This window comes from Cupressus sempervirens, chromosome 8, assembly GCF_028749045.1.
Source record: "Cupressus sempervirens isolate cs-2001-9-10 chromosome 8, ASM2874904v1, whole genome shotgun sequence".
Taxonomy (NCBI): Eukaryota; Viridiplantae; Streptophyta; class Pinopsida; order Cupressales; family Cupressaceae; genus Cupressus; species Cupressus sempervirens.
In genome coordinates this window covers 419,027,492-419,099,580 of record NC_143125.1, presented here as the reverse complement: position 1 = coordinate 419,099,580, position 72,089 = coordinate 419,027,492, and the positions used below count along the sequence as shown (strand labels likewise).

Sequence of the window (72,089 nt, the reverse complement as noted above, 5' to 3'; positions counted from 1 at the left end):
CATTGAAGGAGAGTGTATGAGATATTTGAGGGTCATTTATGTTGGAGGGTGAGGAATTTTGACTTGGGTTGGATTAGGAAGGTTTTAAGCTTGCTTAAGATTGTGCAAATGATTAGAGGATGGATTAGGATGGTTTAGGATTAGCTTAAGGATAGGCAAGAGGATGGCAATAAATGAGGGTGGGTGAAGGAGGAGATATTTGTTAACTTTGGCTTGGGTTAGCAAGTCTTAACCCATCTTTAGGGAATGTGACAAGGTTGGGAGGGGATTAGGATTAGGATTAAAGAGAAGGATTGACATCTTCTAGAAGAGTCTAGGCTTTGGATGAGGATGAAGACTTTCTAGAAGAGTCTAGAACTTCTTAGGATGAGGATAAAAAAGGTTTTTTAGAAAATAAATAAAGTTTTATTTATTTCAAGGTTTTGGGTTGAGGAGATATTTATTAAAACATTTTTAATAAACATGAGGATTAATATTTAATCTTAATTAAATATTTTGAGTTGGGATTAGGGATAGGAAATGATGGGATTAGCCTTTAATCAAAATTAAAGAAGGATTAGAAGATTTTGGAAGAGGTTAGTGGTCTTAAGGAAATTGGCCAAGTTTTGGGCAAAAAATAAATTATTTATTTATTTTGGAATTTTTGGTCAATTTATTAATTAAATAATTAATAAATAAGAAAATAATGTTTAAATAAGATTTAAACATTTTTGGGAGGGATTCCTTAATTAAATATTTTTAACTAAGATAAAGGGATTTAATGGCATAAAAATTAATTAATTAATGATGATATCATCAGGGACTTTTTTTAGAAAATAAAAATATTTTATTTTCTAAAGGATTTTTAGGTGTCTACAGCTCTTACCTAACCTTATTAGTGAGGATCAGACTAGTTTTTTCCTTGGTTGATCGATTTATGACAAAATTATTATAGCACAAGAAGTGATACACTTTGTCCAAGTAAAAAAAATCCAAGTATGTTGATCAAACTAGACATAAAAAAGCCACATGATAGAGTAGACTAGAGATGTAGATGTTTGGAAGCTTATGGTTTCTCCAAGCAATGGATAAACTTGATTTTTTAATGCATCTTGACACCAAAATTATCTATCTTGATTAATAGTTCTCCAAAAGGGTTCTTTGGTATTTCAAGAAGTTTAAGGCAAGGGGATCCAATCTCTCCCTTTTTACTTATCCTTATGGTCGATGCTTTTAGTAGATCTTTGTCTATTATTATATCTTCAAGCCAAATTAGTGGAATTTCTATTACTAGTAATTTAGAACCAACTAGAAGTCAACATTTTGTGGATGATGCCATGCTTTATGGTGAGAGCATGATGGAGGAGGCTAATGCTCTAAATAGAATCTTAACACAATACTCTTTGGCATCTGGTCAAGAGATCAATAAAGATAAATCAAACATCTTTTTCTTTAACACCCACCCAAGTGTACAAGATCGTATTTGTGATATTTTTTACTTCAACAAGGGATCTCTTCCCTGTAAATGCTTAGATCCATACTTATAAACTTTGGTACTCAATCAACCAAATTATGGAGTCCTATTTTAGAGAAGCTTTAAAAAAGAGTCATTGGGTAGAAATGCAAATGGATCTCATCTATAGGAAGAGTTACTTTAGTTCAATCAGTCTTATTAAGCCTACCTATCTATCAACTTTCCTGTCTATACTTGTTAGGTAGTAGATTAAATGAAATTAATAGGCTTCTTAGGACTTTTTTCTAGCAGGGGTCTAATGAGAAGAAAAAGTTTCTCCTTGTTTCTTGGGCTCAAGTTTGTAAACCAAAAGAGCAAGGTGGGTTTTTTTATTAAGAATATCAAATTACAAGGGAAGGCTTTTGGGAGCCATGCTAGCATGGAGAATGCTAAATTTCCCAAACTTAAAAAGTGTTAGGATCCTTTGTCACAAATAACTTGCCTCTATGGTTCCCTGTAATCTATTTAGAGAAACCAATCCCCCTAAAGGCTCGAGAATTTGGAATTTATTGCTTAAATATAGATATATATGTCATTCATAATAAGTTAACTTAAGATTTAGGGAATGGAGAGGATGCACTTTTTTTGCATGACCCTTGGGGTGGTTACAAAGATTTAGACAAATTTCCTTCTCTCCTACATCCAATGGGTCATTTAGAGTCCAAGTGGGATTCTATAGTCAAGGATTGTGTAATACATATAATATTATATCAATAAATAGTAATATATAAACAATGTATAATTATAATATATATTATGTACTATAATATATTATAATAATATACTAATAATAATTATTATTATAATATTAAACTATAATATATTATTACAATATACTAATAATAAATAGTAGTACATATAATATTAGATTAAAAAATATTATTAAAATAGTAATATAAATTATAGTATTTATACTAATATATATAATAATTAAGTCCCATACAAAGTGGTTCCTCTTAAAAAATATATATCACTACTTTATTCCCTTCCATTATTTGGCTACAATTCTAGTACCCAATTATTTCAGGCATCCGATATGGGATCGAGTATCCGATGTAGTTTATTGGTGAACTTTTACCAAAATATTCTCTAACATTATAGACTCGACAATCACATTTTTTACCCTTTTCACAGGTTTCAATAGTGTTGTTGCAGAAAAAAAGGGTTTGGGGCCCATTGTTTCAAAAGTTGGCTAAAATACTCCATAAGGTGTCTTGAATTGTTGTCTAAATGGGGAGCAATAGCCATCGAAAGGATAAACAAAAAAGGAAGGTATCAAATGAAGAAATCAAATCCTATAGGGAAAGAGATAGGAAAAATCACCAGAGGAAGAGATAATGTATGTTAAATGTTAGTCAAGTTGACAGTGTATTGGTTGAAGGTCAAATTATAGAGTTGAAAATGAATATGTTCAGTTGGAGAATGAAAATGTACCAATTCATAATGACAATGTGAGGATTGAAAAGGTGGAGAATGAAAATGTGCCAATTCATAATGTCAATGTCAGGATTGAAAATATGGAAAATGATAATGCATAAGAATATTACATATCCCCTAATTATAACCAAAATGAAGATCCTAGAAGACAAAAAATGGTTAAATGAAATTGATGAAACCATTATTAGCAATTTGGAAGGGAGGAAATCACAAAGAATCATACAGTTATGGACTTCAAAACTATATGAGGTATTTTTTTGCAACAAGATAGTGGTGAAGCAATGTCAAGGTTTTGTGCACTTATTAAAGATGCAAAAGATGAGACCTATGTTTTCCAAATTGAAGATTTGTGTAAACAAGAAAATGGAGAGAAATGTCATTATTGTGAAGAATCTTTTTAGTTCTCTCAATAGAATTAGGGAAAATACCAGGGAGAAGGACAAGAGAGCTACTCAAAGGGTTATTACAACCTCTTTGGTAAGTCATCAGTTGAGGAAGCATATATACGAGACAAACTTGTCTTGACTTGAACCTAAATCATACTATTTTGAGAAGAGCACTTGCTAGAAGAGAGAGAATTGATGATCCTCATCAAAATGATACATGGGCTTATACTGGGATATTTCCATGTTTCAATAAGAAGTTAACCAATGATGTGAAGAAATAAATTACACAATTTTGGAACTCTCACTCAAGAGTCTCACCAAATGCTAAGGATGTGTTGAATTTGATAATTGGGAATAGAGAACGCATGCCACATCCTAAACATTATTTAGAGGTAAGTCAAAGTATTTTTTTCAAAAAAATTAGATAGAGTCATCAAAGATTGCATATATCACAAAGGGCTTTTGGATCCTTGAAGCCATTTTATTGTGTGCCACTTAAGATTTGAAATACATGTTGTTGCAAATATAATGTGGAGTTTTCTATGAACCACAAACTATTATACTCCATTCACTCGACTTTTCATAGCAATGAAATGTTGGAGAATTATGGTACTATTGGGCTTCCAAAATCATTAAGAGACTTGCTAGATCAATTTTTATAGAGTTGATGGTTGTTTCTTTTATAGAAACGATTGCTTAAATGAAAAATATTCACAATGTGGTGACTTATCCAAGTTTATAACATGTTTCCATGAGAGGGGTGTGAAGAAGATCTTGAGAGGACAATAGTAAAAAAAGTGAATATGAAACAGCGAAATACACATTGAAGAGTGGAGGTGAGGGCTCTGGATGTGAGTTGGTTGTAAAAGAAATAAACGTGTCTAATTTTATTTCATATTTCAAGAAAAATATTTTCTACAAGTATGCAAGGCATAGTCATAGGTGTCAGTGGTTGGATCAACATTAATTTAGAATGTGCAAGGACACTTTTCCCATAGCATTATTATATCAGTTGTTGACTTTGCATAGAACTAAATATTGCAACCCCAAAATGAGACACAATCTCAATATTACAACTCTGTTTAGATTGCATTTTTGTCTACATAACCTATATACATGCCCTTGATAGTGCACAAGATAATTAGGGAGTACCATTTTTGCATAAGTGATGATATATCTCGCTCTCATGAGTTTGTGCAACATTATTTTGAGATTTATTATGATTTCTTGTAGGAGTGTGATATTGGTATAGATAATCATTTGGTCAGATAATTGCACAAGTTAATTTAAGAATGTTTGCATATTTTATTGGTTGTATAGGATGCACATAAAGAGGGAGGTGCCTCATATTTGGAGTTTTTTTTTAAAGTCTGGCCATGGGAAAGGGGAACATGATAGAGCAGGTCATGTGTGGAAAGATCTCTAGTTAAGGAGAAATTGAACATTTCAAGTGCAAAGCTTCTTGATGCTCATAGCATTGTTGATTGGTGTAGTTCAATTTATCACAAGCTGGACTCTTGATTCAATAGTACACAGGTTCTTTTGGTTGGTTCAAGAGGGGTCTATAGGTGATATATTAAATTGTTCTACTATTGGACATTCTTCAAAAATGCATTCATTTTGGAGCTCTAATTCTAGTACATGAACCATTTGGACATGACAACTAGCTTGCATTTGGCCTAGTTGTTTTCAACATGATTAGGATCACTTTGAGTCAAGTGGGTGTGTGAATACATGGGCTCCACATTATCTTACTCCATTGTATCTTTTGCCCTCTGGTAGAATGATGACATGGATAGTTTAGTTGAGCATAATTGTTTATCGAATCTCCTTCAACCAAGGCAAGTATTTGCATTGGTTGCAGCACAAGGGAATGATAAGAAACCGTATTATTGGTTAGCATGTTATGTAAAAGGTAAAAAAAATCTTGCACAACCAATTAAAGATGATGATGGATTCACATATCCTATTAGTTCAATTGTTGTTGTTGGAACATGGCTATGGAAATACATGCTTAGAATGAATGGAATTCTTGCATTCAAAGGCTATGAGAAGCTTAAAACAATTCTCATATATTCAAACCTTATTATAGCAAAAAATGTAAATTTGTTGAAGCATCAAAGAAGACCAAAAGAAAAAGAACTTTTTACTATTAGTAATGTTGATCACGAAGCCCTATTGGAGACCCTCAAGTAGAGAGAGGACCCTACATGAACACTCAACTAGGTATATTTACTTCTTACATTCTTTTTGTCATGCCCAAAATTTGAACAAGACACACACACACACATACTATTCAACTTTAATTTTTTGGAATCTTTTAAGAAATCTTATCAAATCATTAATAGATTAGTGCTACAAATTTTAATTACTTTTAATCATATTCAAGAAAATATTTAAACTTACATGTATTCACAACATTGAAATGTCTCTTCAAATATTACAATCACAATTGGATCTTTACAACAAATCAAAATTACATAAATGAAGATCTACATGTGATATTTTACAATACAAAACTTTTACAAATATCCATAATAAATCATCTTCAAATCTCCAACAGAAAATGAAATCTTCCAAACTTTTCTTCAACACAAATCCATTTGGAAACCTGTAGGAAAAAGAAACATTGAAAAACCATGGAGCGCTCACATCCCAACCTAGGCCTCTATGAGACCACCCACTGAGCTTGGAGAACCAAGACCAACCACGTAATAGTCAAGCACAAACACATAAAACAACAATTACAGGATACAACATTTAACACTCTTTTTGAGCTTACACAATAGGTTACCATAGCAACCAATAGAATGAATGAAGGTGTGCCTCTAACCCTGAGGAGAAGCCAAATACTGAAACTCAATTTTTCCTTCACAAGGCATACAAAACAAATACCAACTGTCACAAATATTTTCCCCTTATCACCCCCAAAGTGCATAATAATATATTGGCACATGTAGCCCATACTACATGCTTATCCCTCTTCCTTCTAGGGAAGAGACTCTACACTCAGAGGAAAAGCCCAACTTACCCCTTCACCTAAAGGCCACTACTTCCCTCCCAAGGGTGAGTGTTTTCTTTCCACACCCATAAACATCATACTCTCAAAGTAATTTATACACACCCATCAATACAATATGGACAATAAACAATATGCATATGCATCTGTAACAAAATTTACACAGATTTATATATAGGAAAACAATACAATACATAATTCCTATAAGATGGCAAAAGATCCTACCTTTCTCTGAGCTATAAAAAATGAATGATTTGAGAAGAGCCCTCTATCCTTTCTTAATGCAATATCCAAAATAGAAAAATCTCTAAAACTAGAGAGTGGGTGAATGACAACTCTATTTTCAAATTCCCCTTTTATAGGAAACTAAACTCCTTTTTCTTCTCCATCATAAAAGATAACAATCACTTTAACTCGACCTAAGTTTCCCTATTTGATTGGAACTCCAATTCACTAAAGATAAGGTGAGAAGTTGGGTAACCCTTTTTCCATTTTCGAAATAATTTTAAAATGGAATTTTAAAAGGGTTATAAAAGTGATCAAAACTAAACTAAAGTCAAAATTAAAGCCCTAACATATAGTACTAACATGTAGGCAACTTAATTTCACTAGAAGAACACTCTAGGACTCTAATAAAGCACTCTAAAGTCATTCTAAACTTGAAGTCCTAATTTAATATAATTAAGGCCTTCATATGACAATATTATGCAACATGATATAACTTAAAGATTTCTAATTGGTTAAAATTGAGGTTGGGTGTCTTTTGTAAATATCTCAATCTAACTTTACACTTAAGCACATAACAACACAAGTTTCAAGTAGCACTATAAAATATACATTTAACATTACCAGTGGCAAATCAATTTTCACAAAATGAATCAAAACTAAAATACTCATTCACATTACATTCACAAAGTAAAAAACTTAACAATGAGGTTAAGATCTCTTCATTAGATCTAGCCTTGGCATTCTCAATTAATACAAAGGTATGGTCGTGGTTCTCCATTTTACCATGGTTATTTCCTGCACACTTAATCACATATTAGTAGTCCAAGATAAATAAATCATATTCATATATAAATCCTAAATCAATTCTATAGTCATAACTAGATCAAAGCATAAAGCATTTCTAAACCAAATAGAAAATAACATTTTTCCATTTCTAAACCATTATGCATATATAGTACTAGCATAATAAATTGGACATGATATGACCATTTGCAACATTTTATGATTTTCAAATATATAACCCATCTAACCTTAGCATTCAAATATAATTTCATACTCCTCAATAAAATAACCAACCAAGTACATGAATATAAATATTCATAAAGCATCATCAATAAGTTCTAACATCATAATTAATCACCATAAAAACAAAGTATCCCATAATATCAAATAGTCTGAATAACTGTCCAAACTAAGTCCAAAATAGAAAAATGCCTCCAAATATAAAGTCTTTGAAATGTAAATAAACTACTATGATGGGCTAGGTTGAGGCCTCACACTTTTGTTCATAATGGTTTAGTGAACCATTTTTTATCTTGTTTAAATGCAATTAACATATGATAGTCTTAATTATCAATCTACTTATTATTATGTCTACATAATAATGATATTCCATATGATATTGGAATGTAGGTACATCATGAAGAGTAGCATGGTCTTCGAAACATGGGCTAAGAGGACATATGTCATGGAAGGTAGATTTTTGCTTTTGATTTGCAAGGCTCAAGATAGAATTCTTTAGTTCCTCAATTTCTTTGGCAATGACATTTCTATTTGAGGAATTGTGTGGGCTATGAACAAAATTGTATGTGGTTGAAGGATAATGAGGTGGATTTCCCTTGTCAAAGGTAGAAGAATAATGAACATGAGATGGATTAGAATTAGATATGAAGTTTTGAGGATTGATTTGATATGGGGTTTGTGCTGGAGGTGTGACTCTATATTGCATTTGAAGTTCCCCAACCATTTAGTTAAGCCAATTTTTATCCATAAAACTTCGATGAGGGAAGATGAAAGATTTGATGATGGATGAAACATGAACTTGGGACTCGGAGCAATTTTGGACTTTGTGTTTGATTTGATTTGGATTGGATTTAACTTGAGATTGATTGGATTTGATTTGATTTGATTTGATATTTGATATTTGATGAAGGTTTGAGATAACTTTAATGTAAATTAAAACCTTATGATATTGCAAACAAGTAAATGTTGGATTTGAATTAAAGTCCAAGGTTTATGATGATGCTTCTATGTCCAAAGTAGAAGATTTTATGAAAATTGAATTAGAAGAATATTTGATTAGATGATGAAAGATTGATTGATTTTGGATTGAATATGTAAATGGATTGACTTAGGAATTGATTAGAAAAGAATAAAATTCACAAGGGATTGGATTAAGAATCATGGGGATAAATCATTGGATGAGGGAATTGGATCTTGATGTGGATTATGAATCATGACTAGGATGAAGATTAGGAACTTGATTGAATGATTGAGAAGATGAGGACAATATTATGATGGTTGAGTTTTTGAAAAGTGTGATGAAATGGATGAATAGAAGAAGTGATGTAGAAAACAAAAGAGCTCCTTTTTGTTATTTTAATTTTTAAAATGTATTTGGATTTTTGAATTTTTATGATTTTTTGGATTTTTATGAAACATAACATGTAAAGCATACAATGAAATATATATACAAGAAAAATCTTAGATGGTGTGTCCCCTTCAAATAGCTAGGTTTTTGAATACTTAGCACATTGAACACACCATCAATCCTATAAGGTTTTGACTAGGATATACAAGCTCAGCTACGGGTGTCCTTGATATACACAAGATACATGAGGCCCAAATCTATAGATGAAAGAAAATAATGTCACACAACTGGGAGAAGATGGTAACCCAAATCTCCACCTTCACTTCCCAAAAGTATAAAGTTCTTTGGGGCTTAGCCAAGAGTGAAATATTTTGCTTCCAAGAGAGGTGTCTTTCGATTCACCTCCCAATATTTATACTCTGCCAGAACACTGGAGTTGAGGTCATCCCAAGGGGTGATGAAATCCTCAAATAGGCCTCCTAAAAAATATAAAACAAGGCCATTTATTTCTTGTGCACTCAAGATCACCCAAAGGCTCGAGATGAGTGAATACATAAGTGGTCTTGGGTTTAACAGATACTTACTCTTTTCTAAATGAAGCTTTCGGTTTTGTAATCTACTTTTGAAGAAACTTGTGTTTATAGCATACAATGTTCTTTCTAACTTGACAACATCATCAACATAATAAAAGCAAGGATTCGTCAACAAAAGTAAATTGATCGTCATCAACATAAGAAAATCAATAGAGGTAGACCAAGTTCCCTTAAGTCATTCAATATTGAGTGAGTGTTCATTTTAAGCACCAAATCCAAAAGTTCATTGCAATTTTCTTTGTCCCTTAAGCATTCAAGATTGTATGAGGATATTTTAAATCTAAATTGAAATATTTCATTGCATTCTCCTTTGAACCTTAAGCATTCAAGAGTGTACTTGCTATCTAACCATTCATTCTAATAAAAAATATGAAAATTCCTTAAGGCACTCAAGATTGCATTTTGCTACTCTACACATCTATTCCAATGAAAAGCTTGTTCATTCCTTAAGGCATTCAAGAGTGTATTTGAACAAAATTCATTCCAATGAAATGTATGTAAATTTCCTTAAAACATTTAAGAGTGTATGTATAATGTTACCTTTAAATGTATTTAAGAGTTTGCTTGGCTTTTTTATATTAGTTGCAAAATGCATTCCAAGGACAAGTGATTAATTCATACAAGTTTATTCCCAAGATCAATAAAGCATTAAGGAAAACTTGCAAGAAATATGATTAGTTATTTCTAGGATGCTCCAATCTATAAAAGCTGCAATAAACAACTTGATTAGCCTCACAAAAAATCTCCAAAATGAAGGCTTTACTATATGGGAAAATTTATTTTAACTTTTATATATATATATATATATATATATATATATATACACACACACACACACACACACACACACGTAAATGAACTTAAAATATATCATATCCTACAGAACCATTAAAAGTCATTTTTCATTTTATACTTGTAAACTCTACCACAACACAAATGATAGTCTATTGCTAAACTTCGAAGACAATAGTTTAAGATTTTGTAAATATTAGGCCGCCCACAATGGAGACAACAAAAAAAGCAAAACATTGTAGATGATAATATAAAATATACAGATGATAGAATGGAACAAAGATGACAAAATAGTTGTGGTTTGTAGTATGAAGCAAATTTGAAACAAATTATTATTACAAGTGAAGATGCCATACCATGGAGATGCGAATCTGCAGAGACGATGAAGCATCTTCTTAAACGACACTGCATCCTAATGGAGATGACAGAGCATGGTTTTTATGAAAAACTTTGAGTTTTTGACTGATTTATAGAAATAGAAAAGGGATGTAGGTCCCACCGAGCATGCCAAAATGTATGCGAGAAAATTCTAATCTATCAGGAGCATGCATAAATAAGCAAACATTAGTTGTACATGTGTATATGAAAGATTGGAAACAAATTGAAATACAACTAAAAAAAGCTTGAGTTTAACAACTTATGCAACCAAAAATTAAAATCCTCATTCAACCTCAAAGCAACTCAACAAGGGCACCCATAAGAGGCCTTGTTGGTGCGCTCAAGTGTGAGGGATGTGGATGTGCTCTCCCAAACACAACTATTGAATCCTAATGTAATGAAAATGAATATGGATGTAAAACCTACACTAATGATGAAGAATGCCTCAAGAAATGGCTATGGAATCAACCATTCTTGAGAACATTCAAAGAGGTGAGTGATGGATGCAAATAAACTAACTAACAATACAAATCTAAAATGAGAATGCAATATCAAGACTAGAATGTAAACAACTACCAAAGGTTAGCTCTGTACATAAAAATCTCTAAAAACTCTAAAACTAAACTAGCATGATAATAATGCAAATGAGGGAGATGGAAATGCTTGAGAAAAGGGCTCTATTTATAGGTTTGAGAGAGGCCTTGGGGAGGTGGCATCTATGTGGCATCCACATAGGTGCTACAAGGGAGACACATGGACTAAGGAGATAAGCCATGCAAAGTCAACATAAGCCTTTTAGTGAAAGTGATGGCTCAAAGTTTGCTCACACATGTGTGAGAAACCTTGGAGAAAGGAAAGGGGGGTAAATGTGTAAGAGGTGTGAATAAAATAATAAAATGGAAGCTTTATTAGATCATGAGTTTCTCACACATGAGTGAGCAAACACTTAGCAACTAAAAGATATTTAGAAAGGTGTTTACGATACTTAAGTGAGATTAATTAATGGAAAGCTTAAAAGGATGAAAGTGTGGGTGGAAGACTAGGTTTTAGGTGGGATTATGATTAAATTAAATAGGATTTAACTTAATCACAAGATTATATAGAATTTAATAAAGTAAAGGGAATTAAAGAAATTGAAATTTATTTAAAGGGGATTTTATAAGGCACTATGCATTAAATAAATTTAATACATTAGATGGGATGTATTTAAATTAAATTTAAATACCTTAGGGAGGTGAATCTATTTAATTACATAAGTAGAGGAATATGACAAATATAATTAATTAATAAATAATCAATTATAATGTCAAAGGAAATATTGAATAATTGAATATAGTGTTTGGGACGATTTTAAGTGTCTATAGGAGACTGATCTTCTAAGGGTTTTAACTTAGAGATTGTGAGGGATATAAATGATCTATCAAATACTATAGGAGAATAATGTTGAGTTATACAAAAACTTCTCTCAGTTTGAAGAGATTACATTTCATTTGAATTTGGCACAACGATTTTGCCTGATGCCAAAACTTGCAGTGTACCTCAATTAATTGGTGCATCATTGCATAACTTTCAAATCGCTAATTGTGGCATCAAATAATTAATTTCGTTAGCTCTAGATAGGTGGTTCAAGCCTAGTGACACCTCTATTCCATCCACAGAGATCCTAGAAATTCACAACCACCCAATACTGAAGTGTCCCCAAGGTGAACTAAGTGTGTTTGGAGATCAATCTTCTGAGGGTCATAACTCAAAGATCGCGAGGGATATCAATGATCTTTCAAATGCTACGGGATGGTGATTTTGAGATCTACAACAAAATATCCCAGTTCAGAGAGATCACATTCTATATAAATATGACACAACGATCTCACTTGATGTCAAAACTTGTAGTGTACCTTAGTTCATTGGTGTATCATTGCATAACTTTCAAACTACTGATCATGGCATCAAATCATCAATGTTGTTAGAGTGACACCCCTATTTTGACCATAGAGATCCTAGAACATTCAAGACCACCTGACACCAAAGCATCCTGAAGGTGCAGTAATTGGGTTTGGAGATAGATCTTCTAACAATCATAACTTGGAGCTCATGAAGTCTATCAATGATCTTTCAAATGCTATAGGATAGTGATATCAAGGTCTACAACAATCTCTCTTAGTTTGGAGAGCTCAGATTTTGTTTGAATTTGGCACAATGATCTCACCTAATGCCAAACTTGTAATGTACCTTAGTTGATTGGTGCATCACTGCATAACTTTTAAATCGTTGATCGTGGCATCGAATCGTCAATTCCTTTAGCTTCAAATAGACAGGTCAAGCTTAGTGACACCCCAATTTTGACCATGTAACCCTTATAACATTAACAACCACTACATACCAAAGCATCCCCTAAGGTGCACTAAGCATAATATGAAGGGTATGTTATACCAGTAGGAAATTGGCTTGAAAGAAGACCCTATTTAATGATTGGAAATTGGCTGTCATAGTAGATGGGATCCTAAAACCAAATTGGCTATGGATTTGGCTAATTGGAGACATCTTAATGTATTGTTTTGAGGTTTCAAGATTTGGGAGACAATATTTCATAAACTTAATTTTAAAAAACATTGATATAATTAAACATAAGGGTCCTAGTGTGGACAATAAGTTAAACATCATTTTAAATTAAACATTGGATTAAATTTTGATACTAAAGGTTCATACAATGTTCTTCACAAATTGGTACATTTGAATCAAATATACTAAACATGATCAAAATAATGATATTCCATAAACATGAATGATTCACATGATGTACAATAAATTGAACAATACAATAATAAATCAAAATGTATATCCATTTGTAGATAAATGAAACAAGTATATATAAAAATATATGTATCCATGAATAAATTACTCAAATATATATCAAAATACATATATCCATATACAAAATGTGGTTGATCATGCCATCAAATTGTGTATAATATAAAAGTATCTATATACATTGTGACACATATGCCATCTCAAAATGTCTCATGACACATCTCTTAAAAACTCTATTATCCTATGATGTTGGTGGATCATCAAAATGTTGCCTCTTCATAATACTATGTGAATTAGATGCCTCCTACATAAGCAAAAATGGAAAACTCAAAGTTAGACTATTGAATTTATATGATTCTACATAGTTAACACTAATTAATTCAAATGCTTAGCGATCAAATTTTTAATGAAGATTTATAATTTTAAATTTTCATCGTTTACCTCTCTTGTCAACCTCCTACAATAGTCAAGAGTTATCTCATATGTCCTTAGCAACACACGAACCTCATCGGTTTTGTCCTATATATGTTCAAGTATGGTTGTGAGATGGATCTACAACTTGCACTATAACATTATAATTGATAGCTTTTATTTTCTTGCTACTATGTAAAAGGTTTCGGGTCCTTTAAAACTTGTTTTTACTTAATCAAAACATATAATAACAAATTAATACTAAAACATATCTCTATCGACCCCACCTCTGGAAGCACTGATTGCATCAACAAAGATACATAACACTGATGTCCAACCTTCTGAGCACTAGGTGTTTCTTACGAGATTAAAAAACATAGTTTTTACTATGATAGAAATTAGTTTTGTAAATATTCATGAAAAAAAGGAAAATGACAAATATACATACAATGGGGCTCTCAGTGCGAATGAAAATACCAAAGGGTTTGGGATGTCGAATCTTCTTGGAGTCATCACCAATGGCCACACCCTATATAATAAATAATGTAATTAAATTTTATTAGCACACACAAGCTACAAGTATGAATATATATTTAATCACTTTAAAAACACTTAAGTGCCTTTCTGTTGTTAATGTGTTGTTGCTCACCACCTACACTCTGCCCCCCATTGATAGGTGATACTTGTAAGAGAAAAGAAATATGAGAAAACATGTATGTTCTAGTATCAGATAGAAAAGCAACGATTGCACCGTAGATGTCTTGAGGCCAAATGAAATAGTTGAGAGCATGACATCGTTGACCTGTCTGAGCTCCTTCTCAATCATCAACTGAACATGAATGAAGATCACATATATGTATAAGTATGTAGATGTTAAAATTATTCTACTATAAAGATCAATTTTAAATAAATTATGTCGTAACAAAAAAAAGTACACACTTACCAACACAGAAGGAGCCCATGGCTTTACATGCCCATCCTCCTCTCCCACATCAAGGTCTATAGTCCTTGTAGCTGTGTGTGATGTATCCTCCTCCCCAGATACAATTCATACTCAGAATGATCACCAATGGGACCCATACATTAATTCTTGCACATTATACAAGTATGAAGCACACAAACTTGTGATGTGCTCGCCAATGATGAACTCATGCCAACATCATCAACACGAGGAGACAACACTAGCCTAGTTTGGGAGATCAATGTGCTACTCAATCTATGGATGACTCTAATAGTCTAAGAGATAGCCATTGCAACTATATCAAGATGTTGCACTAGATTGGGGGGGGGGGACATCAGTAAGGGGGACATAAGTTCCATCTTTCTTTTATTTTTTGAAGGGTCTATTCTGGAGAGCTCTTCCTCCTAAGCTCGTGTTGGGCCTCATGCTCTAGTATTTCACTTTGACACCCAACACAAATTTAGCATAAATTTTTTTAATGAAATAAAATAAGACCTTTAATTTTGTGTGTGGTGGTTTGTCAAAAATCATCCACCAACGATCCCAAAAGTTTGCACACATAGCCTCATTTGTGCACCATTTAATTGATAATTTGGGTTGTGTGCAATCTATTTTTTACCAATTTTTTGGTTGATAAAATGATTAACTATATCATCTTTGGTTATACTTGGGGCCACAATCTCATAATAGTCCAACCCGTCATCAAATAGGGAATGCATTTTCTCACACTAGTGAAGAGCAACATTTTGTTGTTTGGTAAGTCTCTAAATATTATCCACTATGGTGTTTAACATGGATAGTATGGGAGCCAATGTAGGTATATTATTATATGTGGCTTGAAAACCCCTCAGTCTAGTAAGATTATCTTGTATCAAATCTTCAATTTGAGAAGGTCAATTTTGAGGGGGCAGTGGATCATTTGTTGGAAGTTGAGGATTTTAACAGGGTTGTGGAACATTTGGAAGAGGGTTTAGAGGAACATCATTTTTTGGCTTAGTGTTATCAACATCATTTAGGTCAATCATACATATTAAATTGCAAGAATTCAAAAATTACTAATTGTATTCATAGTTTATAATTAAAATGAAAAAAATACTAAATTCTATTAAAAATTCCTAATTTAAATAAAAATAATGAAAACAATCAAGAAAACCAAAAAAATCAACATACCTCTAATGGTTGAAGGTGGAGCAGATACTATACTTGATTTAGGATTGTATAAACGAAATGGGAGCCCAAACAAGCAAAACAACAATGAAAATGATACTCTCAGGCTTGTTTGATTTTATTTTATAGTTGTAGGTTTCGAGTACCCGATATATTGGGTACTTGATAATATCAAATACTCAATATGATATTGGGTATTCGATTAGGCAAGGTATCACCATTTTTCTTTGGTATCAGGATGGGTGGGAAAAAAGTCATAATAGATTTTGAAATGCTTTTAGATGTATTAAAACTATAACTTTTCCTTATTGCCAATTTTTGGCACACCATGATACTACACATACCCCTATCTTGGATAGTGTATGATATCAACTTAATTGATTGCCTATTTACCTGACACTTGAGCTGTTTAAGGTGCCACATCTTGAGAAAAAATCTTCGCAATATATTACCTCAATCCCGTCCAAACTACCCTAGGGAAGAATGTAGAAAGTATAGAGCCTAGATCCTCAATATCCATCATAAGCTTTACAAGATAATCAAAACTTATGTAGTCCCACAATGGAGATCAACACCAAAAATCAACCACATTGAGCCACTATCTCTATTACATGTTATTTCCATCCAATGTTAAAAAGATATTATATAGATAGGCCACCTACCTCTAAATACTCCCCAGTTATGTATTTTAAACTTGATCTTATTCAGGTCAAATTTGAAAATCAAGATTGCTTCGTCCTTTTCATTAGTAGCTACTTGAGTTTCCCCAGTAGGACTAGCTATGAAGGAATTACCATAAGGTTATATTACTTGGTCTGTGTTCAATTTCAATAACCTCCTACCTAGTTTGATTTGAAGCAACCAAAGGTACAAAGTTAACACCTGCATGCCCTTACATCACTTACTTTCAATGATCACTTGAATCAATTTCACAATATTGTGGTTAAGAACCATAAAATGTATGCCCCTTTAAGTGTCATTTCCCTCTCTCCCTCTGGAAACCATTAGTTCTAGCAAATAGCCATGCCAATTTTATTAGACTTGGATTCAAATACCTTGAATCTTGTGTCACCTAGGTTGGAATAAAGCTTTTCTTGATAACTCGACCCACCAAGAATAAGTGATTTTTGATACAATCCAAGATCAGTTCCATCCACATCAAGTACCACAACTACACTATTTGTCTCCTCAAAGAAGCTCATTGGGATCACAAAACCCAACCCCTTTATAAGATTCTACATTCTCAAAATCATAGGATGACCTTTTCGAGGCTCGGCTCTTGTAAAATAATCCCACCTTTGGGCCTAGTAAAAGTAGTAACCCTCAAATAGCTCTTGAATGAGAATGATGTTGGCACCTACTGCATGTGCCCCTCTTATCAACCTGTCAACATGATCTAAGATTGTTTGAACATCATCCGAGTAGGCAAACTACAAGGTTGAGACCACAACCATTATATTACTATTGACTATTTTTGACCCCATTCAAACCATCATAGATAACTAATCTAAGAAATATTCAATGGGTTGGATTCCTTTACAATGGGTTATCATGTCATAATTGTATTTAACCTTCATTTTGTCTATGTTTTTCTATTCTTTAGGGGTTACTTTGTCTGCCTTTGTGAAATAGAAAAACCTTCCATGTTAAGTCTTTTTGCTATTTAGCAAGAGTCATTCTTGGCCCTTTGTGAAATAGCAACACTATTTCAGCTTGAATGTTTCACATAAAGTTATTTTGGCAACCTGTGAAATGGTGAAACCTTTTGTTGGTTCTTCCACTATTTATTGAAAATTGTGTCGACCATCAAATTTTCAAGTTAATTCATCAAAGGTCGTGTTTTAATCATTTATGGAAATTTTTTTGCTCCGTCTGGGTTATCCATTTGAAATGAAAGATCTTATCAATGATTCCCCCTTTTCTCCGTTAGATAAGATCTTTTCCATGTGGGTCAAACTCTACTAGTGTACACACGTGGGTTAACACTTCATGTTATCCCTTCCTACATTTTTTAATAGCATCACAATTTGATAGCTTGCATCCACAACACACTTCCAAGGCTAATTCTTTATTGCTGGGAGACTATGGGGCCTTGTTCCATGATGCCAATGTATCTCCATGCCTCTTTATTTCTTAGAAGGATCAAATTTGTCAGATTTATTTTTTCATTTGTCAAATACATTCTTCTATATCTTTCTTGTCACTTTAAATGGGCAAGTTACAATTCAAGAACATTCTTCTAGATATTCATTTATTGCTCACCTCTATAACATAACTCCATTATTGTTGGGGTTTGAACTTCAAGTCTCCATATGAGTTATGATTAAACTCTTTAAAAAGAAAAATTGTACATAATTTCTTGGTTCCTCTTTGTTTGCACTTTTTTAGTAGTAGTGTGCTTTGCATAAATGTATTCATTTTGCCTTTCATCAATGAATCTTTGTTCTTACCTCTTCTTTCCATTCATTAATTTGTGCATGTTTATTGCCTTGTTTTGAATGCTTCTTTTCTATTTTCTCATATTTGTGTGTTGTGTTTAATTTACTAACAATTGCTACATAATGAAAATCTAATTCCTTTTAGCATTTGATTAATTATCACTAACATATTGTTCCTTGGAAAATAGATTAGAGTTGAGATTAGTGTATTTGGCCATTTCATTGATGTTTAGTGTTTCTATAGGAAGAGGTAGTAACCATTTTTCAATCTGGTGCATCACTACCTTTTCATTTCAACATTTACTTTTCATGCAATACTTCTCCCTTCTCCCTCAAAGTTGTAATTTAGGTGCATCCTGATTGTAAGGAAACCAACCTTCTCCAGAGATTCAAACTCAGAGCACAAGTACCACACTTGGACGTTATTTCCATGTTACACAAGGTCACTCAAGGACAACATGTTCAGTATGGGTGCATACTTTTGTGTTAATAAATTTTGGCATGCTCGGTGGGACATGTAGATGTAGCTACACAAGTCTATTGGTAGTTAATCCAATCTTTATTCATTAAGAATTTGGGTATTATTCTCAATATCATCAACTTTTGGAGGCATTTCATCAAACACGGTAGTGACTCTTAGTGCAAATCTATTGGTTTCAAGTAGAAATAGTGCTAGTATGTAAAGATCATTCTTGTTCTTTTGTGTTTTTTAATATTTTATATGAATTTGTAGCTTTTATGAAGTTCTAATCATGGACCCGTTTCATAGAAATGACTACTATTCTCCCCCATATAATGAAAATGTTATTCCTCAGCACTCATACTATCGATTCCAATCGTAGCCTCAAGTTGTTTATAGCCAATATTCTCAAAATCCTTACTACCCTCCCACCCCTACTCCATCACTGCCAACATCCCCATATAAAAAGCTTAAAGATATGATGTTGGAATCCCAAATGTAGATTTACTGGAAGTTTCATGAATGGAGTAGACAAATTGACATGAGATTTCATGAATGAAATTAGCAATTGTTGGCTTGTGAAGCAACTTGATGAGATTGAGAGGTGACAAGAGCTAGACCAACAATAGGAAGAGATGGCATACCGGGCCTATCTCCAAGAAGAGGAAGAGAGAAAGACATAATAGAGACACATTGAGGGGGAGTTGCAAGTCAAGTTGCTAGAGAAAAAGAAGAAGAAATGAGGTTCAAAATGTCTCATTTTTAGACCAAGGAAGTAGAGGCAACCCCTTCTCCAAACTATATCATTTCTAGTTCAAGAAACCCCCTCCATTACAAGAGACTTATGTTGTAACTTCTCTACTCCCTATGCCCAAAGTATGGACCTCTCAGCCTTTTATACCTATTACCATTTCACTCCTTGAGGGTGAATCGGTTGTATGGACTCCCAATGGTCATAATATGTTATTTTGGGAGAGTGAAACAAAGCCAAAGAAGCTACCATGAGAGGAGTTGCAATCTATTGAGGAGGACAAAGAGGTGGAGGTTGAACATCTGGAAGAGGATCCAATCTTTTTATTTGAAGAGCTTCCCTTTTTTATTGAGGAAAACAAATTTAAACATAAGTTCTCCTTCTCTCGAGGAATAAATATTGGCTTTTGAGCCTTTAGAAAACTCATAGGATTTGCTGCAAGAGAAGGAAGAAGAAAATCAATTGTTGTAGTAGACGATCCTCCATGATAGGGAGGATGAGAAAGAGGACCCCAAGGATAGTTTTGTTCTTCAGGAAGGACATGTTGGTATGCATGAGGTTTCCTTTCAAACTATGCATATTAGTGCAACAAAGCAAGAAGAATCCGATGAATACAATTTTTGGGATGAGTTGGAAATGATTTGCTCATCCATAGACATCAAGCAATATGCTCCTTCATCAGAAAATCATGAGTTGCAACAAAAATAAATAGAGATTCTCACCATACTGGTAGCTCCCAAGGAGAATGGTCAAGCAAGACTAGTGGAGAGGGGATAGAACTAGCTAGATATGTGATAAAACTACTTTTGTATGCAGATGATCTCATTTTAATAGCCAAAACAACCAATGGGTTGAGATAACACATAAAGAAACTGTAAAGATTTTGTCATGAAATGGGAATGGAAGTGAACACCAATAAAACCAAGGTAATGATCTTATCTTTGAAAAGAAATAGGAAGCCTTCAAGCATGTCCCTTTTTTAAGGAAACCTTTAGAAATAGTGGATGGGTGCAAATATTTGGAGATTGATTTTCAAAATAAACTTAGTTGAAATCATGCAGAGAAAAAATAACTCAAGGGGATTGAATTTTTTTGTATAATTGCAGGAATGCTAAGCTATGGGATTGATGACCAAGAAAATGTTGTTTGGTTTATCAGTCACCCTGGTGATTATGTATGAGTGTGAGATTTGGGGTAGCAACATGAGATAAAAAAAATGGAGACAAGTAGAAAGAATACAAAAACATCTAATTATCATCAACCTCAAAATTAAAACAATAGTGCCTTGCGAGATCTTATTGGCATAAATTGACACCTTCCCCTTAGAGCTTTAAAAATTGTTGAGTTACCTAAAGAAAATGCGAAGTATGTTAAGTTGTCATAGGGCTAAGTTAGTCATGGATGAAAAAATAGATAGAAGTAAGAGCACACAGGTGAAGTAAAATGACAAATGGATAGAAAAATGAGATGTTAACATTCAAGAGTGTCTGGTCAACAATAAAGAAATAGAAAAAATGTTTGTTTGGGAAAAAATTCAAAATATCATATGGTCAAAGCACAATGTGTGGAAAAATATATATATTATATCAAAATATTTAACTCCACAACTGATCATGAGGAAAAATCATATATAGGAGCAAATATTAAATGGAGAGCAAAAAAGCTCATAGCCCAACTTAGAACTAGCTCTCGTCATTTGAGGTGCAAGATGGGTAAATGGCTGGTGCCAAAAGAAGAGTGGGAAAATAGGACATGCCTATTTTGTGATATAGAGGTGGTTGAGACCAAAAAAAATCATTTTATCACGGAATACCCAACTTACAATGCCATGCAAGTGGAAATTTTCAGAAGAAGACAACTTAAACTATCTATCTAAGGAAAAAAAATTAAGAAGCACCCTAAACCTAACTATCAAAATGCATTAAGAGAGAATTACAACATGAGAGAATTGGTGATGGCACTTATTTCAAGATTCTCTCTGCCTTGTGGGCTTCAACTTCAACAAGTCTTCCATGAGACTTTTATGCTCAATGTTTTGGTATCTTATGGCTATGCTTTTATCAGTGGCAAGATTATGTTGTTTGAAGTCTCTTTTGGCAACTTTCGAGCTTCTTTTGCATGAGCTTACTCAATCAAGATTTTGTTATTTCTAGGACTTATGGATCTACCTATGACATTTTTGGTCTTGTGCATTTTGATATTTTTTTATCATGTTAGATGGGTTTTCTATATTGTATGGTTGGTTATTCGTGTTGTAATCCTTGATGAAACTCTTGTATTTCAGTATGTTCCTCATGTTGAGTTGAGCTTTCTTTTTGTATTAGTGGGGCTTGGGTCTCTAATGCAGATGTAATTGTAAATGATACATCATACTCTGGCCATGATTGTATTTTGGTTTCATGTAGGTTTTTAGGTTCTTAGGTTTGATAGCTATGGGGTGAAGATTGGAGGTTTTCTTTTCTAGTTCTTTCCTCCATGAGCCCTTCTTGAACCTAAAAAAATTGTAAAAAATTATAAAAAATAATATAAATATTACAGTTTCCTAATTTAAAAATATTACAAATGCACAATGGCTTGATATGCAAAGTTGCTTTATGAATGATATCAAGATATGAATAAAGAACTTGGCAAGTGAAAAAGCTAGACCGAGGGACATCCACACTGCCAAATTCTTCAAGAGCATGATTTTGACCTCATCCCTTATGATGTCAGAGCCTTCTACTCAACAAAACTTGATTCTTAATGGGCTCATTGAGAACCATTCACCTTCACCAGCAGACCAAGGGGCAATTGACATTAAAGGAACTTTTAATTTCAAACCTAATTAAAATCTTCTATCTTTTTTATGGGATCGATTGTGTAAATTTTTTTAACGTCAACATTTGAGATCACACTACATGATCTATCATCAAGATGCAAGAAAGTCAAGAAAAAAATAAATTACACATTGAAGAGAGGTAGAAGGGAGGGAGTGGGACCGTAAACAAGGCTAACAAGCCCAAATAATGATGTTAATTTTTTCCACAAAATCCATCCACAAAAGATAGAACATTGTACATACATTATAGAAATCTAATAGCTTTGACTTATTAAAATCTTTCTCGGTCCAATTGTAAGAATATGAATGTGGAAGAAGAAGATATATCTTCCGACTTCCAAATATGGTAGCACCTGCTCATCATAAAAGTGCTTTTGTTATTTGTCCATGGTATGGATATGATGTAGAGCATGGCGATGGCGATGGCGATAGCAGGGGCATTTGCTGTAGGAGCTCATGACATAGTGCGAAAGCAAGAATGGCATACTCTACCCATTTCTCTGCCGAGAACTGTTACAACGTGCGGCTTAAAACAGCACGAAAAGGGGAGGAGAGAGATTAAATGGGCGCCAAGGAACAGCGAGAGGGCGCAGCGAGCCTTCCGTCTCAAAACTAGAAAATCACTCGAAACCAAACCTACCCCTAGAAAGCGTTTGGTAAAAACTGTTGTGCAAATTCTTGTCGAATCCATTCATAAGAGGCACTGGCAAAATGCGCTTAAGGTATGCAAGGCATATTGATTTCGCTGTTTTCCCTTTAATCATTTTCTCCTGGGGAGAGGAACTGTAAAATCCTTACCTTTCCCACCACTCACGAATGGGTGGATAACTTATGTAATTGTCGTATACTAGAATTTGGACCGGGAAAACTAACTATGTTTTCTTTGTAGACGACTTTAAATCTTGTTTCTTTGTGTCTTGTTATACTTTTTTCTAAACGCATGTAGTTCCGATTCTACGTCATTCTGAATTATGAGTTAAAGCTCTGAGACCATAATATCAGTAACTGCTTTTGGGGGTTGTAGGACCCTCGCCCATTGACCACTAGCAGTGGCATAATCCCACATAGAAAGTATCAAACTCACTCATAGGAGTTGCCCATTTGTTGCAAGGTTGAGTTGGTGGTAGCAGGCAGAGAATTATTAAATTATCTAAAATGATTCTTCCCTCTTCATTGAGCTCGGGTAACACTGTCTTGCCTGGAGTCCTTGCTCAATGGCTTTCTTTAAATAAGATACATGAAAAGATGGACATGTAATGATTGTTACAGGTAACTCTAGCTTGTATCCCTCACTGCCAATCTTTTAAAAAAAATGATGAGGACCATGATATTTGAGTGAGAACCTGTTATTTTTTATTTGCCACTTCGTGGTTGCAACCTTGGAAAAACCCAATCTAGCTCTTAAAAAGTTCCTTTCATTCTGGTGCTGGTATGCCTGTTACTTCATTTGGTTTAGTGTCATGGCCAGATTTTATTTTTGACTAGAAAGTAATTGCTGATGTCAATTGTGACCTTGCACAATGTCAGTCAACTCTTGGTGGTTATCTTGGAGTCTCTAGAGAAAATAATTCTGCCCTGAAATATTTGAAGCTTTTTTGAACACCTTTTGCATCTGTTGAGAACTTGCCATTTGTGGATTCTTTGTGTGCAATCCCCTTAATTCCAATGTCTTACCTTTAGAATGAGGTCTTGGAAACTCATTTGGATAGTGTTCATGATGGGGACACGACCCAAGCACAAAAAGGACACAATAGGAAAGGGAAAATTGTATTAACTGTGTAAATATGCTATTACATTCAGTACAGAGAAAATAGACTTCAAAACATGCCCTAAGGGCTTACAACAGTATAAGTCTGGAGATAATTTTCTCCTTTTAGTACCCTCCTTTCAAACTCCACTTCGAACTGCCTTTTACAATGCCAAAAATGTTCTTAAATAGACCCCGAAGGGTTAAGGATTAGGAATACATTCTAGAAAGTGCTAGTTGGCATCCACCGACCAAATAGAAGGCTCTAGAAGTCGCATTAGAAGTCGGCACAAAATTAGAAGAATCCAGAAATGGTAACCGAACTCCCGGGAGGCATAACTTTTGAACCATAGCTCCGATTGACGAACCGTTTACATTTCCGAAAAGCTCTCGAAGCGCTCTATAGCCCTGTGGACCAGCTTCGCTCGTCCCCCATTTTTCGGCCCTGTTCGAGGTCATTTAATGCCCCTAATCTGACTTTGAAGCATTCTTAGGATGTCTCCAGAAACCGAAAAATTGCGATAACTTTCAAGCCGTGGGGCCTTTTGACCTGATTCTTTTTCTGGAATGCTCTAAATTACAGTGATAATCTTCTGACCAATTTATACCTTCTAGTTCACCAAAATGATGGCTCAATTACATACTTCTATTTTTTCGACATTTACACGTATCCCAAGGTGTTCAAATACTCTATCCTAGAACATTGATAGTGGAACTATGAGAGTTGGAACCTTTATTTGACCCAAATGGGTATCCAGAAATGAAAACACATGAAACAAAAACTAAGTCTAAGTACATTTTTTTTTTGTTGACACAGGATTACCCTCATACCTCTGGATGCTCCTGCATCAGACACCCAGGGTAGATTGAAAAGTGACCCTGTCACTTTATGAATGGTAGAGGAAATCCCAAATGGGAAACATCAGCTGCTGATATCCAAGTTGAGTCCTCGATCGACCGTCCTTTCCACTTGACCAAATACTCTTCATACTGCCTATTTCTGGTACTCCTACCCACACGATGATCTAGAATGTCTTCTATCTCCTCCTTCTGAGAAGCAGGAATTGGACATGGCTCTAACATTAGCTCCTCATTTGCACCATCATCATGATACTCTGTTAAGTTTGCAATGTTGAAAATAGGAGAAATGTGAATTCCATCTGGCAACTCCACCTCATATGCATTTCCTGAGTCATGTTTCTTCAAAATTTTGCAGGGACCAAATTTTTTCATTTTCAGCTTGTTGTAAGTACCGGATGGAATCTTTCTTTCCGTAAGTGTACCATGACTAGATCCCCTACTTGGAATTCCTTATGTCTTCTCCTTTGATTAGCCCTAGCTTTATACTCTTGATTCATCTTGGTAATGTGTGCCTGAACCTCCTCATGTAGACGCTTGATATGTGCAGCAAATTCTTCACCTTCAGCACTTGTCCTCTCCCCTTGCTCTATCTTCCTCAATTCTGGTGCAGTCCTTGGGCTACTTCCATATACAATTTGGAATGGTGATTTTCCAGTACTCCTGTTTATAGAGTTATTGTAAGCAAACTCTGCTTGTGGTAGAATCAAATCCCACCCCTTGAGCTTATCCCCAACTAAACATCTTAGCAAATTGCCCATACTTCTGTTTGGCCGTCAGTTTGCGGGTGATGTGTGGAACTGAATTTCAAGTCTGTTCTCAACTTCTTCCACAATGTTCTCTAGAAATACCCTACAAATTTAGTATCTCTGTCAGAAACTATACTCCTTGGAAGACCATGTAGTCTTACCACCTCTCTGAAAAACAAGTCTGCAATATGGACAGCATCATGAGTTTTGTGGCATGGAATGAAATGTGCCATTTTGGAGAACCTATCAACCATTACAAATACTGAGTCATTACCCTTTTGTGTCCTTGGCAATCCAAGAACAAAATCCATACTTATGTCCTCTCATGGCTTTGATGGAACAGGCAATGGCTGATATAGTCCAGTATTGTGACTAAATCCCTTGGCAATTTGACAAATCTGACAACTTCATACAAACTTCTTCACATTCTGTGAAATCTGAGGCCAAAAATAATGTTCTCTAAGAATGGCAATGGTCTTATCTCGACCAAAATGTCCTGCCATCCCTCCACTGTGTTTCTCCTTAATCAGATTTTCCTTCATGGAACTCCTTGGAATGCATAATTGATTGCCCTTGAATAACATACCATCCTGAATCAGATAGTCTAACCACTTAGTTCTGTCTACAACAACAGGCTCTTTACAAGGTTTCCACGCTTCAGCAAAATCAGGATCCTCAGGGTACAGATTCTTGAGTTCATCAAACCCAACTACTTCAACTTGCATTACTGTAAGCAACAACTGTCTCCTACTTAATGCATCTGCAACCCTGTTAGATTTTCCACTTCTATGTTTCAATACAAATGTATAGCTTTGCAAGAACTTTACCCACTTCATATGCCTCTGATTCAATTTACCTTGGCTATTTAGGTATTGTAATGCCTGGTGATCAGTATATAAAACAAATTCCTTTGGCAACAAATAATGCCTCCATTTCTTTAAGGCCCGAACTATTGCATACTACTCTTGATCATAAACGGAATACTTTTTTTTCGCATCATTCAATTTTTCACTAAAATATGCAATAGACTTACCTTCTTGGCTTAATACAACCCCAATAGTGCTGCCACTAGCATCACAATCCACCTAGAACACCTTTCTAAAATCTGGAAGTGCCAACACAGGTTGTTTTGTCACCTTCTTCTTCAACAATTCAAAACTTCTCGCAGCTACCGCAGTCCATTTGAACTCTTTTCTATCCCCTCTTATTGTGTCAGTCAAGGGTGCACATATACTACTGAAATTCTTAATGAATTTCCTGTAAAAACTAACCAAACCATGAAATGATCTCACCTCAGTAGCAGACCTTGGAGTAGGCCATTCCAAGATGGCTTTTACCTTCTCTAGATCCATTTTGAGACCTTCAGGTGATATAACAAAACCCAAGTAGACTAACTCCCTTTTTGCAAAGATACACTTCTTCAGATTAATTAACAGTTTCTCTTTCCGTAACCTTTCAAGGACACTACGAATATGCAATAAATGTTCTTCCAAAGTCTTGCTGAAAATTAAAATATCATCCAAATAGACAATAACAAATTTTTCCAAGAACTTCTTAAGTACCTCATTCATAAGCCGCATGACGGTGCTTGGGGCGTTCGTCAATCCAAAGGGCATGACTAACCACTCATAAAGACCCTCCTTGGTCTTAAAGGCTGTTTTCCACTCATCTCCTTCTCGTATCCGTATCTGATGATAGCCACTCTTGAGATCTATCTTTGTGAAATACTGAGCTCCACTCAAGCAGTCCATAAGATCATCCATTCTTGGCAAAGGAAACCGATACTTGATGGTTATCCTATTTATAGCTCGAGAGTCTGTACACATCCTCCACTCTCCATCCTTCTTTGGTGCCAGTACTGTAGGTACTGCACATGGACTCAGGCTCTCCCAAATCAAGCCCTCCCTCAATAGCTCCTGAACTTGTCTATTTAGCTCCTCAGTTTCAGTAGGAGTCATCCTGTGCGCAACCTTGTTAGGCAAACTAGCTCCTGGGATTAAATCTATCTAATGACTGATTTGCCTTACCGGTGGCAATCCTTCTAGAACATTATCAGAGATGATATCTCCAAACTCACCTAGTAAATTTGAAACTTCAAGTGGTATTTCACTACTACCTTCTTTATCTTTCCTAGGAATCAAAGCATAGCACATACGCTGATGTTTCATGCCATCTAAAAACTTCCTTCCATCAACAAGACAAATCCTAGCACTGCTACATACCTTTTCACCTTCCTTTTTCATGGGCTTCAGTTGGTGGCGAACTCCATCCTTTGTTAGAGAGTATGTGTTTGCATGACCATCATGTACTGCATGCCTATCAAACTGCCATGGTCATTCCAACAATAGATGGCAAACATCCATTGGAATAACATCACAGAGAACTTCATCATGTTAACTCCCAATTTTCAATTTCACTAAACATTGTTCACTTACCAAGACCTTATGATCATCTTTCACCCAAGCAATCCGATAGGGCTGGGGATGTTTCTCCCTCTTGAGCTTCAACTTAGAGACCATCTCCTCTGATAACAAGTTATCAGTGCTACCACCATCAATGATCACATCACAACATTTATCCTCACACTTGCATCTGGTACGGAATAAACTCCTCCTTTGTCCTAGTTCAATCTCACCACTTAGTAGGACCCTTTCATTTACTAAAGTCTCTCCTCTTTCTGCATCCTCTGAATGTGATGATTGTGCATCCTCATCCACATGAGCAACTCTAGCTTGACCCTCAGCTCTCCTATCTGTCCTTCCTTGTCATTGAGGACATTCAAAGGCACGATGACCTTCCTCATTGCAATGGAAACAAGTACCACGAAAGCCTCCTCTTCCTTGTCCATGTCCTCTACCTCTTCCTCTTTGATTTCCAAAGTCTTGATCACGGGAGCGGTTGAAACCCTCGTTCCTCTGGTTCCTGCCAGTACCCACATCTTCATTTTTCTTTTGGGTTTCATTTCGGCCTCTAGATGATCTACCACTACCCCTTCCTCCTTGACCATGCCCTCTTTGTCTCCCTTCAAACCTCTTATTTAGCTTCTCTTCAACTCGTAGGGCAAATTGGTATGCCTCTTCAATGCTGGTCATTCTTAACAAACTTAATTCCTCTTGGATGCTAGGTTGCAACCCACTGATATAACGAGCAACCTTCTCCTTATTTGCTTCTGCATGCCTTGCTCTAATCAAAAGTCGATAAAACTGCTCTATATATTCTTGGACTGATTTTCCTGCTTGCTTTAACCCATGCATCTTCTTAAACAAATCAAGCTCGTAGTCAACAAGAATAAATTGCTTTTTCAATTTGTCCACCATATGATCCCACCTTGTGATTTTCTCCTTTCCTCTTCTGTTTCTTTCCAATTGAACCTCTTGCCACCAGATTTTGGCATGTCCTTTAAGTTTGGCCTTTGCAAACTTAACCCTATCTGGGTCCCTGATATCCTCATACTCAAAGTATTCTTCCAGTTCATTGATCCAATCGATCAACTCATCTGGTTTCAAATTTTCTGAAAATACACCCACATCAATTGTAGGTCTTTTTCCAAACTTAGTAATGGCCTTAAAAAGCCTTTCCTCTGCCTGATTCAAAACTTCCCCATCAAATTCCCCTTCTGGTCCAATTTCTTCTTCTTCATTGTCATCCTCACTTTTGTCGCCTATGGCAACATTTGTTCTTCTATGGAGCTCCTCTGCAATGCTTGTACTTGCCTTTGGAGAGCTCTAACCTCCTTAGGATTAATAACTCCGGCCCTTCCACCACGCTCTCTTCGTGGAGGCATCTTCTTAACTCAAACCCACAACCACACAGCCCTGGTGCAAACTGCCTCACAATCGGCGCTCTATCTACACACTCAGGAAAATCTGCTCTGATACCACTTGATGGGGAGACGACCCAAGCACAGAAAGGACACAATAGGAAAGGGAAAATTGTATTAACTATGTAAATATGCTATTACATTCAGTACAGAGAAAATAGACTTCAAAACATGCCCTAAGGGCTTACAACAGTATAAGTTTGCAGATAATTTTCTCCTTTTAGTACCCTCCTCTCAAATTCCACTCCGAACTGCATTTTACAATGTCAGAAATGTTCTTAAATAGACCCCAGAGGGTTAAGGATTAGGAATACATTCTAAAAAGTGCTAGTTAGCATCCACCGACCAAATAGAAGGCTCTAGAAGTCACATTAGAAGTCGGCACAAAATTAGATGAATCCAAAAATGGTAACCGAACTTACGGGAGGCATAACTTTTGAACCGTAGCTCCGATTGACGAACCGTTTACATTTTTGGAAAGCTCTCGAAGCGCTCTATAGCCTTACGGACCAGCTTCGCTCGTCCCCCATTTTTTGGCCCTGTTCGAGGTCATTTAATGCCCCTAACCTGACTTTGAAGCATTCTTAGGATGTCTCCAGAAACCAAAAAACTACGATAACTTTCAAACCGTGGGGCCTTTTGACCTGATTCTTTTTCTGGAATGCTCTAAATTACAATGACAATCTTTTGACCAATTTACACCTTCTAGTTCACCAAAATGATCTCTCAATTATATACTCCTATTTTTTCGACATTTACACGTATCCAAAGGTGTTCAAATACTCTATCCTAAAATATTGATAGTGGAACTATGAGAGTTGGAACCTTTATTTGACCCAAATGGGTATCCAGAAATGAAAACACATGAAACAGAAACTAAGTCTAAGTACATTTTTTTTTGGTTGACACAGGATTGCCCTTATACCTCTGGATGCTCCTGCATTAGCTCAAAGTTTTGAGTCGTAGACTCCGAACACTATATCTGCATTGCCCACTGTAAGGTCAAACATATGGCTACTCAAAAGGTAGTTTTCCCTGTGATGCTTCGTGGAACATTTACCGATACCTCCATCTGCCATCACAACACTATTTTGCAGTTCAAACTTGTGGCTAACTTTTACTAATGAAATTGTAGAACTGTGTAGATCTATCAGTATTGTCACTTTGTTTTTTAAGATTTCCACTACTTTGAGGGTTTATGGTGAACTAATTCCTAATAGTGCATGCCAAGATACTATTGGATTGTTCTCTTTTAAATGTTTCTTTTGATGTCACTTATATCTTTTTATCTTCTTCTTCTTCTCTTGCTCCTCCAATATGGAAATTGGAAATCATCTCTGAATACCTGTGCCCAATAGTATATATGGATCAATTAGTTGAGGGATTCTTCTTGGGGCCTAACTCAAAAAACAAGCACAATAAAAACTATACATATAGAATATAAAATTATAATGATCAAAGCAGTCTCAACATACAACGCCAAAGAACTTTGGACTAGACTAGCAGAAGTGCAAACATATCACAAAATGCAAATAGCCAAAGAGCGAACAAAGGATCAAGGCTCCCAAAACACTTTCCCATGTGGCCAAAGACACAAAATAAAATAGTGATATTTCAGCAAACACTCAGCTGAGTCATCCCAATATTTTCTTCCACCTCTTAACTGCCACTTCTTAAACCCGCATTGCAATAACCTGCTCACTAGCACCCGACATAGGATCCTGTGATGATGCATCTGATTAGGGAAACTGAACACCATGAAAGATCTCTGCCCAGCTTTAGACTCTGTGGCATTTATTAATATAAAAAATAGGGATAATAAATTCACTGGATACCTCAAGGTGAGTTGTGGTCACCATGAGGCCTTACCACATCTATATATAGAAGGCCCGAAGCAACAATAAACGATGACAAGTAGCTTCAACTCATTCACACCCTGCCCCATAGCTAAAGCAATCTCATTCCTTGTGGGGTTATCTTTCTTCTTGCTAGGTTCCGCATTCACCTTTGCAAAAACTTTCACTATACAGGCGGGGAATCAATGTCTTTGAATTGGGCAGGCAAGAAATATGGAGGATCCATAACCATTGATTTGCATTATGAAAAGTCTTCACCAACTTTGCAATGAAGTTCTTTCTAATGGTGCTTTTGACCATGGTGTACTTATAATACTCATGCCTCGCTCTCATAAAAATGCCTTTAGAAACCCTAGAATAGCTTGATTGTTACAAGAAAAAATCAAATTCAGCCTTCTATTATAAACATGACCTTTTCTCAGTGATCTGGAGGCCTATAGGATTGTTTGTAGTGAGCTGTAACACCACGCAACACCAAATCAACCACAATGAGAATATGTTAATATGCTAAATAACTATTTTCTATTGTGCCCACAACCAAAGTATTGTGGACACAGATACAAATCCAAATACAGATATGGTATCAGATATGGATATGGGTGCTTTTTAAGACCCCCAATATGGATATGGCTGGATATGACATATGTAAAACACACACGCATATTTAACACAATTTTCTAAGTTATTAAGAGGAGATTTTCATTGCTTCAAAAGCAACATAGACACATAATTTCTGCATAAATAATTATAAGTTAATTGAAAACTTTACAATATGCAAAAATAGTAGAGTTGCTATGAATGACAACGCAAAAAAAGGGTTGCTGAAAGTGAAAAACATTTCATTTGTCTTTCTCATTTGGTGTAGGTTTTGTTTATATCAAAGAGAATAAAATAGATGCATGAAGCTTTTTCGAATTACATTTAGTAAGATTTATGACATTTAAAAAAAAAAAATCGAATCATACAATATCTGACACGGTTAGAAAATCAAAGTTTTTTGGGCACATGTGGGCACACTATCTGACGTGTATTGTTACCAGAATTTAATTTTAGTGATCAGATAAATAACAGAATATGTAAATTGACAAAATATAAGAACACAAGAACACAACAAGTACCCTGGGAAACCTCCCTCTTGGAGGAAAAACCCAACATTCAAACTGTTTATTTATTATTGCCTTTTCCAGTTAAAGTTACAGACCTTAATACAATTGAACGTCTCAGATTTGCTTAAGATCCCCGATTAATGAACCAAATCTGAAATTCATTAGCCAAGTAGTACAGAGTCACAGACCACCTTAATCAACTTGAACATAGATGACTGTGGTCACAAATATATATATTGCTGTAAATGAATTAACAACACAGATCACAGCATTTCACATTTCCCAGATCGCAGCCCATGTCCATATAAACTTAATTCAAATATGAAGAACCATGTGTATAGATCACAGTAGCTTGATGAGTGTGTAAATTGCTGCTAGGTAAGTGCACAGATCACTGCTCCAAGCCACATTCTTCAACTCAAATTGAAGCTTTCTTCAATCACAGATGGCAGCAACTGGATATTGTCTTGTAGATCACTAAGTATTTACTATTTACAAAGCAATACCATGTCTTTATGTATGAAGACTGACCATTAGTTAGCTCAGCAAATACAATACTTTTCTTTGAAGGTCCGGTTGAATATGAAAGTCAGATCACACCAAGAAAATGTTGAACATAGAGCATCTCACATTTTCTAATATTGCATGTGTATCTTTTTTTGGCATATGCCTTGAGATGTGTTTTTTTATATGAAGACATCCCAAGGCCACTTTACATTAGCCAATGCATTATTAAACTAAGTTGGCCTTCAATAAAATACATAATTGTAAATCTGGGCCCAGATTTGCAATCATATTATTTTAATTCTCTAATTCTCTAATTAATATGTTATTCAATTCTCTTAATTAATAATATATTATTTAACTCCAATATTACTTAATTCTCCCAATTAAATAATGATTTCCTTAATATATTATCTCCAATATTTAATGCTTCAATTAAATAATTAATTACTTAATTTTCTTAAATTAATAATTAATTCACTTCAATAAATAAATAATTAATTATTTAATTCACCCAATTAGAATATTATTTTTCCTAATGAAGCTAGAATTCCATCTAGCTACCAAACATTAATGCTCCCTCTTAGCTAGGGAGGATTCGAAGAGTTTCATGGATGCCTTCCATGGAATCCATTATGCTTACCTACAGAGGATGGATCCATCTTGCATTGTCCATAGAGGATGGAAGAGATATACCATCTCAAATCTTTTCACACAGAAGAATGTACTACCACCTTGCATTGCCCGCAGAGGGTGGTCCCATCTTGCATTGCCCGCAGAGGATGGGAGAGGTTGAAGACCTCATGTCTTCTCTCAAAGAAGACTACACTACCACATTGCACTGCTCGTGGAGGGTAGTTCCACCTTGCATTGCCCGCAGAGGGTGGTTTCGCCTTGCATTGCTTGCAGAGGGTGGAGAAGGAGTAATGCCTCAACTCTTCTCCCAAAACAAAATCTCAATGAAGAATACAACACCACCTCGCATTGCCCACAAAGAGTGGTTTACACAATTAACTATCACAAGAAAACTAAGACTCCCTCTCAACCAAGGCTGTGGAATCGTATGGCTGCACCCATGAGAAGTAATGAACATATCATCATGGCTACACCATGAGATATACAAGCATAGATATCACCTTATTGTGATATCAACAATAGTCATCACATGACATGACATCCCTATGTGATATTTACCATAAGGATTTCCTGCGGAAGTTCATGGAACTAAATCACAATCATCTAATCACTATGATTCTCTCCTTTTGAATCAATAAGAGCAAGATCCTTGCAGAAACTTGAATTGCATCTTGATTCTTTTGAATAACAAAGAGGCTCACTCACATTACTGTTGATGTTTTGGTAGCTTTACTAGGATAAACCTGTGAGATCAAAGAGAAATTAATACACAACTATAATTAAGTTTGCCATTATATTAATTATAGTAATGAATAGACATGTATCATGAAGGGACATGCCTCTTCTCTTGGTTTATTCTTCATACAAATGCAAGACGACACTGCCATTTGGAAAGTACATACCAGACATTATGGTAGTGCTATTACATTTGCAACGGTCCTAAAAACAACAACATGGTATCAGAGCAAGCTGCAAATGTGAAAAAGAATAAGACGAGCAGATGAGAGTGAGATTAATGAAGGATAGAAGAGAGAGACAAAATGATTGTATGCATGCCTGTCTAAGCATATTGAGTATATAACATCGGAGATGAAAACACATATAGTGGGGAATGGGACTTAGCAAGAAAACGCTATAGACATGAGAGAATAAGGCAAAGCTAAGTAATAAAATAAATATCATAAAAGAACTCAATCAACAGAAGGATCTTATTTTTTAATGACATAAAGTCTTCTGCTGTGAAGAAGTCATCAAACATGAAGGTTTGGAGTATGCCAATGCATGAAGAAAATATCTGATCAGATTAATATTGGTCCACCTTCAATCAGAACAAAGAAGACTGCAAAGACACAACGAATAAACATATAAGCAGGGGATATTGAAGCATTGTAGAGGGTCTGACAAATCAACAATGGACACGAGGTATCAAGAGTATTAATACTAGAAAACATATAGGAGTTATTATAAGTGGGCACCAAAGCCATGACTCATCCAATCAACTAAAAGAAAGGAGTAGAAATTATTTGCGAATCATCTCAGAAGGAAATCTTGAAACAACATAGAGGGTTTAAGTTTGAGAGGAGTTAACGAGTAAAGGGAAAAAGGATATCGTCGATTCCCGACAACAAGGTTGGAGAGGAAAGTCAGAACAATACATAGGAAACAAAACAAAACTCTGATGAAAGGACAAGTGTTAGTTCTGTGGGTGCAACCATTACATCCTCATTGGAAGTAATAAATAAGTAGAGATGAAGATAGTTACAAAGAAGGATAAAAAATAAGATTGAATGCCACTATTCACAAACAAAACAAAGTAGGCCCATAAACACATAGCATCCATAGCGGGACGTCTAGATGGACAAGAGATCAACATAAGTGAGGAGAAGTAATAGTTAGAACTCGGACCAATGTGTTTGGTGCTATTATGAAGGTTGCATGATTCCTAAAGTTGAACATGAGTAACAAACCAACACACACCACACAACAAGGTATTCTGACGAAGGACAAGTATCATAACATAGGGTTTGGTGGGCTCCATTACATCCATATTCGAGGCACTGAATCGTAAGTGACGAAGACACTCAATAATAAAAAAATCAAAACATTAAATGCCATCATTCTTTGGATACGTGTGGAGTGTGAAGGGTCAATGCCCCCTGTGTCATATCCCCATTTAAAGATGTAATTTTAATAATAATTAGATGATATAATGTTATTGAATAAATAATGATAATAAAGTTATATTAAAACTAATACTAAAATATAAAAATAAAAAATAATAATTATTTAATCTATATTATCAAAGAAATAATATTTAGTATGATATTTTAAATAATTAAAAAATAATAAAATTACAATGAATAAATAAAGAAATAAAATTAAATACAAGAGAATATTGTAGAAAGTATGTTATCTTTCTAAATGGAATTTAATAATAAATAATAATAAACACAAATAAGTAAGTAAATAAATAACATAACATAGAATAATATAAATTAACTAAATTTAATAAAAAATCAAGAGACATTTAACAAATAGACATGACTCCTTAAAATTAAGATATAAAAGCGAGGAGAGTTTATTTTAGAGAGAGGGAAAAAGAAGAGAAGATAGGAGTTCAAAAAGGAAAAATGGAAGAGGAAAGTAATATGAAGAAAATAAGTAAGTGACTTTCTGAAAAGGTATCAATGTTATTGAAAGGATATGAATCTTCGAAAGAGCCATAATTATGAATAGTTGCAACTCCTCAAAAATGTTGTAATTATATAATATTGAGACTTTTCCGAAGGATTTTAGTTGTGAAGTGTTGTAACTTTTCGAAGGATTTGTATTATGAAAGGTTGTGACTTTTGGAAAAAAAAAAACATAAAAGTATATTTTATCCTTTCCTTATAATTAAAAAAGGAAGATTATATAAAGTCAATATAGAGTTGAGATAATCTAGAAGGAATAATTCATTGAAGGGCCAACTAATGATAGAGCTACATGGACCAAGCAAAGAGGAAGGTAATAAAGGTATGTTTATGGATCATATTTGTTTAATTATGTTTATGAATTTATTTATATTAATGAATCATACTTGTCGATAATTTATGCATATACATATGTATATTAAAAGATGGAATTCGAAATGGATAACACACATGACTTGATGGTTAATGGTTTGAGATCAAGAGAGTCCCTTTTTAGGGAAGAGAGTGATCTTAATATGGTTAATAACTTAAGATCAAGATAGTCTCTCTGGGAAGATAGTGATTTTAATATAGTTATAAGGCTGGAATATTCCGTAGATGTTAACATGTGCATATTTGTCAAGGGCCGTGGATAGAGAATGTCTCTTGTAGGAAGGACCTTAAAGGGGGCACTTCATAAAGGACAAAGAAGTAACTGGGGATCTAAGGATTCTCAAGAGGGTTATTGATCCCATTGTGGAGACGTCTTTAAGGTTGGGTTAGGATAGAGGGTAGAATAGTGAAATATATTTTATTATTGTATAAATTCTAACATTGGTTTTCCAGGTATTATTGTCCTTGCAAGAGGGGACATTACAGTGGTATCAGAGCATGATCTTTCCATCCTGTAGGGTTAAAGAGGATCTAGAAAAATAATTTATATGAAAGAATAATGTAGAAAGTTAATGACTATTAGAAAAGATTCAAATACATCCATGATACCAACATAAGAATTCAGACTAAAAGAAATATCTGTTTCAACTCAACGGAAGAAATTATCTAAATGCTTGAGGACAAGCAATTTGAGGAAGGGTGGACTATCATATCCCTGTTTCAAGATGAAATTTTAATAATAATTAGATAATATAATGTTCTTAAATAAATAATGATAATAAAGCTATATTAAAACTAATACTAAAATATAAAAATAGAAAATAATAATTATTTAATCTATATTATCAAATAAATAATATTTAGTATGATATTTTAAATAATTAAAAAATAATAAAATTACAATGAATAAATAAAGAAATAAAATTAAATACAAGAGACAATATTGTAGAAAATATGTTAACTTTCTAAATAGAAATTAATAATAAATAATAATAAACACAAATAAGTAAGTAAATAAATAACATAACATAGAATAATATAAATTAACTAAATCTAATGAAAAGTCAAGAGATATTTAACAAATAGACATGACTCCCTAAAATTAAGATATAAAAGGGAGGAGAGTTTATTTTAGAGAGGGAAAAAGAAGAGGAGAAGATTGGAGTTCAAAAAGAAAAAATGGAGGAGGAGAGTAATATGAAGAAAATAAGTAAGTGATTCTCTAAAAAAGTATCAATGATATTGAAAGGATATGAACTTTCAAAAGGGCTATAATTATGAATAGTTGCAACTCTTCAAAAATGTTTTGATTACGTCAAAACAGGTTTTAAAAGACTCGAAACCTTGTACAAAGTATCATTGAAACAAGAGTAGAGAAGCTCAGACAACAAATAGCCTCAAAGCCAAAAGAGAATAGACAAAACAAACCAAAAAACAAGAGGCCAGAATACAACTATGCATGAAAAGACAGCAAAAGAAAAGCAAAAAGACATCCCCAGGACAGCTACAGAGTCTTTAGAAGGTCCACTGCTTGGTTTGCCAGGATGTTCATATTATTTGCAGATGCTTTCATGTCATTCAACTTTTTTGCTTCTACACCTTCATTCTTCTTGGAATTAGCCCTTGTGCGCTTGCTCGGGCCCTAGTCCTCTTTCATAGCATTAATGTGTTGACTTTTATTCTGTTCCATCTTGTTCAGTAGGGTGTTAAAGTTGTTAGCCACGGTCTTCAATATAATGCAGTTCTGATCTACCAATTTCTTAACTGTTATCTCTAGGTTACCCACTCTAGTATCCAGACCATCCATCATTTTTTGAAAATCTTTGCCCAACTGATCTAAATTTCTGTTCTTGGCTTCAAGAGGTGGCACATGCTTCATCAAATTCTTTATCTCTTCCGCAATGCCTATAACTTTAGAGAGTCTGTCAATGTGCTGACCCAACGTTCTCCCCCCCCTGCTGTCTTGCTGAGCTGATCAAAATCCCTTGATATTTCTTGCATTTGCTGCTTTAGGGTGCCAATATCCTTCATCATTATCCCCGGGTTACCATAGATTCCCTTTAGAAACCCCTGGTCATCCTCTTCCTTGGTATGCTCAAAGAAGTCCTCATGCTTCCCCTGTTTGTTCCTATCTAGCTCCATTTCCTTAAGTTCTTTCTCAACATCCACATCCTGAGCAAGCACTTTTTTCCTTTTTCTTTCCACCCTCTTAATTAAGAGTTCATCATCAGAGCGGACATAATCTCTTTCAGCATTCTTCCCCTTGTTTCCCCAAGCCTTGCCCAAAGTTCCTTTTGTCAATACCCTTTTCCTGCTCCTCCTCAGAATCACTATCTTGTTCCGATTCAATCTCCTTTTTCTTCCTATTCTTCCTGGAAGAGCTCCCAGGATCACCTTTCTTCCTCTTCTTCATTTCAACCTCATCCATTTCATCCTCTGTATCCTTATCAAATTCCTCCTTTGTTTCACTTCCCTCTGTCTCACAATCTAAAGATTTCTTGCTTTGTTGGGGCCTATCCACCTTTTTGGATTTCAAAAGGTTCATTATTAAAGCCATTAACCCCTCATGACAGGCGTGATGACCCTCATGATCCTTTTGAATGGCTAAAATGGAATTACCCAAAGATTGTTTGAGGTAAAAGGGTAAATTTATCCCAACCTTATGCCTAAAATGGTTAACCAACATGAAATAGTGACCATATATCTTAGTAAAGCGACCATCTAAAGTAAGGTATTCTATCACAACAAACATAATAAATTTCCAAGGGCGAGAAATGGAACCAGGGCTAAAGTAAGAATTATTGATTTTTACCAGCCTGTTGCGTTCCTTAGCTGAGTCCACAAACTCTTCAATTGCCTGATCTGAAAGCTTCCTGTCTTAGTAGAAGTTAATACCCTCTGTGTCAAGTCTTGTTGCTTCAGCAATGATATCTTCAGAAACCTCCATCCTCTAATTCCCCCACTAGAATACTCTCGTCTTTCCATGTTTTGACAATTGCTAGGTAATGACAGGGTTACTGCCTTTCAATTTCTACATATAACCTGTAAAATTCCCTTGCTCCAGTATGTCCCAAATCTCACTCTTCTTCTTCCACTCTTTGCAGCTTGTTGGTTCAATTCTCTTTCTCCTTCCTCCCATCTTCATCTCACTAAAACGATGGCTCTCACTTCTCAAAAAAATCCACTCCAAGAGAAGACCAGAGTCAAAATCGTAGCCAAGGATTTTAGTGGGAAAAAGACCCACAATCTGTGTTGTATTGAATGACAATACATTGTCCTTCTCATAATAACCCGCCACTTCTCAATCCTGCCCATATCATAATTAATCCTTGATAGCATATTCATCATTAATGAAACACTTTTGTTTACTTCTAGCTTTGTCATGCTCAATCAATAAAAGCCCCTCAATAGAGGTAATATCACTTTGATTCCAAATTAGCTTTTCATCACTCTTGCATGCCACATTAGCCACCTAGTCAGCAACTTGATTAATTTCTCTATAGTTATGAGTGACCACACAATTTTCAAAGGAATTGATAAGATCAATGGCCTTGCCTATAATATAATTAATAGTCCAAGAAGGATTAGTAACTTTATTAAGACAATTAATTATATTAAGGGAATCCCCCTCAAGCCAGATCTTATTCAAATTCAAACTTTTTACATGGCTAAGACCATAGAGGGCCGCACTTGCTTCTGCCACATGGTTAGTTTGAACCCCAATAGGAATGGCCATTCCACCCACTCTATCCCTATTCATATTCCTAATGATGATGCCACAGCCTGCTGTTCCTGGGTTGCCCTTCGAGGCCCCGTCAAAGTTAATCTTATACCAATCCTTCGGAGGACAATCCCAGCTTGCTAGATCCTTGAGGTTAGTACCATTTTGTACCAGAGTAAGACCATTTAAATTCTGAAAGATCCCTGATGGATGCCCTTGCTGATCTGCTGTAGTTTTTAAATTAATAAACCATATTTTCCTGTGATTTCTTTGATGGTCTTTGCGAATAGACAGAAGTTGCAGAAGGTTTTGTTTTTGTTTTGTGTTTTTTGATAGTTTTCACAATAGTAATGAATAATGAACAATAAACATGAGAGGAGACAGAAAATAAATAAGAACATAGAGCCAAATCAGAATTGCTATAAATCGTACCAGGCAGATTTCTGATTTATAAAGCCAAATAATAAATCCAATGCAGTGCCAAGGAGCTTACATCCAACAATGATGCCAAATTGCTGCAAATGGCAGCCGTAAGACTGCAAGGAATCATGTCCCAGCTGAAAGAATTAATCTGTAACGCTGAAACCATAAATCTGCAACCTGAATCCACAATAAAGTATGGTGTACTCTATCCCTGATAGCAACGCACACTGTTTGAAGAATCCAATGCCAACAATTGCTGAGGGCTACGTCCCAGCCAATCCAGAACCTGGGGTTTGCGTCCCAAATGAAGAATTGCTCTCTTAGAGCCAATTCACAAAACCAAGTTTTTCAATATGCAAAAGATGATCTTAGAATGAAGCTTCCATCTCCTTATAACCCCCTCTCAATTGCAAATTGAACCCTAAGTGTCTCCAAGTGGCATTGTGTAGTGAAAATGTTATAATTTCTTATTTTAAAGTGGTCATGTTACTAGAAAATGACCTTTTTCCTCATAGATAGAATTCCATTCACTGAAATGCCCTGAGACCAAAGAGAAAGATTTAGAGAATTTTGAGACCTTTCCAACAAGCTATCACACCATAGGATGCGCATCCAGATGAGGCCAAAAAACCCCTTATTACTCCAAAATGGCTAAAACTTAACCTTATTTAATTTATTTAATCACCAACTTAGGAAATATTTAAATATATTAAAATATTTTCCAAATGGTCCCAAAAGGCCCAAAATGACCAATCAAACATGAATCTGACCTTGTCACCTGTCTGTGACTGATGCCGAACAAGATGGGTCAACTGGCAGTACATCCCTAAAATCTAGGGATGCTCCTAAAAAGTAGGAGATTGCCCCAATCAACCAAGATTGACTCCCAATGAATCTCCCCTACTGTGTGCACCTCTGAGAGAACTGTCACTGTACTGGGAGTTCCTCCTAAAAAATAGTAATGCCTCCTAAAAAATAGGAGATGCACTCTAAGTCTCCAAAAGGTTCGCCGAGGTCTCCAAATGCCTCCTAGACCACTCCTAGTCAATCCCTACAAATTAGGAATCCCTCCTAAATTGTAGGAAACTGTTGTCTACTGCTCCAAAGTACTTGGAAATCTCATGTATGACTCTCAAAGCCCTTGGGTTGGTTCCCTCTATGCTCTGCTGGCCTATGGGAACCAGATAATAGACCAACCTTGCTAGAAATGTTGTCACTAAGGAGGGGCAAAAATTGGGGACATGACAAATTCTAATTTTGAAACACTGTTTCTTCCCAAGCATTCTGAGGGTGGCGCCCTTTTTCACAAGATCTGATATTCTCAGACACTGAATTCTTAATCTTAGTTTTCTTACCTCTAAACACCCTATTATTTCGTTCCTTCCAAATGCCCTAGCAGAGGAACGGGAGTATAAAGTCCCACAACCTCAACCAAACTATTAGTAGTAGGAGACTTCCAACCATTGAAAAAAATTGAATTGTAAGGGGGAAAACCCAGGTAATATTCACTAACCCACAAACCTTTTACCATAATCTTCTAGTATAAGAGCAATGAATAGTTAAATGATTAACCGATTCATCAGCTTCCTTACAGAGATAACATTTGTTGACAATGTTAAACCCTCTCTTTAACAAATTGTCCATTGTCAGAATTTTATCCTGCAAAAGAATCCAAAAAAATATGTTAACTTTGGGAGTCATACCTTTAAACCAAGCTTTGGCCCAACAAGGCTCTTGATGCTCTTCAAAAGCATTAGCAGACACTGAAGACATAGAAAATAACCCATTAGGATTATATTTCCATATCAGAGCATCCTCTTCTTGACTTGAAAAGACAACATTTTGAATCTTGTTGAGATCATTAAGATTTTTATCCACTCTATTGAGGTTAACCCAATTATTTTCCTCCCAATAGTCATCAACAAAAAACCCAAAGAGATTCTTGCACTGCTCACTGAGTGGGTGATCAAGAATCCAAATATCATCCCAAAAGAGAATTGTCTTCCCATTACCCACTTTCCATCTAACCCCTTTATTTATAATCTGCTTATTTTTTGTGCATGTTTCCATACCATTGAACCCCCTTGTAAAGTCTCATTGTTAAGAAAAAGTTTAAGATCTTGATTCACCCTATTATATTTATCATTCCAAATATCTCGCAATTCTCCTTCCTTTTTATGCCATCTCCATATCAACTTGGCAAGCAAGGAATCATTAATAGAACTGACTCTTCTAAGACCAAGGCCCCCTTTATTGAAAGGCATGTAGACTTTCTCCCATGCAAGCAAGGCCAATCTTTTCTTTTTTTCCATACTTGTCCGTAAGAAAAGCTTCTGAATTTTTTCAATTGCCAAAGCAAACTTTGTAGAGATCTTAAAAACACTCAAAGCATACAGCAAAACATTTTGTAAGGTAGCTTTGAGAACAATAACCTTACCAGCCTGGCTGAGGAGGGACCCTTTCCACTCTGCTAACTTCGAATGGATTTTATCAATCAACGAACTCCAAAAAATCTTAGGTGGGTCCAGACAAAGGGGTAAACCAAGATAAGAGCCTAGTAAGGTACCAATCTCACAACCAATAATTCTTTTAATTTTATTCTGCCTATTATCATTAACATTAATGAAATAAATCACTCTTTTATTCTAGTTGATAATTTGTCTAGAAGCTTGTCCATAATCCTCCAGAGCTTTTTTGATATTTCTTGCATTCCTAACATAAGCTTCTCCCATCACTATAGAATCATCTACAAATTGCTGATGAGAACAAGTCAGTTCTTTAGATGATGGTTTGAGCCCAACAAAATCCCCAACAAACACCATTTTCTCCACAAATCTACCTAAGCATTCAGCCACGAGAATGAAGAGGATAGGCGAAAGCGAATCCCCTTGCCTCAAGCGACGAGAAGCCCGGAAAAAAGGAGTTGGAGAGCCATTAACCAGAATAGAGAAGGTGGCAGAAGAAACCAGCATAAGGACCAACTCTCTAAATCTCTTATTAAAACCAAAATCTTCCAACCCTCTTTGTAAAAAAGCCCAATCCACCCTGTCATAAGCTTTAGATAAATCAAGTTTAATAAGGAACCCCTCTCTCTTGGACATGGCAAAGGAATGAATATTCTCATGCACTGAGATGATAGAATCCAAAATCTACTTACCAGGAACAAAACCATTTTGCTGTCTGGAAATTAGATTAGGAAGAAAAGATAAAATTCTAAGCATTAGCACTTTAGATATAACTTTATAAAAAGATTTACGAAGACTGATTGGTCTAATTTGATCCATGCAATCAGCACTTGGCTTTTTAGGAATCAAAGCAAGGAAAGTACCATTCAGCTCCTAAAGAATTTTCCTTGATCCAAAAAAACTCCTTTACCCCATTACAAACATTTTCTTGGAGGATACACCAATACTTGTGGAAAAAAAGGAAAGGGAACCCATCTGGCCCTGGTGCCTTGTCTCCATCAAAGGAGAAAACAGCTTTGGTAATTTCATCATTAGATGGAATAGTAGTGAGGAATTTATTTTGATCCTTTGAAATATATTTTGGGATACAGTTTAGAAACATTTTCTACTAATCCTTAACCAAATTGGGATCGCCTTTTAGTAAATTACTGAAAATATCCATGGCTTCCCTTTTTATAATCTCCTCATCCTCAGTAGGAACCCCATTAACAATTAGTCTACAAATTCTATTAGACATTTTATGCTTTAAGGTAGTCATGTGAAAGTACTTAGTATTCCGATCTCCTTCCTTCAAAAAAACTTTTCTAGACCACTGTCTCCAATACATCTCCTCCTTAGTGATAATATTATGCAACTCAGTCAATTTCACACTCTCCTCTTTCCTGGAGACTGTCCCATATCTTTCAATCTGAATACTGTCGTGAATCTCTTTAAGTTCTTCAATAACCTTCCTTTTATTGTCAACAATGTTCCCAAAGGTATCCTTATTCCATGTTTTGATGTTCCTTTTAACATTTTTCAGCTTATTTGTAACTTTGAACATGGCAATACCCTCAACTTGAATGCTCCACCATTCCTTAACAAGGTTTTCCAGTCTTGGATGAAGGGTCCACATTTCTTCAAACCTAAAGGGATAATTCTTCTTAAAAAGTTAATGGATCAGCCACAAGGAAAATGGGGTAGTGATTTGATCCAACTCGAACCTAAGCAGAAAGAGAACATTTATACTTCAAAAACCAGTCACTACTAATAAGGGCTCTATCCAATTTGACTTGGATGAGGTCCTTCCCAGATCTTCTATTGGTCCAAGTATAATCAACCCCATGATCCATATCATGCAAGAGATGATTATCAATAAAATCCATCAACTCCAATCTGTTCTCCAAGTTAGTCTGACTTCCTCCCATCTTCTCATTTTCTTTTAAAGGAGTATTAAAATCCCCCATAATGATCCAATTTTTATCTGCAATTTTTTTTCTCTGATTGGTAATTGCTTCCCATAGTGCCTTTTTGCCCCAAGTAGAATTGGGAGCATAAACATTAGTGAGCACCCAAGTAGAGCCATCCTTAAAATTGGTAAATCTAATGTTCATCATATTTCTATTCTGAGAGATAAGTTCCCCATTAATGCATTTGTCATTCCAGTAAACCGCCATACCACCTGAGGCCTCATCAGAATCATTCTCAATAATCTTACCTTCCCAAAAAACCAAAAGACTTTTAACTTTATCCTTTAACATTTTTGTTTCTTGGATAAGAACAGTATTCGATCTGTTATCTCTAATCATATTTTTCATTATATCTTACTTGTGAGGATTATTGAATCCTCTGATATTCCTTGATATTAACGTCATTTCTTAAGAAAAGATTTTGAATCTAAGATAGTCCTTTGACTACCATCTACTATACTCCTATTAGTCTCCACTATTCTTTTCTACACATTGGATGGTCTTCCTGCAAAAGAAGGGGATAGACCAACATCTCCAGCTTTGATACCTTTACCAGACGGTGTCGAAGGTAAACAACAATCCCTAGCCTTGTTGCTCTTAAAATCACCTTTTTTAATGCTTTTTCTAGATGGTGTGCTAGGGATATCTCCTTTCTTATTACTCCTAGTTTTTAACAGAGCATTCTCTTTATTCTTTTTAGAAGATAGAACCTCAATTTTTTTTTTTTGATTTAGTAGTTTTTTTAGCCCCCACTTTCGTCCAGTCTACACCAGAGTCATCATTCTCCCCCTGCAAAGCTTTAGAGATTTCCTCAACATCTCCCCACTTTTGGTTAGTCTCTATGGCTGTAACATCTCAAAGAGGTCTAACCAAACTAAGAGTTTCCTTTGTAGTAATGATAGTCCTGTTCCTCATGGGATTCAAAATCGTCTTCATTAATATCTTCAATCTGAATCTCCCCATCTACTTCTTCATCCTCTTTATTGGGACTATCCACACCTCTTTCTTATGCCAATATAGTATTTTTGCCATCCCTACTATGATCCAAAGGTACTCGTTCTTGGTTCTCCACTTCGGCATTCTCCTTTAGCTGAGTTGATTCCACCTGTTCAGAGTCATGAACCACCAAGGTTCCCTTCTCCATACCACTTACCTCTTGAGTATTCTCTACCTTACAACTGCTGTTCCCAGCTTCAACCTGATCATTCAATCCTTTGCGTACCCAATTTTTTAAAAAGTTTTTGGGAGCTCCATTCAAAGATGGGCATTTTTTTGCCCAATGTCCAGATTTTTTGCAATGAAAACAGGCAAAGGGGATTCATTCATACTCTATTTTCTGCTTCCAAGTTCCTAATTTAGATTTGAGAGAAATGACATCTGGCATATCCATACCTTGAAGAACTCCACACAAATTCTAGCATAGGTCAATCTTCTTCTAGACATTGTAATTGGGTCCATAGAAAGGAGTTCACAAAAAGTATTAGCAATTCCTTGAAACACATCCTCCACCCAAAACTCTAGAGATAACCTTGTCAGTCTAATCCATAGTGATGCTTGAATCCTGGATTCATCATGAGAGTTCATATTTGGAGCCCATTTTTCTAGAATCAAGGTATGTTTACCCACAACCTAGGGACCGTTGCATAGAATCTCTCGTTTATCTTCTTCACAAGAAAAACTAAAGGATAGGCAACCTTTCGCCATAGCAGCGATGCCAACTTGACCTTTTATAACCCATTTCCTTTGAACAAACACACGAACAACCAAAATGTTGGACTTCGCTCCTTAAAACATCCCCACCAGAGTCGAATCCATCCTAGAAATATTTCTATCTATGATTTGATCCAGGATTTCCAATGTTAACATACCTTGCTCATTCGAAGAAATATTCTTTACCGGTGGAAAGGACTTACCTGCCAGCTTGATGCCAAATAGACTGAACCACTTTTTTGTCGGAAAAACAAGCCTGGGGACCCCCCCAGATCCTCTGTTGTCCCACCTTCATCAGGATCCATCCCCTTTTGAAATTCCACAGTCGTCCCTGCTTGGTCTCCAGATCTAGAAGATTTCGCCCCATTCCTTCGTAAAATTTTGAATCCATCTTTCCCGCTCACCACACCCTCTCTGTTTCCGCTCCCCATCTTTCTCATTTGATGTGAGTCACGACATTGTTAGATTCGCAACTCTTCAAAAATGTTGTAATTATAAAGTATTGAGACTTTTCCAAAAGATTTTAGTTATGAAGTGTTGTAACTTTTCAAAAGATTTGTATTATGAAAGGTTGTGACTCTTGGAAAAGAAGAAACATAAAAGTATATTTTATCCTTTCCTTATAATTAGTAAAGGAAGAATTTTACAAAGTAAATATAGAGTTGAGAGAATCTAGAAGGAATAATTCATTGAAGGGCTGACTAATGATAGAGCCACATGCACCAAGCAAAGAGGAAGGTAACAAATGCATGTTTATGGATTATATTTATTTAATTATGTTTATGAATTTATTTATATTAATGAATCATACTTGTCGGTAATTTATGCACACACGTATATTAAAAGATGGAATTCGAAATGGATAACGCATGACTTAATGGTTAATGGTTTAAGATCAAGAGAGTCCCTTTTTAGGGAAGAGGCTGATCTTAATATGGTTAATAACTTAAGATTAAGAGAGTCCCTTTGGGAAGAGAGTGATCTTAATATGGTTATAAGGCCGGAATATTATGTAAATGTTAACATATGCATATATGTCAAGGGCCTTGGATAGAGAATGTCTCTTGTAGGAAGGACCTTAAAGGGAGCACTTCATAGAAGACAATTAAGTAATCGGGGATCTAAGGATCCTCAAGAGGTTTATTGATTCCGATGTGGAGACGTCTTTAAGGTTGGGTTAGGATAGAGGGTAGAATAGTGAAATATATTTTATTATTGTATAAATTCTAACATTCTTTTTGCAGGTATTATTGTCCTCGCAAGAGGGGACATTACACCTTGTGAGTATTAATGTAAATAATCTAGTTGTGTAAGGAGAGATTGAAAGAGAGAGGTTACGTGGCAGTTTGGGTGTATAAAGGAATAATATTTTGTGAAGGATATTTTCTTATATAAAAAGAGACCAGCGATTAATCCATATCGACCTTTAATTAGGTGATCGGGCATGATAAGACTGAAGGTGGAATTTACATAAGTCCCAAGAATAGTAACCTTGGGCCCTCACATCCACTATGGTTTGAGAAAAGGTCAAAATTGAATTGGGACTTTGTCTATGTAATACATTTTAAGGGAGAAATAAGTATTTTTGTTATGTCCAGTATTATTTCAATTTATTTTTGTGATCATTTTACGTGAAATTAATAAGGAAATAATATGTTGAAAATGTAGAGTAAAAAATATATATAGAAGATTGAATATATGTATATATGTTCAAAATATATATTTATCTATATTTTAGTTGAATAATATTTATTATTATGTAGAATAATTCTTATTTCTAATTTCAATACATATTATAAGAGCTATGTGCCTTGATCTTTTCTTCTGAGAATTTTATTGCAGGAAGAGGGAGATTGAGACACAGAGGGAACCTAACATTTCATTAGAGGCAACCTTGAAAGAGAGGGCGCAGATGGAGGATTTGATTCACTCAACCTTCAGTGATCTTGATCATATTGATTTAGAGGGAGTAAACCATGTTGTGATGGATTCTCCAGTGATCAATAAATTATAACAGTCAACAGGACTATGATTCATGACTATACCTCGTGACTATGTGATTTAAATGGGCCTACTCCCTGTGTACATCATGAGGAAGTGACGACTTCCAAATGATTATCAGTTGTATTTGCAGAAGTTAATTGAAAGGTGACAATCTTATCATAACTTAATTCTCTATTATGATGGATCTTACGATGTCTATGCAGATCATGGTAGATTATACTTTGCATGGTGGATGTTTATATAATATGCATAATGAGAATGCGTGTGCATATACCTTATAAATATTATTTGAGTACATGGTGAATGTAATGCAAATTGATGTTTTGGAGACCATTACACGTAGTACTTGGTGAATATCATACAACTTGATGTTTAGGAGACCATTATTCACAGTACTTGGTGAATATCTTGCATCTCAACATTCTGAAGGCCATTACTCAAAGAGTATTTAGTGAATATCATATATTGTTATTCTGGAGACCAATACTCAAATATGATATATATGTTGATATTTTGGAGACCATTGCCTTATTGAGTACATGGTGAATATCAAGTGTTGATATTTTGGAGAGCATTACTTAGAGATTTGGTGAATATCATATGTTGGTATTCTGAAGACCAAAACTCTTGATATCATGTGTGATATCAAAATGGTGGATATCTTCTGATCAAAGATATCTTAAAATTTTTCTATACCTAATATTTCCAATGGTGTAATACGTGTCTTGTGTTTATCCTCTTTAGCTAAGAGGGACTGTTGATGTTTGGGTAGATTTAGTAGGATAAACCTATGAGATCAAAGAGAATTTAATATAATTACACACACACACACACACTCACACATATACAACTATAATTAAATTTGCCATTATATTAATTATATTGATGAATAGACATGTCGCACGAAGGGACATGCTGGGACATGCTTCTTTCTCTTGGTTTATTTCTCATACAAATACAAGAGGACGCTTCCATTTGGAAATTACATACGAGAAATTATGGCAGTTCTATTACATCTGCAGTGGTCATAAAAAACAACAATTGCCAGAGTAAGTAGTTCAGCATCATGCTCTTCCTTGAATACAATTGCTCAACTTCCTTGAATACAATTGCTCAACCTTCATGTGCTTCTTAGATAGATTAGTAATAGTTCATGGATTAAAAAAAAAGCAACTTCATAAAAGATTCGTGAACATTATGAAATGCTTATCTCTTTAGTTGACCAATAACATCTCCAGCAAGAGTCAATAATGCTGAGGCTCCCTTTCAGAGAGAATGATAAACCAGGGAGAGATGCAGCATTACTGAAGTTTTAATCCTTTAAAGGATGGACATATAGACCAGAAGCAGCCAATACTATGCACAACTCCATTCTTGAATCACAATTATAACATTCATGTCAATTTAGAAGCATCTTCTTCATGAACAAAACAATGTAACCAATATGAATGTTATGTAGGAATCGTCAAGAAAGACTACAACCTATGATGGAGACTCAGTTTAGAATGCATGGATGCATTCATCCTACTATCACAAGAATGCATAGAAACTTAGGTAAAAGGCAATGATGTATCAATGCTCATGTGATTGAGACCCAAGTTATAAAAGATCCAACATGAAAGTTGTATATTCAAAACACCATAACAACATCAAAGTTTTCATAAAGAATGCACAAAAGAACACAGAAGTATGGATCAAGTCATGCATTGACATGCTTGTCTTCTGCCTTACCAAGATTTTCCACATAAAATTGAATCACAGATTTGTGAGTACATACACTAAACCATCAGCATAACCTAATGATGTCTACAACCAGATCACAAAAAAAGAAAGGTAATATTCAAACTAATATCATCAAAAGACTTAACAATATAGAGATTAGGGAGAAAGCATACAAATTTATGGAGAGCATAGGACACACAACATCAGATTTGTTAGTACCAAGAGAATTCTAGGTGAACAAATGTTTACTTAGTGTATATCATCAATTTCCATAATCATCATAGTTGGAAAGGTAATTCACACACAATGATAACAAAATTTAATTAGTAATACATCCTACTAGCTGCAAGCAATAAAGGAGTTCACAAGTTATCTCAGCAAGAAGAAAGTCAATACTTCATAGAGCAAGAAGAGCCCATATTCATACCAATCAATGAGCAGAGGAACACGAGACTGTTGTAGGAACCTGCAAGAGTCAGATTGATGTCACTACCATGGTGATAACCGATCAACCTTGGAGCTTGTAAAACATGACTTTGCGGGAAAAGTAGGTTGTCCTCTTCAAGATGAATTTTACAGTGATCAGAACTCACAAGTTCCATTTAAGGTCTATAATTGATAACAAAACCCAATCAAATCAGAAGTGAAGAAGTACTAATAGAATCAATAACTTTCAGTAATGAAGTTGGGTACCTTACAGTGATGCCATAGTATTCTTACCAGTGACCACGATGATCTCCCTATTTGTAACTAGAAAGGTTCTATTTTGAAATCCAAAAACATATAAATCTACCATGTTTTCTTGAAAAGCAATTAGTATAATATAATCATAATGACGACCCAGCTAAAGAAGTAGCTCAACTGGCTAAAGCTAACACATAACTTCTTCACATCAATGGTCAGAAGAACATTCCAAAGCTATGTTCACATATGATTTTAACACTATAGAGGTAACAACTTATAATTTCTGTCTTCAATCTTTGATCAATAATTGTAGCCACACATTGCCATAAGTAAATCAAGCTGATTAAACACAGTATGTCTCAGCTTCACAACAATATCAACCAATTCTACACGAACCTTGTACTTTGTCAGTATTTACTAGCACCTACCAAATATACTCCTGAATATAAAACATCTCTCCCTTTTATAACCAAGACTAATAAGAGTATAATCTCTGCAAGCTGATTCTGATCTTACAAATAGTCACCAGCGTCTTTTAATCTTTATATAATCAGAAAGAATAGATTTCATGTTGTAAATTTCCTATCAAGTGTTCCTAGGCTCATCCCATCTAATATAATTCCAAGCCTTCAATATTTGCAGAACAAAAGATACTATATCACATGATTCTGAATCAGATCTGAATCTAAGCTTCAAATCTTAGAGTTCTTCAAAACAAACAAATAAAAAACACAAGGTTCATAGAGTTAGAACATAATGTATACTCTCTTTTTGAAAACCAAAGAATTGGTAAGATGTTCCAATATCCGGGGATAGTATTCTGACACTCTCAGGTGGTCATCCAGTTCTTAGTACAATCTAAAATCTGATCACACAAGGTTAGTACGAATGTAGCTCTGATACCATGTTAATTTTAGTGATCAGATATAAATGACAGAATATCTAAATTGACAAAATGTAAGAACACAAGAACACAACAAGTAACTTGGAAAATCACCCTCTTGGAGGAAAACCCCAGCATTCAAATTATTTATTTATTATTGCCTTTGCCAGTTAAAGTTACAGACCTTAATACAATCAAACTTCTCAAATTTGCTGAAGATCCCCGATTAATGAAGCAAATCTGAAACTCATTCGCCAGGTAGTGCAGGCCACCTTAATCAACTTGTACGCAGCTGATTTTGGTCATGAATATATATTGCTGTAAATGAATTAGCAACACAGATCACAGTATTTCACATTTCCCAAATCACAGCCCATACAATCCGCAATTAGGTCACTGTCTATATGAACTTAATTCGACTATGAAGAACCATGTGTATAGATTGCTGTAGCTTGATGAGTATGTAGATCTCTGCTAGGTAAGTGCACAGATCACTGCTCCAAGCCACATTCTTTAACTCAAACTAAAGCTTTCTTCAATCACAGATCGCAGCAACTAGATAACATCTTGTAGATCCTGAGTATTTACAATGCTATACTGTCTTTATATATGAAGACTAACCATTAGTTGGCTCAGCAAAATACAATCCTTTTCTTTGAAGTTCCGGTTGAATATGAAAGTCAGATTGCACCAAGAATATGCCGAACATATGTAATTTGCTAAACATAGAGCATCTCACATTTTCTAATATTGCATGTGTATCTTTTTTTTGTGCAAATGCCTTGAGATGTCTTTTTTTTATGTGAAGATATCCCAAGGCCACTTTACATTAACCAATGGATTATTAAACCAAGTCGGCCTCCAATAAAATATATAACTGTAAATTTGGGCCCAGATTTGCAATTATACTATTTTAATTCTCCAATTAAATAATAATATATTATTTAATTCTCTTAATGAAATGATATATTAGTTAACTCCAATATTATTTAATTCTCCTTAATTAATAATTAATGTATTATTTAATTCTTCCAATTAAATCATGATTTCCTTAATATATTATCTCCTCAAATTAATTAATTATTAAAATTTCTTAATTAAAAAATTAATTAACCTCAATGAACAAATAATTAATTATATAATTCGCCTAATTAAATAATTATTTTTCCTAGTGAAGCTACCAAATGTTAACACCAGATTCTCTCCAGCAACCCTCAAAGTCTGCTTCAATTTTGATGTAGGAGCATCTTGGGTTGCATTGCTATCTTGCATGTTTTTCTTGTTTCTTTGTTGCTACCGAGTTGCAGTACCTAGCATTGTCGAGTTCCTGTTGGTGCCGAGTTCCAGTGTATGCCAAGCATTGCTGAGTTCCAGTAGTTGCCTTGGTTCTTCTTTGACCGAGTTGTCTGTGTTTGGTTCCAGTTTGAGTCATCTTTGCGCGTATTTAATTGGTATTTGTATTTAATATTTGTTGTGAGCCGACTTGTGGCTTGGTTATGCATTTAATATAAGGGTTTATTTAGTTGGTAATTTGTAATAGGCTAACTTGTGGCTGTGCAAACATTTAAAGGGGTCTTGGGTAGAGTCTTAGGATAATAATGATTGTTCGTTCATGAAGAGTAAGTAGGAGTTAGAGAGAACGGATAGTTTTGTTTGGAGGATTACAATTCGATGATCATCATTGAAGATTAAAGTCTAAATTGTATTGTTGACCGTAACCTGGAAGGCCTCACGGTCGGGTATGTATGCTGATAATTTGATGAATCAATAAGTGTTTTTCTCTTTTATCTCCTTTGGTTGCTATTCTCCGTGTTGTGTTTCCACTGTGTTTACTCTTGTAGGTGGCTTTGGTAGCTGGGTGTGCCTTTGGCCCTAGTTCCCTTTAGCCTCCCTATGTTAGGTGGTATGAGATTTTGAGGTTCGTCCTTGTGGAGATTGGATAGTGAGAACCCTAAGTTGATTTGGTTGTAGGGTAGCAAATCTGAGGAGTTGACCTACAACTTGTAGAGGGTTACGATCTTGCAAGAACTTGATTGTAAAGATGGTTCGAAGTAGAGGAAATGCTGATAATGTCGTATTGGATACATTGAGACAAATTGCAGCCAGATTAGAGGAGAGGAGCACATCTTGATGATGTGACTGATGATGAAGTAGTAGCACAGAACCCTAATCCAGAACCTGAAGATCAAGATGAGGCAAGATTGTATTGTCTAGGGCACATTCAAAGCCTGCTATAAAAGTTGTTCCTTATGATGGAAAATTAGACACCAATGCTGTATTGGATTGGATCTCTGATATGGAGAAGTTCTTTGAGTATGAAAACACTCTTGATAATAGGAAGGTGAAAATTATAGTTACTAGGCTGAAGGGTCATGCCTCACCGTGGTGGGAGCATATGCAAACTGATAGACAAAGGAGAGGAAAGGAGAAGATCAGGACTTGGCTGAAAATAGTGAACAAGGTGAAGAACAAGTTCCTTCCTACTGATTACCAAGTTAGCTTGTTGAGAAAGATACAAAATTTGAGACAAACAAACATGACTGTGAAGGAGTATATTGAAGAATTCTATAGATTGGACATCAGATCTGGACATGTAGATAATGATGTGGAGAAAATTGCAAGGTACATAAATGGATTGAGATCTGGGATTCAAGATGGAATAAGTTTTGTGAAATTGGAAAGTGTGGAGGAAGCATATCAATATGCCTTGAAAGCTGAGGAGATCTTGACAATGAAGCATGAACAAAGACAAAGAGGTAGAGGTGGTAGATTCGAGAGAGACAGAGGTAGATCTTATAGAGAAGGTGGTAGATCTGACAATTCTATGCAAGATAAGGGCAAATCTAAATGAAAGAGTGATGGCGAAGGCAAGATCGAGTGGAAAGGTGGTGATTCTTACTAAGGAGGTACTAGTTCTTACCGAGGAAGAGGTAATTCTTATTCTAGAGGTAGTTTTCATGGTAATTGTGTCAGATGTGGTAAAGAAGAGCATAGATCCTTTGAGTGTAGTTTGCCGAATAAAGCACCATATAGATTGACACCTACAGAGAATGAAGAAATTAATAGACAAGTGCATGAGTTGTTGCAAAAATGTTTGATTAGAGAAAGTTTGAGTCCATGTGCTATACCTGCTGTATTAGCACCTAAGAAAAATGGAGAATGAAGAGTGTATACTGATTCCAAAGTTATTAACAAGATCACAGTGAAATATAGGTTTCCTATGTCGAGGATGGATGATATAATGGATTGTTTGAGTGGAGTAAAGTATTTTACCAAGATTAATTTGAAGAGTGGTTATCATCAGATCAAAATCAGAGAAGGTGATGAATGGAAGACTACTTTCAAAATAAAAGATGGTCTGTATGAATGGTTGGTAATGCCTTTTGGTTTGACTAATGCACCTAGTACATTCGTGAGGTTGATGAATGAAGCTCTCAAGAGATTTTTGGGTAAGTTTGTGATTGTTTATTTGGATGATATTCTGATATTCAGTAAGACTAAGGAAAAACATGTTGAGCATGTTAGACAAGTATTGCATAGATTGAAAGAGGAGAAGTTGATGATTAACTTGAAAAAATGTTCTTTTATGCAAGAGGAGATTGTGTATTTGGGATTTGTGATTTCAGCTAATGGTTTGAGAATGGATCTTGAGAAGGTTAAAGCAATTTTGGAATGGCCTACAGTTGAGAATGTGGGTGAGGTAAGATCATTTCATGGTTTGGCTAGTTTTTACAGCATGTTTATAAAGAATTTCAGTTTTTTTTGTAATGCTATGACTGAGACAATGAGAAGAGATGAAAAGGATTTCAAATGGACACATGGAGCTAATAAGAGTTTTGAGACTTTGAAACAAAAGGTTGTTGAGTTACTTGTATTGGCTTTGCCTGATTTCAATAAGGTATTTCAAGTTGAATGTGATGCAAGTGGTAGTGCAATAGGAGCTGTATTGATTCAAGAAGGTAAACCTATTGCTTTCTTTAGTGAGAAGTTGAATGATGCTAGAAGGAAGTATTCTGTGTATGATCAAGAGTTTTATGCAATTGTTCAAGCCTTGAAGAAGTGGAGACACTATTTGATTCCTAAGGAATTTGTGTTGTATATTGATCATAAAGCTTTACTATACTTGGGAAGTCAACATAAATTGAATCAGAGACATATGGAGTGGGTTGAGTACTTGCAGAGTTTCACATTTGTGATTAAGCATATAAGTGGAGTCACTAACCGAGTTGTTGATGCATTAAGAAGAAGAAGTTCTTTGTTGACCAAGATGAAGGTTGAAGTTCTTGGTTTTGATGAGAGGAAAGAATTGAATGATACTGACCCTGATTTTTCTGAGGCGTGGAGAGAGTGCAGAGCACCAAATCTATGAGATTACATGATTATGATGAGTATTTTATTCAAGAAGGTATGTTGTTCAAAGGAATTCAGTTGTGATGAAAAATATAACACAACACTGAACAAGTAGGAGAAACCGTAAGAGATATGAGAAACCCGAAATGGGCTCTACCATTCTATTCCTAATGCATGTAATTAATAGAGTATTACATATTAATATAATGTATATTATATTGTGCTAGATACATTCCTCACATGGGCTGCTAGTAGAGTTTGACGGCTTGAGGACTCTTTGTTGTCTGCTATTGACAGCAAAGGGTGGGCTGTGGACAATGGATGAACGACAGGTTGTTGGAGAAATTAATATCTGCCAACACTCCCCCTTAATTTCTTCCACTAATGCTGTTGCGTTTATATTTTTTTCCCTAGTCATAATTACTTTGGGTTTTACGGCTTAACTCTAACAAATGTAATACAAATGGTTTCTAGTTGACCAAAAACTTTACATTTGAATGGTTTCGGCTAACTACAAACCTCACATAATAGTGGTTACAATAGATCACCAAACATCACTAATGGTTTCAGATTACCATAAGTTCACATTATGTGGAAACATCACAAATGGTTTCAGATTACCAAAAACTCACATGATGGGAAAACTATCATCACTTTGACTTTTCTCCATTTTGACCTGCATCAAATTGATTATTGAGTCCATATAAAAGAAAATCTATCTACCGAGATACATGGGTACCCAGCCACTATACTCGCCAATTTTATAGAAATTCTTTTTAGGTACATGGTTCATCAATATATTAAACCAAACTCTAGGGTGTCGGATACAACCGATAATGCATCCCTTGCAACAACTTAGGTACAATACAATGTCTAAATTTACCTTAAACAAAAGCAACCCACACTCAACAAATGTGCCCAAAATACATAGAAAACTTTCACAATTTCAATCTACAGCCACTATGAACTTCCTCAAGCACATCTTCTTGCATAATTGCACTCCTACGATGAAATCCACTACAAACAATGCTAGCTCTCACATATTTCATTATCGTACAAAATAAAAATGCCAAATTTCATAAAAATACGTCAACACAAACACATAATAAAACCCTTTTAATAGCAGCAAAATAAACTTCCATCTACCACCTTAAATTCCTTCTTTTCACATCTATTAGATCTTCGAGTCTTTACTATTGGATCTGAGTTTTTCTCTTTATTCTTGCAAAATATAACTTCAAATCCCATTGCCTGCCGGGCTACGATGCCACTACCTTAATGACAAAATACTCAATAGCTGAAACTTTTCATTTGCCAAAAAAAACTTCAAGATCATTGAGAAACCCAAAATGGGCTTTACCATTCTATTCCCAATACATGTAATTTATAGAGTATTACATATCAATATAATGAATATTATATTGTGCTAGATACATTCCTCCCATGGGTTGCTAGTAGAGTTTGACGGCTTGAGGACTCTTTGTTGTCTGCTATTGATGGCGAAGTGTGGGTTGTGGACGGTGGAGGAACAAAAGGTTGGTGGGGAAATTAACATCCGCCAACAAGTTGTGTATCCCTATAAGTTCTATGAGAGTTAATTTGATCAAGGAAAAACATAGTGGTGGATTGGCTGGACATTTTGGGATTGATAAGACATTGAGTTTGCTGAAGGACAAGTATTATTAGCCACAGATGTATAAGGATGTTTAGAAGTTTGTAAAGAGTTGTGGAGTTTGTCAAGTTGCAAAAGGAGTAAGTCAAAATACTGGTTTGTATACACCTATTTCTGTTCCTGAGAAACCTTGGAGTGACATTAGTATGGATTTTGTTCTTGGATTACCTGAGACAGTAAAGGGGTATGATTCCATATTTGTTGTTGTGGATAGATTTTCTAAGATGGCTCATTTCATACCATGTAAGAAGACATCAGATGCTGAGCATGTTGCTGAAATTTTCTTCAAAGAGATTGTTAGATTGCATAGATTACCAAGAAGTATTATTTCTGACAGAGATAGTAAGTTTGTTGGTTACTTGTGGAGGACTTTGTGGAAGAATATGTGTACTGAGTTGAAGTTTAGTTCTACATTCCATCCACAGATAGATGGACAGATAAAGGTTGTGAATAGAAGCCTGGGTAATTTGTTGAGATGTTTAGTTGGAGATAAACTATATAATTGGGAGTTGGTGTTAACACAAGCTGAATTTGCATATAATAATTTTGTGAATAGTAGTACAAGGAAAACACCTTTTGAGCTTGTTACTGGAATGCAGCCTAGAGAAATATCAGATTTGAGCGATGTTGCTGGTGAAGGAAAGAGAAGTGCTGCAGGGGAAGAATATGCTGATTTTATGGATTCTTTGCATAAGGAAGTTAAGTTGAGGTTGGAACAAAGCAATCAAAAATATAAGGAGAATGCTGATAAGTCTAGAAGACATCATGATTTTGAAGTTGGTGATGAGGTGATGGTTCATCTGAAGAAAGGAAGATTTCCTAGTGGAACATATGGTAAGTTGAAGATGAATAAGTTTAAACCTTGAAAGATGTTGAGGAAGTTTGACAGTGGTAATGCTTATGAAGTTGAGTTACCTGATGACATGGATATATCTCCTATGTTCAATGTTGCTGATTTGTATAAGTACCATGAGTCAGATGATGAAGTTGATGTATCAAATGATTATCCTAAGAAGCAGATTGAAGAGGTTGAACATATATTGGAGCAGAGAGTTGGTAAAAGCACAAGAGGAAAAAATTACCATGAGTATTTGGTGAAGTGGAAGAACAAACCAGTTGAAGATGCTACATGGATTTCCCAATCTAAGTTGGCCTCGGCTCATGTTGTGACACTTGCATGATTTAAGAGAATAATTTCTTTCAACCCCGGTTGTCTGATGCAGGAGCATCCTGAGTTGCATTGCTCTTGCATGTTTTTCTTGTTTCTTTGCTGCTGAGTTGCAATGCCTAGCATTGTCGAGTTCCTAGTTGGTGCCGAGTTCGTTGTTGGTGTCGAGTTCCTGTTGGTGTTGAGTTCCTAGTGGGTACCAAGTTCCCTGTTGGTGCTGAGTTCCAGTGTATGTGAGCATTGCCGAGTGCCAATATTTGCCTTGGTCCTTCTTTGACCAAGTTGTCTGTGTCTGGTTCTAGTTTGAGCCGACTTTGCGCGTATTTAGTTTGGTATTTGTATTTAATATTTGTTGTGAGCCGACTTGTGGCTTGCTTACGCATTTAATGTAAGGGTTTATTTAGTTGGTAATTTGTAACAGGCCGACTTGTGGCCGTGCAAGTATTGAAAGGGGTCTTGGGTAGGGTCTTAGGATAATAATGATTGTTCGTTCATGAAGAGTAAGGAGTTAGAGAGAAGGGATTGTTTTTTTTGAAGAGTTAGAATGTGATGATCATCATTGAATGTCAAAGTCTGAACTGTTATGTTGGTCGTAACTTGGAAGGCCTCACAGTCGGGCATGTATACTGATAATTTGATGAATCAATAAGTGTTTTGCTCTTCTATCTCCTTTGGTTGCTGTTCTCCATGTTGTGTTTCCGTTGTGTTTACTCTTGCAGGTGGCTTTGGTAGCTGGGTGTGCCTTTGGCCCTAGTTCCATTCAGCCTCCCTATGTCAAATTCTGTACAAAGTTTAATCCTTGTCAAATTCACTTCCAGAGCCACAAATTTTGTCAGAGGAACCCAAACAGAATTTGGAGTGAATTTTGAAGAATTTGGCGCCCAACGATCGAACTTAGGCCAAATTTGGTCTCAAAACAAGTTTTAAAAACTTTTAAGAACCTTTTCCCCCCTAGTTTCGTGTATTCAATCCTCCCAACCCTAAAAGTGATGATTGAAAAGGCCAAAAAGTATTTTTTTAATGTCATTTATGTATTTGTGATTGAAAATGAAAACTTACTTTTAGAGGAAATCCAAATTAACAATAGGCGAAGTTCAAATTGATGATCATAGAGAAACAAAGCATTGATATTTTTTAATCCAGGGCTTGAAATTTGAATCTCAACTTTTGATCTAGCCTAGTTAGAAATCCCCTAATCAATACCAAATAAGAATTGAGATAACTGTACTTATCTTTTGATGATAATTCTCTATTCTCTAACTGTCCCTATGAAATGGGAATATGTCTCATGCATGTGACACAGCAAGTATATCATGTTGCATGTATGGCTAAATGATATGTTTGTGTAATTTGCTATGTTTCCTTACTATTAGCATATTCGTGTATGGATTTTGTTTTTGCATATATATACACATACATATATTTATAAATAAACATATGTTTTTGTATGGACAAATTTCAAGCCCGCATCTGTACTGTAACACATATTTTAGAGGAAAAGATCTTGTTCAGGTTCAATAACAACTTTGTGATGGGAGTTCTGAATACTATCTTTCTAGGTCTAATTGGATTTCATTTTTTTTTTTCATAAATTGTAATAAAATCCCTGTAGAAGCAATAAAGTAAATTGGTTTTAGACAATTCATAAAATAGTATATATGTGTGTGTGTGTGTGTGTGTGTGTTCTTGACAGCAATATAAACATGCCTCAATCGAGGTTCATATAAATTACAACACCTGCAGGTAATGTGAAAGGTTTTAATCATGGTAACCAGAAAATTTGGATTCAGAGACAGGGATCCTAGTTTCAGAAAGTGTATGTATTGGTTTGGAAATGTGATATAGCCATGCCCTTCTTCACATATACTACTCTATCCAATTTCAAATTGATGTCCCCGTAACGGTTACCAATGTATTTTTGACTGTAATGTCATATGCAAATACATTATGCAGGATGCAGCATATCTTTACATGATATAGTTGAGATTCAGTAGACTAGCTTTATTTTTTTTACACTGTCCATTTATTTGGTGTTGTTTGTGATCTGCAATTATCTAACTACTTTAATTATTTTCATACTAATTAGTTCTTTGTTTTGTGCTTTTGGTATTGGCAGTTTTTTGGAATGCTACGTGAACAGTCATGGTATGAGCCAAACATAAATACATACAGAAAGCTTATTGTCTTGCTTGGGAGGTGTGGGCAACCAGATCAAGCTCATTCACTTTTCCAAATGATGAAGGAAGAAGGATGTCAACTAGATGCTGAAGTCTATACTGCCCTCATTTCTGCTTATAGCAGAAATGGTCTTCTTGACAAGGCATTTGCTACTCTGGAGGAAATGAAAAGCAATTCTGTATGCCAACCTGATGTATTTACATACAGTACACTTATAAAGTGTTGTTTTGAAGCTACTATGTTCAATCATGTTGACAGATTACTCAAAGAAATGCAAAGTCGTGGAATTACATGTAACACTGTAACAAAAAATATACTCATAGATGGATATGGAAAAGCGGGCATGTTTGAAGAAATGGAAAATGTTCTCTCGCAGATGTTAACAGATGATACTTGTAAGCCGGATGAATGGACGATGAATGCTATTCTCAAGGCCTTTGGTTATAGAGGAGAGATTGAGATAATGGAAAAATGGTACATGATATTTCAAAATATTGGGATTCAGCCTGATATAAGGACATATGAAATACTAATTGCTTCATATGCTAAAGAACATTTGTATGATAAAATGGCTGCTGTCATGGAGTACATGAAGAAATCTTCTCTCTCGTGGACAACTAAAACCTATAATACTGTCATTGATGCATTTGGAGGAGCTGGTGAAATTGAGCAGATGGAGTTTGCTTTCAATCAAATGAGATTGGAGGCTGTGAAGCCAGACTCTATAACTTTCATTGCTCTTATTAATGCATATGCTAAAGCAGGAGTTTTTGAACAAATCATAAAAATTATGCAATATGCTGAGAATTCCGACATAATTCTTGATACGACTTTTTTCAATTCAGTAATTGATGTCTGTCAAAGATATCAAAATTTCCCTGAAATGGAGAGGGTTTTTAAAGAAATGAAGGATAGAGGCTGCACACCCGACTGGGTAACTTTTACTAACATGATGGAAGGCTATATAAAGGAAGGCATGACTGAGAAGGCGAAAGAGCTGGAACAAGAAATGCAAAGCAAAACATTGACTGCAGTTTAGCATTCCAATGAAACCATTGTGAACAAATTTGATGAATTTTTATATTGTGGCTTCTTGAGGAATAGAAAAACCAGTGGAATACCATCCTTAATTGCAACATTGTGGAAATCTGTGATTCTGTAGAGTTTATTTGGTCCAATACCTTTTGATCTGAACCATGTTACAAATGGATGCAGAACATCAAGGTTGCAGAGTAGGTTGTAATTGAGATTCTTTAATCTTGAGAAACTATCAACTTTGGATGTTTATTTTTCAAAAAATGCAGTGATATATTTAAATCTTTCAATGCCTTTACAGGATAAAACTGCATTGCAAATGTGGTAGTCAGGGAACTTGGCGTACAAGGAGATTTAATCTGTTAATTGAGTTTCGTAATTTGATACAAGTCATTGTCTAATTATAATTGTGTAATATAATCTGATGAGATTTTATTTTACTATTTAGTATGCTTTGAGCTGAGATTACTTGTTTTAGTGTATTTCTGGACCTTGGTTGTTCCCATTAACTAATTGATCTATATTTTATCCACAAGAATTTGTGTTTCAGCAGTTAGACAGAAGCTTTTGCATTATTTTATTTTAGATGTGAATGTTCATTCTGAGATAATTTTAATTTTCTTAGTGTATTTTTATTCATGAATGGTGTTTGTAACTTACAAAGTGAGCAAGAGATATTCAAGCTGGAATTTCAACTCCACAGAGTCTGTTTACAAACATTATATCAGTAAAGGGTCATTCACAGTGCAATTGCCCTCAAAATATCCTGTAAGTAAAAATGGCAAATCAGTATAATCATCAATTAATGCTGGTGGGTTAATGAATAACAAGGGATTTGTGGTGTTAGACCAGGATTCGTTTTCTGGACTTAGACATATTGTGCAAGTCTTTTTGTGTTCTTTTGCTGTTGGCTAAGATGGTCTGTCATGCATGGTGCAGTAGATGGACAATACTAACAAAATGGAGCAGCACCTAGTTCAACTCCTGTGGAAAATATGTACACAGTAATAGTAAATGAGTTGAAGGCAGATCCAAGATTTAGATTAAAAATAACAAAAGACAAAGAGTCGCCAATGTTGTGATATTTTTAAACATCAGAAGGGACATACTCTTGAAATACTTAGTCAACTGGCTTTAAACCAACAGAAGAGTTATCAACATTAACCTTATTTGGCAGTTTTGCATCTTCTACAATATATGTTAAAAGATTGCTTGAATAACTGATAATATATTATTATATTGTATTATATTCTTCTGGAGATATAAGTGTGTAGACACTTACACATTTACTTGTTTGAATTCAGTTCAAGTGGAAAGACTTCTCGAGCCAAGTTTTTATCCAAGCATATGCAATGCTAACCTAAGACAGAACCTATTAATCATATATTTATACTTCCAAACTTTTTACACGATTCCCTTGCCCTTGTTATGGTCCTGCTCATCCACCCAAATAGTATCATCTCTGAAAGCATGCCAGCCCATGTCTTCAAAATGCTGCAAATAATTGATACTCTACAAGTCGTGTAGTCAATAAGGGTCATTTAATCCTCTAGTTATGAGAGTGTTAGAATCAACACCTCAATATGCATTTGACACTTTTAAGTATTAAAATCAGGTATATTGGTGGTGTATACCAGTGTTATAGGACTCGGTGAGTCTTGAGGCAAGCCAGGCAAAACGAGGCCAGTGGCCTCTTGCCTTGGGCTCGGCTGAGTCCTGGCCGAGTCACCTGACTCATCAAGTCTCGTCAGGGAGACTCAGCCGGCAGTCAACGTCCGAACAAGGCAGATTTTTTGTTTTGTTTTTGGTATGTTAACATTGAAAAGCATAAGTTAGACCTAAAAAGGTCATTCTATCACTTGCAAACACAAAGAATAGAGAAAGAAGAGTTGAGGGAAGAGTATTGGGGTTTTGGGAGATAAATTAACAAATTGGTTGGCTCTCATCTATCAATCGTTGATTGTGTGTGCCAATTTGTAGCTTGCATATATGCATTGAGAGGAGTTAAAATAAGCATTTGGAGTAGGCTTCTTCAAACTTGGGTTACATTTCCATTTTTGGAGCAAATTTGAAAAGGTAAAGTACATTTTTTCTTGTTATTTTGCAAATTTTTTTACATTCGTGAACCTTTTTTTATTTGCATGTGTTTGGACTCTTTAGATTTGTTCCATTTTATGGTGATGGAAAACTTCAAAGTAAGCATGCCTAGTGCTTGTAAATTGAATTTTCTATATTCTAAATGCTTACTTTTTAAATTTATGGTATATTGTAGTAGCAACAACATCATGTCTCAATTTGAGGATAGTGGAACTAGGCCTAAAACTTACCCTGATGCTGACCCTAGTGCACTAGCAAGGGATAGGGCTTGAAAACATGCTATTCTTGGGCATAAGAAAGGAGTTGTGACATGTTGGCATTGTATGATAACATATAATGGGGGAGGCATTAATAGATTGAAATATCGTCTTGCACATATACCAAAGCGTGATATCAAAAAATGCAAGGAGGTACCTCAAAATGTTATGCATGATATGCAAGTTCTCTTAGAGGAAAATTTAGAGAAGAAAGAATTAAAAAAAAAGCAACAAGAAGAGATGGCACAATTAGCTGGAATTAGAAGTGTAGAGGGATCTTCAAGTTATCATGGACATGGTCGCCCTCGAATTCCACTTGTTCTACTACTGCATCTCAGATTGTGAGCATTGGGCCTCGGGTGCGTAAGCAAAGATCCTCATTTGATTCCATCTTTGTTCCACGCACAACTCTAGGTGCACAACCATCACTTGAGAGCATGGCTTAGAATAAGGAGAAGCATGAGCAAACAAAGTTCGCAGTTGGAGATGTCTTCTTCTACAACAACCTTCCATTTAATGTAGCAAGGTACTTATAATTTTGATTTTTAATTTTTGTATGTCTTCCCTTGCTTGCATAATAAGTATACTTATATTGTTTATTTAATTTGTTTTAACTTTTAGGTCTACTTATTGACAAATTGTCATAGATGTTGTTACTATTTGTGGTCCGGGATTCAAAGCCCCTAATAACAAGGAGCTAAAAAGTCTTATTTTGGCCCATCGCATTGCTGATGTAAAAATTGAAATTGAGGAGCAACGTAAAGTATGGGTCATGAAGGGTTGCACCATCATGACCAATTACTAGACTGATAGAAGAAATAGAACATTGCTGAATTTTCTTGTCTCCTCATCAGGTAATTCAATATTGTACTTAGAAAGTTAGAATTTAATAATTTAATAGTGAATTGATTGATCATTGTGATTGTACTAAATTTCTTTATTTTTTCTTAGGTTCCACAGTGTTTTTGAAATCAGTTGATGCCTCAAGAAAGACCAAAAATGTTGAGTATCTTTGTGAGGTAATGGAGGAAGTGTTGAAGGAGGTGGGTGAGGAGAATGTTTTGCAAATTGTGATAGATAATGCAGCAAATTATGTTGCTGCTGGTAAACTTCTTATGGAAAGGCACTGCCACTTGTTTTGGACTCCTTGTGCTACCCATTGCCTTGACCTCATGTTGGAAGATCTAGGTAAAATTCTTTGGATATTCTATGGATATTGACATATTGTAGACATTTGACAGTTAACTGTTACACTATATTTCAGATTTCTATTATGTTATTCAATTTAGCTTTATGTAATTTCTTTCAAAATTCGCATTTATACTTAGGTGATCTATAAAAGTTGTATATGTGTTTAAAGTAGCTTCTATTTATCTCAATTATTTTGTATTTGATGTTAAGTGGCTAAATAATGCATGAAAAAAACTTAAAATCTTTAAAAATCTTTGAATTTCATGAGTTTTTTAATTTGTCGAGTCCTTGCCGAGTCTGGTCACCAAGATCGAGTCCGAGCCCATTTTGGGCCTAACTGAGTCCGAGGCTGGTAACACTAGTTTATACAATAGCCTTGTGTCTGCTAATAGTGTTGTCTAGTCCCAACTTCTATATGATTGGAGAAGGGCATGTATTTAGGTTGGTTGGTCAACTATTGAAACAACTACTTCGTTGTATCAGAGGTAGAGGAAGTTTGAAGGAAGAGCAGGTTGAATGGTGTGATGGTGGTGGCTGGAGGGGTGTAAGTGAAAGATGAATGATAAATCACCATTTTGGATTTTGTGGAGGCAGGTCATGGATTCAATTGAAGGGAAATGGTTGGTGTAGACGATGAATGTGGGACTTGTGAGGGTATAGAAATTGAACTAGAAAACTACAAATCAAAGGATTGCAAATGGATGAAAGTGATTTGGTTGATGTTTGGAAAGTAGGGGAAGCAAAAGTAAAACTAGGGAAGAAAAGAGGAGGAAGGAGAATGTTAACAAGAAAAAGTACTGAAGAGAGTGGGAGGATCTGCATCTAAGAGCAAGGGTGAGGAGATTACACAAGAAAACTTGATGGTTATGAATGAATGACAAATTGATAGTGCCTATAGAAGAAGAAAAGGTGAATTGTGTTTGGATATAAGAGAAGTGGAAAGATCGGGAATGAAGGGTGAAAGTTACAAATGGAATAAATAAGTGCTGCTAGAGATTGTCATTCTTATAGAGGCCACAAAAAAACCATGTTCTTGTTCTCATAGCAACAATGCTAGGATCCTATTTATCTTTCTCTTATGTGGGTCCAATTGTCACTATCTAATCCATTGTTCTTATTGAAGACACCTGTTACAAGACCACTACTCTTGTGGCTTTGGATGTCTATAAAATTGTTTGCACTGAATAAGAATTTCACTTCTGCAGACCTTTGGCCTCCCTAGCTTATCGAACAGTATTTATGGGGGACATGATCTGTAGAAAATAAAGTCCAATCATAGCAATGTAGCAGGGTAGAATATGGGTTATATTTAAGAAATATTTATTATAATTGCTGCTAGTATGATATCGAGTGTTTTGGGCTAGGGAGCTTGTGAACTATTTGTGGTCAGGAGGCAAATTCTTATCGTGCTCACTTTAGTCATCTCCAATATTTTTACCACTCTTTTATTACTAAAAATAGTGGCCTTTTAATTACACCTTGGCAACATAAGGTAATGGTACCCGTAGACTATGATATGCATCGTGATTCATTATCTTTGGACTTCATCTTATATGAAGCCACATAAGGAAGGTTGTTACCCTTGAAAAATGATAAAGAGATCATAAACATGAGATTATTGTTGTAAGCTTATTAAAGCTAATTACATGAAGTAGCCTTGAGAAAAATGAACATTGAAATATGGGGAAAGCAAAGAAAGCTGACAAAGAAAGGAGTTATGTTTCTTTGGATTAGGTTTGACAGTATAAACTAAATTTAACAGTGATTAATAATTGTACAATTTTAAATGATGATGAGTAGCCTTGAGATAATTGAACATTGCAATATGGGGAAAGCAAAGAAAGTTGAAAAAGAAAGGATTTATGTTTCTTTGGATTAGGCTTGACAGTATAAACTAAATATTACAGTGATTAATAACTGTTCAATTTTAAATGGTGATGATTTCATTCAATGGCATTAGTTACATTGTATAAACATATTTTTAATGCTGGAAATTGATACTTTTGGTATTTAGCTTATGATTGGGGTAAGTGTTCTAGATGGCTACATGATGTTTGTTAAGTATAAGAACCCAACATTGGCACTATGGAATGTGAACCGAGGTAAGGGTGTCAAGTGATTAGACAATGATATAATTGCATAGCAAGTAGAGTTTAATTACCATTTAATTTGACCATGCTATTGAGATTAAGAGGTAAACCATCTTTAATCAAATTGTATAACATCTCTTCATGTCATGTGTTGGAGGGGCTGAATTGATGCAGGAGCATCTTGGGTTGCCTTGTTATCCTGCTCATTTTGTTCACCTAGTAGTTCTTTCATGTGCCTAGCAGTCCTTCATGTGCCTAGCAATTCCTTCATGTGCCTAGTAGTCCTTCATGTGCCTATTAGTTTCTTCATGTGCCTAGTAACCCAATTTTCTTCATGTGCCTAGTAACCTTGTTTTCCTTCATCTGCCGGGTTACTGTAGCATTCCTTCATGTGCCAAGTTACCCAGTGTATGCCAAGTGATTCTTCATGTGCCAAGTTACTCAGTGTATGCCAAGTGTTTCTTCATGTGCTAAGTTACTCAGTGTATGCCGAGTGTTTTTTCATGTGCCGAGTTACCCAGTGGATGTCGAGTGTTTCTTCATGTGCCAAGTTACTCAGTGCATGCCGAGTGTTTCTTCATGTGCCGAGTTACCCAGTGGATGCCGAGTGTTTCTTCATGTGCCGAGTTACCCAGTGTATGCCGAGTGTCAATATTTGGACGTGATTTTACGACCCGACTTGTGGGATTTATTTCATTCACGACATTTATGTTAAGATCTTTTCTTGGGATGAGTCTAGACCATTGTTGGGTCGGCCTTCCTCTTATGTAATGATTCTAGAATGATCTGTAAGACATTTTGGCAAGTATAAATAGAGTATTTAGGCAAGTTTTGGAGAAGTTTCAGAGAGAGCAGATTAGAGAGCAAAACTGAAAATGCGAATTTGCAGTTGGATCTTTGAATGTGAATTGGCCATAACCCAGAAAGCCTTACAGCTGGGCATGCATGAAGATATCTTGATGAATCAATAAAAGTGTTCTACTCTTCTTCCTCCTTTGGTTGCTATTCTTTGTGTTCATTTCTATTGTGTTAACTTTTGCAGGGTGGTTTGGATAGCTAGGTGAGTCTTCAACCCTAGTTATTCGTCCTCCTTGCTTGCATCATGAATGCTCTACCCTAAAAAATAATAAATGATATTAATATGGTTTATAAATTAAATAATGGTTGTCTACCATATCACACAAGTTTTGGTTGTGGCACGAGTCATATATTGAGTTGTACATTGAATCTAATGGTTAACTATTATGTACACATAATAGATGTACACTATAATAGCTAAATGAGTTGAAGACAACTACTAATTATTTGACTCTTGTGAGTGAACCATTTTAGCAAAAGTACTTGATAATTGTGCTCACTTAGTCATCTCCAATATTTTTACCACTCTTTTATTACTAAAAGTAGTGAGATTTGAATTACACTGTGAGAACATAAGATTATGATACTAGTAGGCTATGATATGCACCGCGATTCATTATCTTTGGACTTCATCATATACTAAGCCACATAAGGTTGTTACTCATGAGATTATTGTGTGAAGCTTATTAAAGTTGATTACTTGAAGCATTGATATTTGGGCGTTAGGTATTGATTATACTTCTCAATATACTTAATAGTAGCCTTGAGATAGTTGAACATTGTAATATAAGGAAAGCAAAGAAGGCTGATTAAGAAAAGATATTAGTTTCTTTGGATTAGGCTTGACAGTATAAACTAAAATTACACTGATAATTATCGTAGAATTTTAAATGACGACGATTGAACATTTTTTAATGCTAGAAATTGATACTTTTGGTATTAACTTACGATTAGGATAAGTGCTTTATATGACTACATGATGTTTATAAAATTACAATGATTTTTATGGTACAATTTTAAGTGATGATGATTTCATTCAGTGGCATTACAATCATTCTTTATGAACACATTTTTAATGCTAGAAATTGATACTTTTGGTATTTAACTTATAATTGAGGTAAGTGCTTTACATGACTACATGATATTTATTAAGTATAAGAACCCCAAAATTGACACTATTGAATGTGAATTGGAGTAGGGGGTGTCAAGTGATTAGACAATGATATAATTGCACAGTAAGTGGAATTTAAATATCAATTAATTTGACCATGTTATTAAGATTAAGAGGTAAACCATCTTTAATCAAATTGTATAACATCTCTTCACATCATATGTTGGAGGGGTTGAATGCTCTATCCTAAAAAATAATAAATGATATAAATTATGGTTTATAAATTAAATATCACACAAGTTTTGGTTGTGCCATGAGTCGTATATTGAGTTGTACATTGAGTTGAATGGTTAACTATGATGTACACTATAATAGCTAAATGAGCTGAATGCAAATGTTGATTATTTGATTCCTGTGAGTGAACCATTTTTGCAAAAGTAGTTGATTATTGTGCTCACTTTAGTCATCTCCAATATTTTTACCACTCTTTTATTACTAAAAGTGGTGACCTTTGAATTACACCCTGATAACATAAGGTTACGGTACTGGTAGGCTATGATATGCATTGTCATTCATTATCTTTAGACTTCATCTTATAATAAGCCACATAAAGTTGTTATGCTTGAGAAATGATAAAGATATCATAGACATGAGATTTTTGTTGGAAGCTTATTAAAGTTGACTACTTAGAGCATTTATATTTGGGTGTTAGGCATTGATTATACTTCTTAATATGCTAATAGCATCCTTGAGATAATTGAACATTGAAATATGGGGAAAACAAAGAAAATTGAAAAAGAAAGGATTTTTGTTTCTTTGGACTAGGCTTTGATTAGTATGGTACTATTTTAAATGAAGATGATTTCATTTAGTGGCATTACGATCACATTGTACTGGAAATTGATACTTTTGGTATTTAACTTATGATTGGGGTAAGTGCTTTAGATGACTATACGATGTTTATTAAGTATCAATAAACATTGACACTATTGAATGTGAGTTAGAGTAAGGGTATCAAGTGATTTGACAATAATATAATTGCAAAGTAAGTAGAATATAATTATCATTTAATTTGACCTTGTTATTGAGATTAAGAGGTAAACCATCTTTAATCAAATTGTGTAACATCTTTTCATGTCATCAGTTGGAGGGTGATGCAATAGCATCTTGGGTCAATCAATCTTGCATCAACCAAAAATATTGCTTTGTTTTCTGCATGGGTTTGTTGTTTGAGGAGTAGTTGTTGTTGCTCATGGTTTCAAGTTCTGCGTAGTTGACATCTTATTGTGGATCCATTAGTGATCCTTATCCTAAGTGTGCAGAATCTAACATTCCTTGTGCTTGGAGTTTTGTGCCTCTTTCTTTGTTCACTTGTTTCATCTTGCATATCGTGGAATTTCTTTTTGTGCGGTTTTCTATGATGACGTGGTGTCTTGCATAGTTCATGAACATCTCTTGGATCATGTGTGGACCTCGGTGCAGGGATGGTAGGGAAAGGGATGCAAATCTCGTCTTTTAACAACTTACTAAAAGTACACAGAAAAAAAACACTTAACAAGTAGCAAGAACCAAGAGATTTACAGATTGATTAAACAACTCATGATAAAATGTATCCTTAAGAGCGCGAAGTTTATTTTGATCATTAGTTAGTTCATTTATTTTTCTCCTCC

General features: G+C 35.1%; 1 protein-coding gene and 1 pseudogene across 1 annotated transcript; one reads left to right on the top strand and one right to left on the bottom strand.

Moving 5' to 3' along the window:
* Positions 1-16,650: 16,650 nt before the first annotated feature.
* Positions 16,651-17,506, bottom strand: LOC149543026 (N-carbamoylputrescine amidase pseudogene; annotated as a pseudogene).
* A 5,313-nt stretch (positions 17,507-22,819) lies between these two features.
* On the top strand, positions 22,820-63,258 carry LOC149543025 (pentatricopeptide repeat-containing protein At3g06430, chloroplastic-like). The gene is made up of 2 exons (XM_089797956.1): positions 22,820-23,232; positions 61,719-63,258. Exons 1-2 carry the CDS (start codon positions 22,921-22,923, stop codon positions 62,817-62,819), a joined length of 1,413 nt encoding a protein of 470 aa, XP_089654082.1. The 5' UTR covers positions 22,820-22,920; the 3' UTR covers positions 62,820-63,258.
* The last annotated feature ends 8,831 nt before the right edge of the window (positions 63,259-72,089 follow it).

Coding starts and splice junctions, on each gene's coding strand:
- LOC149543025 (XM_089797956.1), top strand. CDS start 22,921: ATGGCGATGGCGATGGCGATAGCAGGGGCATTTGCTGTAGGAGCTCAT. Junction 23,233..61,718: donor ACTGGCAAAATGCGCTTAAG/GTATGCAAGGCA, acceptor TGGTATTGGCAG/TTTTTTGGAATGCTACGTGA.